This window comes from Rutidosis leptorrhynchoides, chromosome 3 (assembly GCF_046630445.1).
Source record: "Rutidosis leptorrhynchoides isolate AG116_Rl617_1_P2 chromosome 3, CSIRO_AGI_Rlap_v1, whole genome shotgun sequence".
Lineage (NCBI taxonomy): Eukaryota > Viridiplantae > Streptophyta > Magnoliopsida > Asterales > Asteraceae > Rutidosis > Rutidosis leptorrhynchoides.
Genome location: NC_092335.1, coordinates 95,568,063 through 95,640,151, shown reverse-complemented (window position 1 = coordinate 95,640,151; position 72,089 = coordinate 95,568,063). Strand labels below are relative to the sequence as shown.

General features: G+C 33.0%; 4 protein-coding genes across 5 annotated transcripts; 3 read left to right on the top strand and 1 right to left on the bottom strand.

The window, feature by feature from the left end:
* The first annotated feature begins 13,754 nt into the window (after positions 1-13,754).
* Positions 13,755-14,756, top strand: LOC139896515 (probable carboxylesterase 17). Its single transcript, XM_071879154.1, has one exon. The coding sequence runs from the start codon at positions 13,755-13,757 to the stop codon at positions 14,754-14,756; it is 1,002 nt and encodes a 333-aa protein (XP_071735255.1).
* A 25,555-nt stretch (positions 14,757-40,311) lies between these two features.
* LOC139896514 (caffeoylshikimate esterase) lies at positions 40,312-43,281 on the top strand. Its single transcript, XM_071879153.1, has 8 exons — positions 40,312-40,768; positions 41,421-41,450; positions 41,536-41,662; positions 41,752-41,898; positions 42,217-42,347; positions 42,444-42,581; positions 42,664-42,762; positions 42,855-43,281. The coding sequence occupies exons 1-8, from the start codon at positions 40,634-40,636 to the stop codon at positions 43,071-43,073; spliced, it is 1,026 nt and encodes a 341-aa protein (XP_071735254.1). The 5' UTR covers positions 40,312-40,633; the 3' UTR covers positions 43,074-43,281.
* A 1,797-nt stretch (positions 43,282-45,078) lies between these two features.
* Positions 45,079-48,596, top strand: LOC139896513 (plastidic glucose transporter 4). The gene is made up of 13 exons (XM_071879152.1): positions 45,079-45,465; positions 45,782-45,887; positions 45,980-46,047; positions 46,136-46,268; positions 46,357-46,456; positions 46,538-46,650; positions 46,735-46,828; positions 46,912-47,065; positions 47,162-47,308; positions 47,667-47,740; positions 47,846-47,934; positions 48,023-48,137; positions 48,226-48,596. The coding sequence occupies exons 1-13, from the start codon at positions 45,222-45,224 to the stop codon at positions 48,406-48,408; spliced, it is 1,620 nt and encodes a 539-aa protein (XP_071735253.1). The 5' UTR covers positions 45,079-45,221; the 3' UTR covers positions 48,409-48,596.
* Positions 48,597-48,718: 122 nt separating this feature from the next.
* Positions 48,719-49,770, bottom strand: LOC139896511 (uncharacterized). 2 transcript variants are annotated; one of them, XM_071879150.1, is made up of 4 exons: positions 49,634-49,770; positions 49,351-49,414; positions 49,082-49,283; positions 48,719-48,998 (listed from the first exon to the last, which is right to left on the bottom strand). In XM_071879150.1, exons 1-4 carry the CDS (start codon positions 49,739-49,741, stop codon positions 48,956-48,958), a joined length of 417 nt encoding a protein of 138 aa, XP_071735251.1. In that variant the 5' UTR covers positions 49,742-49,770; the 3' UTR covers positions 48,719-48,955. The 2 variants fall into 2 exon arrangements, with proteins under 2 accessions (XP_071735251.1, XP_071735252.1); XM_071879151.1 differs by having other exon boundaries at positions 49,082-49,271.
* Between the last annotated feature and the right edge of the window lie 22,319 nt (positions 49,771-72,089).

The following is a 72,089-nucleotide window of genomic DNA, read 5'->3' as shown; positions in this document are numbered from 1 at the left end:
ATGACCATCTCTCCAATTTCAAATTCTATATCTTTTCTTTTAATGTCAGCGTAGCTCTTTTGTCGACTTTGGGCGGTTTTCAACCGTTGTTGAATTTGGATGATCTTCTCGGTAGTTTCTTGTATAATCTCCGGACCCGTAATCTGTCTATCCCCCACCTCACTCCAACAAATCGGAGACCTGCACTTTCTACCATAAAGTGCTTCAAACGGCGCCATCTCAATGCTTGAATGGTAGCTGTTGTTGTAGGAAAATTCTGCTAACGGTAGATGTCGATCCCAACTGTTTCCGAAATCAATAACACATGCTCGTAGCATGTCTTCAAGCGTTTGTATCGTCCTTTCGCTCTGCCCATCAGTTTGTGGATGATAGGCAGTACTCATGTCTAGACGAGTTCCTAATGCTTGCTGTAATGTCTGCCAGAATCTTGAAATAAATCTGCCATCCCTATCAGAGATAATAGAGATTGGTATTCCATGTCTGGAGACGACTTCCTTCAAATACAGTCGTGCTAACTTCTCCATCTTGTCATCTTCTCTTATTGGTAGGAAGTGTGCTGATTTGGTGAGACGATCAACTATTACCCAAATAGTATCAAAACCACTTGCAGTCCTTGGCAATTTAGTGATGAAATCCATGGTAATGTTTTCCCATTTCCATTCCGGGATTTCGGGTTGTTGAAGTAGACCTGATGGTTTCTGATGCTCAGCTTTGACCTTAGAACACGTCAAACATTCTCCTACGTATTTAGCAACATCGGCTTTCATACCCGGCCACCAAAAATGTTTCTTGAGATCCTTGTACATCTTCCCCGTTCCAGGATGTATTGAGTACCTGGTTTTATGAGCTTCTCTAAGTACCATTTCTCTCATATCTCCAAATTTTGGTACCCAAATCCTTTCAGCCCTATACCGGGTTCCGTCTTCCCGAATATTAAGATGCTTCTCCGATCCTTTGGGTATTTCATCCTTTAAATTTCCCTCTTTTAAAACTCCTTGTTGCGCCTCCTTTATTTGAGTAGTAATGTTATTATGAATCATTATATTCATAGATTTTACTCGAATGGGTTCTCTATCCTTCCTGCTCAAGGCATCGGCTACCACATTTGCCTTCCCCGGGTGGTAACGAATCTCAAAGTCGTAATCATTCAATAATTCAATCCACCTACGCTGCCTCATATTCAGTTGTTTCTGATTAAATATGTGTTGAAGACTTTTGTGGTCGGTATATATAATACTTTTGACCCCATATAAGTAGTGCCTCCAAGTCTTTAATGCAAAAACAACCGCGCCTAATTCCAAATCATGCGTCGTATAATTTTGTTCGTGAATCTTCAATTGTCTAGACGCATAAGCAATCACCTTCGTTCGTTGCATTAATACACAACCGAGACCTTGCTTTGATGCATCACAATAAATCACAAAATCATCATTCCCTTCAGGCAATGACATTATAGGTGCCGTAGTTAGCTTTTTCTTCAATAACTGAAACGCTTTCTCTTGTTCATCATTCCATTCAAATTTCTTCCCTTTATGCGTTAATGCAGTCAAGGGTTTTGCTATTCTGGAAAAGTCTTGGATGAACCTTCTGTAGTAACCAGCTAGTCCTAAAAACTGGCGTATGTGTTTCGGAGTTTTAGGGGTTTCCCACTTTTCAACAGTTTCTATCTTTGCCGGATCCACCTTAATACCTTCTTTGTTCACTATGTGACCGAGGAATTGAACTTCTTCCAACCAAAATGCACACTTTGAAAACTTAGCGTACAATTCTTCCTTCCTCAATACTTCTAACACCTTTCTCAAATGTTCACCGTGTTCTTGGTCATTCTTTGAGTAAATAAGTATGTCATCAATGAAAACAATGACAAACTTGTCAAGGTATGGTCCACACACTCGGTTCATAAGGTCCATGAACACAGCTGGTGCATTAGTTAAACCAAACGGCATGACCATAAACTCGTAATGACCGTAACGTGTTCTGAAAGCAGTCTTTGGAATATCATCTTCTTTCACCCGCATTTGATGATACCCGGAACGTAAGTCAATCTTTGAATAAACAGACGAGCCTTGTAGTTGATCAAATAAGTCGTCGATTCTCGGTAGTGGGTAGCGGTTCTTGATGGTAAGTTTGTTCAACTCTCGGTAGTCGATACACAACCTGAATGTACCATCTTTCTTCTTGACAAACAAAACAGGAGCTCCCCACGGTGATGTGCTTGGTCGAATGAAACCACGCTCTAAAAGTTCTTGTAATTGGCTTTGTAGTTCTTTCATCTCGCTGGGTGCGAGTCTGTAAGGAGCACGAGCTATTGGTGCAGCTCCTGGTACAAGATCTATTTGAAATTCAACGGATCGATGTGGGGGTAATCCCGGTAATTCTTTCGGAAATACATCGGGAAATTCTTTTGCAATGGGAACATCATTGATGCTCTTTTCTTCAGTTTGTACTTTCTCGACGTGTGCTAGAACAGCATAGCAACCTTTTCTTATTAGTTTTTGTGCCTTCAAATTACTAATAAGATGTAGCTTCGTGTTGCCCTTTTCTCCGTACACCATTAAGGGTTTTCCTTTTTCTCGTATAATGCGAATTGCATTTTTGTAACAAACGATCTCCGCTTTCACTTCTTTCAACCAGTCCATACCGATTATCACATCAAAACTCCCTAACTCTACTGGTATCAAATCAATCTTAAATGTTTCGCTAACCAGTTTAATTTCTCGATTCCGACATATATTATCTGCTGAAATTAATTTACCATTTGCTAATTCGAGTAAAAATTTACTATCCAAAGGCGTCAATGGACAACTTAATTTAGCACAAAAATCTCTACTCATATAGCTTCTATCCGCACCCGAATCAAATAAAACGTAAGCAGATTTATTGTCAATAAGAAACGTACCCGTAACAAGCTCCGGGTCTTCCTGTGCCTCTATCGCATTAATATTGAAAACTCTTCCACGGCCTTGTCCATTCGTGTTCTCCTGGTTCGGGCAATTTCTAATAATGTGGCCTGGTTTTCCACATTTCTAACAAACTACATTGGCATAACTTGCTCCGACACTACTTGCTCCGCCATTACTCGTTCCGACACCATTTGTTCCTTTCGTTCTATTAGCCCCTGGTCCGTAGACCTCACACTTTGCCGCGCTATGACCATTTCTTTTACACTTATTGCAAAATTTGGTGCAGAACCCCGAGTGATTCTTTTCACACCTTTGGCATAGCTGCTTCTGATTGTTGTTGTTGTTGCGGTTATTATTGTTGTTGGGATGATTGTTGTAGTTGCTGTTGTTGTTGTTGTTGTTGTTGTTGGGCCGTTTGTTGTAGTTGCGATTGATGTTGCGATTGTTGGGATAATTGTTGCGATTATTGTTGTAATTACTGTTGTTGTTGTATTGGTGATTCTTATCACCATTTTCCTCCCACTTTCTTTTGACTTGCTTCACATTGGCCTCTTCAGCAGTCTGTTCTTTAATTCTTTCTTCAATCTGGTTCACTAGTTTGTGAGCCATTCTACATGCCTGTTGTATGGAGGCGGGCTCGTGTGAACTTATATCTTCTTGGATTCTTTCCGGTAATCCTTTCACAAACGCGTCGATCTTCTCTTCCTCATCTTCGAATGCTCCCGGACACAATAGGCACAATTCTGTGAATCGTCTTTCGTACGTTGTAATATCAAATCCTTGGGTTCGTAACCCTCTAAGTTCTGTCTTGAGCTTATTGACCTCGGTTCTGGGACGGTACTTCTCGTTCATCAAGTGCTTGAATGCTGACCACGGTAGTGCGTACGCATCATCTTGTCCCACTTGCTCTAGATAGGTATTCCACCATGTTAACGCAGAACCTGTGAAGGTATGCGTAGCGTACTTCACTTTGTCCTCTTCAGTACACTTACTTATGGCAAACACCGATTCAACCTTCTCGGTCCACCGTTTCAATCCGATCGGTCCTTCGGTTCCATCAAATTCCAAAGGTTTGCAGGCAGTGAATTCTTTGTAGGTGCATCCTACACGATTTCCTGTACTGCTAGATCTAAGGTTATTGTTGGTATGTAGCGCAGCCTGTACTGCGGCTATGTTTGAAGCTAGAAAAGTACGGAATTCCTCTTCATTCATATTCACGGTGTGTCGAGTAGTCGGTGCCATTTCCTTCAAAATAGTTAAATGGAACAAGTTAATCATACAGAATATTAAGAGTAGTTAATAGTATTTCGTAGCATAATATGAACTCATTTATAAAAGCTTTTTCTTCATATTAGCGTTTTATAAGTTTAAATTCGGGTAGTACCTACCCGTTAAGTTCATACTTAGTAGCTAATATACAATTCAACTACTACAATTCTATATGAAAAACTGATTGTAATAATATTTCGCGTTCAAACTTTTATACAATATTTTACAAACTTACAATACCTTTTATTTTACATAAAGCATGAAATATAGCACACAATAACTTTGATACAAGATAGTTGTGAAGACAATTCTAGCTAGTACACAAGTCGTTCGGCAAAGGCAATAAAGACACGTAATTCATACGTCCAGAAACAAGTCATGCATTCTGGTTTTACTAGGACTACTTCCTATCCTTGGTCTTGTGCAACATAACCGTTATGGCCGTTGATAAGACAGCGTGTTGTAACGTCATCAAAGGGATGAGGGTTACGTAATGTCCAACAGTCCCGTAATAATCTAAAAACCTCATTTCTTACCCCAATTACCGACTCCGTCACTTGTGAAAACGTTTTGTTTAATAGTTGTAGCCCGATGTTCTTGTTCTCACTTTGGTGAGAAGCGAACGTTACTAATCCGTAAGCATAACATGCTTCTTTATGTTGCATGTTAGCCGCTTTTTCTAAATCACGAAGTCCAATATTCAGATATATTGAGTCAAAATAATTTCTTAACCCGTTGCGTAAAATAGCATTTGGGTTCCCCGCAATATATGCGTCAAAGTAAACACATCGTAACTTATGGGTTTCCCAATGTGATATCCCCCATCTTTCAAACGAAAGTCTCTTATAAACCAAGACATTCTTGGAACGTTCTACGAATGTCTTACAAACTGATCTCGCCTTAAATAGTTGTGCCGAAGAATTCTGGCCGACTCTAGACAAGATTTCATCAATCATGTCTCCGGGTAGGTCTCTTAAAATATTGGGTTGTCTATCCATTTTGTGTTTTTAAACTGTAAAATAGACAAGAGTTAGTTTCATAAAAAAATACTTATTAATACAAGCAATTTTTACATATATCATAAAGCATAAGAACACTATATTACATATATTACACCACACGAATACAACTATCTTATTCCGACTCGCTCGTTTCTTCTTCTTCGGTTTTGGTTCGTTTTGCCAAGTTTCTAGGGATATATGATGTTCCCCTAATACGAGCCGTCGTTGTCCACATTGGTTTAGAAAAACCTGGTGGTTTAGAGGTTCCCGGGTCATTGTTACAACTTAAGGACTTCGGGGGTTGACGATACATATAAAGTTCATCGGGGTTGGAATTAGATTTCTCTATTTTTATGCCCTTTACCTTATTATTTTCTTTTGCCTTTTTAAATTCAGTTGGGGTAATTTCTATAACATCATCGGAATTCTCGTCGGAATTCGATTCATCGGAGAATTGGTAATCCTCCCAATATTTTGCTTCCTTGGCGGAAACACCATTGACCATAATTAACTTTGGTCGGTTGGTTGAGGATTTTCTTTTACTTAACCGTTTTATTATTTCCCCCACCGGTTCTATTTCTTCATCCGGTTCCGATTCTTCTTCCGGTTCTGATTCTTCTTCCGGTTCCGACTCTTCTTCCGGTTCCTCTTCGGGAACTTGTGAATCAGTCCACAAATCATTCCAATTTACATTTGACTCTTCATTATTATTAGGTGAGTCAATGGGACTTGTTCTAGAGGTAGACATCTATCACATAATATCAAACACGTTAAGAGATTAATATATCACATAATATTCATATGTTAAAAATATATAGTTTCCAACAAAAATGTTAAGCAATCATTTTTAAAGAAAACACGGTCGAAGTCCAGACTCACTAATGCATCCTAACAAACTCGATAAGACACACTAATGCAAATTTTCTGGTTCTCTAAGACCAACGCTCGGATACCAACTGAAATGTCCCGTTCTTATTGATTAAAAACGTTCCATATTAATTGATTTCGTTGCGAGGTTTTTGACCTCTATATGAGACGTTTTTCAAAGACTGCATTCTTTTTTAAACAAACCATAACCTTTATTTCATCAATAAAGGTTTAAAAAGCTTTACGTAGATTATCAAATAATGATAATCTAAAATATCCTGTTTACACACGACCATTACATAATGGTTTACAATACAATATGTTACAACAAAATAAGTTTCTTGAATGCAGTTTTTACACAATATCATACAAGCATGGACTCCAAATCTTGTCCTTATTTAAGTATGCGACAGCGGAAGCTCTTAATAATCACCTGAGAATAAACATGCTTAAAACGTCAACAAAAATGTTGGTGAGTTATAGGTTTAACCTATATATATCAAATCGTAACAATAGACCACAAGATTTCATATTTCAATACACATCCCATACATAGAGATAAAAATCATTCATATGGTGAACACCTGGTAACCGACAATAACAAGATGCATATATAAGAATATCCCCATCATTCCGGGACACCCTTCGGATATGATATAAATTTCGAAGTACTAAAGCATCCGGTACTTTGGATGGGGTTTGTTAGGCCCAATAGATCTATCTTTAGGATTCGCGTCAATTAGGGTGTCTGTTCCCTAATTCTTAGATTACCAGACTTAATAAAAAGGGGCATATTCGATTTCGATAATTCAACCATAGAATGTAGTTTCACGTACTTGTGTCTATTTTGTAAATCATTTATAAAACCTGCATGTATTCTCATCCCAAAAATATTAGATTTTAAAAGTGGGACTATAACTCACTTTCACAGATTTTTACTTCGTCGGGAAGTAAGACTTGGCCACTGGTTGATTCACGAACCTATAACAATATATACATATATATCAAAGTATGTTCAAAATATATTTACAACACTTTTAATATATTTTGATGTTTTAAGTTTATTAAGTCAGCTGTCCTCGTTAGTAACCTACAACTAGTTGTCCACAGTTAGATGTACAGAAATAAATCGATAAATATTATCTTGAATCAATCCACGACCCAGTGTATACGTATCTCAGTATTGATCACAACTCAAACTATATATATTTTGGAATCAACCTCAACCCTGTATAGCTAACTCCAACATTCACATATAGAGTGTCTATGGTTGTTCCGAAATATATATAGATGTGTCGACATGATAGGTCGAAACATTGTATACGTGTCTATGGTATCTCAAGATTACATAATATATAATACAAGTTGATTAAGTTATGGTTGGAATAGATTTGTTACCAATTTTCACGTAGCTAAAATGAGAAAAATTATCCAATCTTGTTTTACCCATAACTTCTTCATTTTAAATCCGTTTTGAGTGAATCAAATTGCTATGGTTTCATATTGAACTCTATTTTATGAATCTAAACAAAAAAAAGTATAGGTTTCTAGTCGGAAAAATAAGTTACAAGTCGTTTTTGTAAAGGTAGTCATTTCAGTCGAAAGAACGACGTCTAGATGACCATTTTAGAAAACATACTTCCACTTTGAGTTTAACCATAATTTTTGGATATAGTTTCATGTTCATAATAAAAATAATTTTCTCAGAATAACAACTTTTAAATCAAAGTTTATCATAGTTTTTAATTAACTAACCCAAAACAGCCCGCGGTGTTACTACGACGGCGTAAATCCGGTTTTACGGTGTTTTTCGTGTTTCCAGGTTTTAAATCATTAAGTTAGCATATCATATAGATATAGAACATGTGTTTAGTTGATTTTAAAAGTCAAGTTAGAAGGATTAACTTTTGTTTGCGAACAAGTTTAGAATTAACTAAACTATGTTCTAGTGATTACAAGTTTAAACCTTCGAATAAGATAGCTTTATATGTATGAATCGAATGATGTTATGAACATCATTACTACCTTAAGTTCCTTGGATGAACCTACTGGAAAAGAGAAAAATGGATCTAGCTTCAATGGATCCTTGGATGGCTCAAAGTTCTTGAAGCAAAATCATGACACGAAAACAAGTTCAAGTAAGATCATCACTTGAAATAAGATTGTTATAGTTATAGAAATTGAACCAAAGTTTGAATATGATTATTACCTTGTATTAGAATGATAACCTACTGTAAGAAACAAAGATTTCTTGAGGTTGGATGATCACCTTACAAGATTGGAAGTGAGCTAGCAAACTTGAAAGTATTCTTGATTTTATGAAACTAGAACTTTTGGAATTTATGAAGAACACTTAGAACTTGAAGATAGAACTTGAGAGAGTTCAATTAGATGAAGAAAATTGATGAATGAAAGTGTTTGTAGGTGTTTTTGGTCGTTGGTGTATGGATTAGATATAAAGGATATGTAATTTTGTTTTCATGTAAATAAGTCATGAATGATTACTCATATTTTTGTAATCTTATGAGATATTTCATGCTAGTTGCCAAATGATGGTTCCCACATGTGTTAGGTGACTCACATGGGCTGCTAAGAGCTGATCATTGGAGTGTATATACCAATAGTACATACATCTAAAAGCTGTGTATTGTACGAGTACGAATACGGGTGCATACGAGTAGAATTGTTGATGAACTGAACGAGAATGTAATTGTAAGCATTTTTGTTAAGTAGAAGTATTTTGATAAGTGTATTGAAGTCTTTCAAAAGTGTATAAATACATATTAAAACACTACATGTATATACATTTTAACTGAGTCGTTAAGTCATCGTTAGTCGTTACATGTAAGTGTTGTTTTGAAACCTTTAGGTTAACGATCTTGTTAAATGTTGTTAACCCAATGTTTATAATATCAAAAGAGATTTTAAATTATTATATTATCATGATATTATGATGTACGAATATCTCTTAATATGATATATATACATTAAATGTCGTTACAACGATAAACGTTACATATATGTCTCGTTTCAAAATCATTAAGTTAGTAGTCTTGTTTTTACATATGTAGTTCATTGTTAATATAATTAATGATATGTTTACTTATCATAATATCATGTTAACTATATATATAACCATATATATGTCATCATATAGTTTTTTTTTACAAGTTTTAACGTTCGTGAATCACCGGTCAACTTGGGTGGTCAATTGTCTATATGAAACCTATTTCAATTAATCAAGTCTTAACAAGTTTGATTGCTTAACATGTTGGAAACATTTAATCATGTAAACATCAATCTCAATTAATATATATAAACATGGAAAAGTTCGGGTCACTACAGAGGGCGGGTTAAATTTGGGTTCATTAAAAAGCAAAAATTTGGCTTTGATCGGCAAGTGGTGGTGGAGGTTCAAAACCGAACCTACTTCCTTGTGGGTCAAAGTCATCTCGAGTATTTACGGGTGTTCGGGTGGCTTTGACTCGACTCACTCTTATCTTTCAAAAAACACCACTTGGGCTAATATTTTAAAAACAGGTACACACATTGATTCAATTGGTATCTCATTCAGCAACTCCATCGTGAAGGAAATTGGTGACGGGCAACAAACTTCTTTTTGGGACGAGAATTGGTCGGGTAGTGGCGCGCTCAAAAACAGGTTCAATCGGCTATATAGATTAGAGACAAACCAGGATGCACTAGTTAGCGAAAGAGTCAAATTGGAGGGTTCGATGCGTGTTGGAAACTGGTTCTGGTCCAGGCCGATTACAGGGAGAACAGGGGCAGAACTTGCTGAGCTAAACTCGGTGATCACTCGCTGCAACTTACATACTGACCGAGCTGATCGATGGGTTTGGAACTTGGCAAATTGCGAATCTTCTACTACTAAAAGAATGTCGACAATCATTGATGAAAAGCTTATTCCAAGAGGTACTAATATTTGTGAAACTTTGCGAAACTACTTTGTTCCAAAAAAGGTAGAAATGTTTATATGGAGAGCTCGAAAAAAGCGACTTGCAACATTGATCGAGTTAGATAAGAGGGGCATTGACCTCCACATCGTCCGTTGTCCACTTTGTGACGACGATGTGGAGTCGGTTGACCACGCTCTTATCTTTTGTAAGCATGCTTTCGAGGTGTGGCGGAAAATTTTTGATTGGTGGGGGGTGGGCATGGGATCATCGTTAAGCATAAATGAGATGTTTCATGCACACTCAAATATCACAATGTCGGATGTTGGTTCTAAAATATGGCAAGCGATTATTTGGACATGCGGGTATTTTATATGGTGGAACCGGAACCAAATGACCTTCCACAAAAAATGTTGGTCTCCCCCGGTTGCGCTATGTGAAATACAAGTCAAATCGTTCGAATGGATCGCGAAGAGATGCAAGAAAAAGAAACTCGTTTGGCACGATTGGTTACATAATCCCCAAAGTATTTTCTTGTAATTTATTGTTAGCTTTAACGCCTTGTTAGTTAGCAATTTGCGTATTGTTCTAGTTGTAGTTTCGTGTGTTTTGTTGATAGGCGACTATTGTAACATGTAGTTTTGTCTTATCATCAATAAAATTATTTGCTTTTCAAAAAAATAAAAATAAATACTCAACTTTGAGCGAACTTTATTATTATTATTTACTTTTAATATAATAATTATAATTATAATTATAATTATAAATATAATTATAATTATTATTATGTTATTAATATTCAAATATGGATTCTTTTTACGAAATTAATTACGTTACATATGTATGCGAAAATACATGTCTCTATATATTTGTAAAAACAACGACAAGTTTCTTAGACAAACGGCTCATTAAAAAAATGACTTTAGCGTTTCGATCACTTAATACCTAAAATATGTCATTAAATTGTTTCGTTTAAACAAACTCGTGATGTCACGGGTCATTTCACTAGTTGAAATATAAAAATACATGAATTAACTAAATAAGTTTACATCGTAGAAACATTACGGAGTATCTTTATATTTACACTTTTGACATATTTTCAGCATTTAATTTTCAAACACCACATTTTTCTTTTTATGTATTAGTAGTTTTTTAGAAAAATGTTGTATAACCTACTTTAAAATTTGTCATTTCACTCTATCGAGGCTTACACATGTTATTATATATTTCTTTAAAATTACTCTCACTTTTTGAATCTAAAATTTAATGATTTTTCTTTTAAAATAAGTAATTTTTCTTCTAAAATGAGTAATAAAGTATATAACCACCGAGTTGTTCGCCTGAGTGGTACCAAGAGATTTTGAACTTTGAGGGCTTCTTATGAGAGACCCGGGTTCGAATTCTGCCAGAGTTTTACCTTCCCTCGCAATATTCAAGTATTTTTGTTGCTCCTTGCTATTGATCGGGTTGATCGGGTAAGAAGCGCATCCAAGTATGTTTGTTACTGCTTGGTACAATGTCCACCTTATTGACTACAATCGGCCATTAGAAAAAATAAAGCGTGTATTTAATATTGTCAAATATGTTGTATTAGTATTGTTTTTAACACTTATATATTTATGATTGCACTTTTTTGTGAAATACTCTCACTTTTGCAGTATCTTTTTGTCAACAAATTACAAGAGTTTTTAGAGCATTATTGCAAGGTTATTTTTACATATAGACTATAGTCTTTAAAAGACATTTTCCATGAGATTATTTTAATGTTTCTTTATAACACACAAAATTCTAGTCACTATTTTAATATTTCCGTTTTAAAACTGTAGAACATATTACACAAGTCGCCCTTATAATTTGCTAAAAAAAACTGGAGAATATGTTGGGCTTGCATGTGGGCTCAACGGTGAAGCTCCATATATTTTCATAGAGGGTGTGTTAGCCCAAGTTCGTGAGCTTGTTAAAGATAATTAAATTAAATATTTTTTTTTTTTGGTAAGCGAGGAAACCCTCTATGAACGAGCACACTGGCTCCCCCATAGAAGGTAAAATCTCGGGTAATCAAGCCTCCCGAGCGCGAGACCTGGAACCGGGTGAATTGCGCATTATGCGCACCCTTTAGTCACACTCTCTTTTTGAACAATTTGGCATAGTCAGGAATTGAACCCGAGTGGTGTGCTTCATTGGACAACTCGGTGACCACTCAGGCAAGCCTGAATGGTTAATAATTAAATTAAATACATACACAATATATACTAAAGGTGTGTTTGAATGAAAACTAGCTGAAGCTTATAGCTGAAAGCTGGAGCTTATTATTTTTATAAGTGTTTGATAAAGTAGCTGGTGCTCGAGCTTATTGGTGTATATTGACTAAATAGTACAACAATAATAATGTAAAATAATATAAATGAGGGCTTTTTAGTAATTTCACTATTCATAAGCTCTACTTTTTTCATAAGCTAGTATGGAGGAGCTTCTTTTTTTAAGAGCGTATGAATCTAATAAGCTCTACTTTTTAATTAATACCAAACAAAGCTTATGATTTGAAGCTTATAAAAATTATAAGTTCAAGCTCCTATAAGCTCTTATGAGCTACGCACCAAACATACTCTCACTAGTAGAGTAATAGAAAAGAATGAAATTCTGTCGTTTTCCTTATGAAGTTAGTCATCTTAATTGAAACGACGTCGCACTTTCATATCAATAGTCAAAAGTATTCGGTGGGAAGATTACTTTGGGTATCCAAGTATGTAAATCAAAAAAATGATCCCTGACCACGCACTACGCACCGTGCGTAGTGCTTGACACGTGTTACCGAGATATACACCGAGCCAACCTATTTTCATCCCAACACTTACCAAACACGAGCAACACGCATTGTGTTAGGTACGTATTGCAATGAAAATAGATTGTCTCGGTAGATATTTCGAAAAACATGGGACCACGAAGCAAACACCACATATGGTGCGTGATGCGTAAACAATAGGCATTTACAATCTTTTCTGAAAGTATATTATTAATTAAACACCTTAAAATTTTTGGTCATTTAACCAATTTCTCCCTATTCAACAAAGAAACAAAGAAGTATTCCAAATTTAAAATTCCAAATATAGGATATAAGAATATTATTATGTAAAACTTTTAATCGATAAAAGGATCAATTAGTAAGCGAATCCAACCTTTGAGGCTTTTGGCGAACCTTTGTTGGCTAGGTTCTTGCATCGACTATGACATGGTCAGCAGACATATCAATTACAAAAAAATGACGTGTCAAATTCTATGGAAGTATAACTAAATCTTAAGATAAGTCACGTTACACTAAAAAAATGTTTTGTTTCAACGAATATATGCCATTACAAGTACGAAAATATGGCCGGGTTCGTATAGAATCTTTCCCAGAGTTTAATTTACTTAGTTTCACACGGTTTAAACGACTTAAAATTTAAACCATTAAATATCAAAACATAACAATTATTTAATTAAATTTAATAAATGTCGTGTAACTAAAGTTTGGTTTCATCACTGTGTTGATCATTACTTAAAGCCGGTCACTTTCATCAATAAGTTGGATTTGAATGTTGGACATGGGTAGGGGAAAAGGTTATGGGGGCTCCTATCCGATAAGATAACACGAGATCTTGATTCATTTACACCGTTGACTAAAAGTCAATGACATTAGGCTTTGATGACGACAAAATGTCCGAACAATTTTAGGATTGCAAGTTGATTTGTACTTTATATATAGAGTTCTCAATAGCATTTCATATCACCAGCAACAAGTGCTTTTCCTTCTTACTTATCAAATGGTGACGATATCGTTAAGTCAAAAGTCAACCAATTTTCAATGCTCGAACAATAACTCGATTGTTGAAGAGATCAACGGGTTAATTCGGGTTCACAAAGATGGTAACGTCGAGAGACCTCCAATTGTACCTCATGTTTCTTGCATGGTACCTTTGGAGCTCAATGTCATAGCAAGAGATGTTATGATAAACAAGTTTACCAACTTGTGGGCACGTTTGTATGCCCCTAGCATCAGACAGTTTTCATCAAAACTGTCGTTGCTAGTGTACTTTCACGGAGGTGGGTTTTGTGTGGGGTCGGCTTCATGGGCTTGTTACCATGAATTCTTGACACATGTTGCTCGTGTTGCATGTTGTGTTGTTGTATCGATAAATTACCGTCTTGCCCCTGAAAACCGCCTCCCAACTGCCTATGATGATGGGGTCAATGCCATTACGTGGCTAAAACAAGAGGCGTCAAAGGGAACCATTGATGAGCTTAAATGGTGTGATTTTTCGAACTTATATTTAGCTGGTGATAGTGCTGGCGGGAACATATCGTACCATGTCGCATCACGACTAGTGTCTATGCACTTTTTATCGCCAAAAGGGATTATTTTGATTCAACCCTTTTTTGGGGGAGAAACAAGAACTTCGTCCGAGAAACATTCGGTGCAACCGATTCACTCTGCATTAACTCTACCAGCTTCTGACACATATTGGCGGCTAGCGCTACCACTAGGGCATAAACGAGACCACCCATTTTGTAACCCTCTAGCCAAAGGTGCACCAAAACCAAGTGATATGAGAAATATCAAGACTATGATTTGTGTGGCTGAATTGGACATACTTAAAGATAAAAATTTAGAGCTTGGGCATGTCCTTGTTAGTGTGGGTGCACGTGTGCAATCTGTTATTCACAAAGACGTTGGACACGCATTTCATGTTCTACAGAACTACCCAATGGCTCGTACCAGAATAAACGAGATGATTAATCAACTTAAAGCATTTATCAACCAATAATCAACAAGTGTTATGATATCAGATTGTAAAATCTGGAACATAGTTTTTATATATGGTTCTTTAATTAGCTGTTACCATTTACGGAGTATATGTTATTTTTTTTTATTTTTTTTTAAATATGTTTCCTTTTAAATATAATGAATAAAAAAATACGTAACTAAATTAATTGATTTCTCATAATCTAAACTCGAGATCATCATTTTCATGTATTGAGATACTTTTTAGACATAACGATATGACAAATTAGATTAGAATTGCTATTTATAATTTTTTAACAGCGACATTGAAATTAATGACAGGAACCACTAAATGAGTTCTCACCACCCGATCATATCCGTTCTACGTGTCAAGGATGTCCCACCGAACAACTTTCATAGGACATACTCTCATGTAGTCACCATTGGAAAGCATCCCTTGAACAACTGGCACATGACATGATGACTACAGAGGATTCCATAAACAACTTAAAAACAATTTGTATTATGAAATTTTCAGATAAAACTCGAACTCGAGACCTTAGGGACACTTAAAAGAACAGTATCCAGTCAACTAAATGAAAATGATTACTGCAAGAAGTAACATAACATGATTATATTACTCTCTGTCACCACTATAACCATTATAACTGTTGATGTTATTATTTTGAGTTGTCACATTGTGGATGACCACTTTGTTATTTAACCAATCAACAAAGACTTGATTGAATGGGTGGGATGGAGTGGAATATATGTTTATGTCATACGGTATACTGTATGTTTATTATGTTCTACTTTTGAAAGGAAAAAATGAATAAAAAATTTGTATTTATAAATTTGAAGTTTGAAGAGAATATATGTTTGGTTTGAAGGCACTTTGACCAAATACAAACGAACAGAATCTATCCCCAAAGAATGGGAGACCTGGCATCTAAAGCTTACAAGGAAAACACCATTCTTCAATTTTTGGTTCGTCAACTGTCTTTAAAGACTCATCAGAATCGTAGCTAATTAATGGCTATATAGTTCTTCATGTCAGCCAAACACACACGTTAAACTTTTTTATACGTGTAAATTATATCGTTGATCCATGTTTTTTTTTTTTTTTTTTTTTTTTTTTTTTTTTTTGAAATGCAAACCTACAATCTGCACACGAAATCACGAATATATACATCTCACTTCCTCAAGTGAGGCTTGAACTCATAACCTCCTGGTTGAAGGGTTCCTCTCATACCGCTAGGCCAAGGGCCCTTTGGTATATCGTTGATCCATGTAATTTACGTGTAAGACCTTCTTTATCGCGTGCTCAGGGGTATTTTTCATAAGCACACCGCTAACACGCTTCTAACGCGGCATGCTCACATCAAATTGAAGTAGGCATGCTCATTTCAATACCACAAAATTTAAAGGCGTTCTATTGTTTTTTAATGATTTTTAACACGTTTTCGGTAAATTATATCGTTGATCCATGTAATTTACGTGTAAGACCTTCTTTATCGCGTGCTCAGGGGTATTTTTAATAAGCACGCCGCTAACACGCTTCTAGCGTGGCATGCTCACATCAAATTGAAGTAGGGGTGCTCATTTCAACACCACAAAATTTAAAGGCGTTCTATTGTTTTTAATGATATTTAACACGTTTTCGGTTAGTCGCGCATTGCGATGGCATATATATTATTATAAAAAATAAACACAATCCAAGTTTTGAACAAACGACTACCAGGTTGCAAACCTGGACATCAAACCACTTGACCACCCATGAACTAGTGTCATATATTTAGAACCGATAATATACATATGGAAAAATACGTATTTTAAATAAAAATAAATAAATAATAAAAGAACTCCACCCATGACCACTCGCAAAAAAAAACCCGAGCTAAACCAACCAGCCATCAATTGAAAAGTTATTGTTTATCAATTCTCCAAATGAATATATATGTAATACATTTTAAATAGTTTTTATCATTTATTTAACTATCACATATATTTAACACATCAGTTAACACGTCACTCAACACACCACTCCATTATTTTTCAGTTTACACGCAAGTCTGTCGTATATGCCAATCACCCCACCCCACCTACCAATACGTCACTTTTGCCATCACCATTAAAAATTGTCTAATAACATCTATGGTCATTATGTTTATGTTTTCGAGATTACAATGACTATCCTTCAATTTTTATCAATTGATGGCTTTAGTCCTTTGGTGTAAAGCTCATTGTAATGATCCGTTAATTACATTCATATGCAAGTCACCCGAGGATAGGTTTTTTAATCTATTTGTTAATGTATGTTAATGTACTCATATTATATAAAATAATGAAGACGTTAATCAGATGATAGAAAGCAAATCAACATTTTTATGCCAAACACAAAGATTTTTGGATTCATTGATCATTGGCTTGTCATGATTTTTGGATAATGAATCTATTTCGTGTAAAAATCTCAACTTGATTTGATGAATATTCAAGGAGATATGTACTTTTTCTCTGCTAAGTCTGAAAACCTGACTCAAGACTCATATTCAAATATAAATATGAAGTTCAGACTTAACAATATGACTCAAATAAAGACTCAAGATCAGACTTTATATATCAAATTTAAACTTAAGTCGTACTTACAAGAGATCAAACTGGAAAGACTTCTGTAGAGACCCGTCCTAATCCATCCGGACGAAGTCCATATCGATTATAAACGATTCACAACAGTTGATTACATCGCGAGGTATTTGACCTCTATATGATACATTTTACAAACATTGCATTCGTTTTTGAAAAGACAATCTTTCATTATATCGAAAGTTGACAACATGCATACCATTTCGTAATACATCTTACTATAATTGACTTAATAATAATCTTGATGAACTCAACGACTCGAATGCAACGTCTTTTGAAATATGTCATGAATGACTCCAAGTAATATCTCTAAGATGAGCAAATGCACAGCGGAAGATTTCTTTCGTACCTGAGAATAAACATGCTTTAAAGTGTCAACCAAACGGTTGGTGAGTTCATTAGTTTATCATAAAGAATCATTTCATAATTTTTAATAGACCACAAGATTTCATATTTCCAATTCTCATAAACATACGTCCCATGCGTAGAGACAAAAATCATTCTTATGGATTGAACACCTGGTAACCGACATTCACAAGATGCATATTAGAATATCCCCATCATTCCGGGATCCTCCTTCGGACATGATATAAATTTCGAAGTACTAAAACATCCGGTACTTTGGATGGGGCTTGTTGGGCCCGATAGATCTATCTTTAGGACTCGCGCCAATTAGGGTGTCTGCTCCCTAATTCTTAGATTACCAGACTTAATAAAAAGGGGCATATTCGACTTCGATAATTCAACCATAGAATGTAGTTTCGATTACTTGTGTCTATATCGTAAAACATTTATAAAAGCAGCGCATGTATTCTCAGTCCCAAACATATATATAAAAAGGGAGTAATGAAACTCACCATAATGTATTTTGTAGTAAAAATACATATAACGATATTTAACAACTGAACAATGCAGGGTTGGCCTCGGATTCACGAACCTATATTAGTTGTAATTATATTAATACATATAATGTAAATCACAAAATTTCATTTAAGTATTATTTATATATTTATAGTTATATAGAATTTATACTAAATTCCATTTTAAAACGTATTCTTATATTATATCTTAAATTATATTTTGTTTATAAAAATCAATTTTGTGTATATATATTTATAATGATTAATACTTATACAACTAGTGATATTAGTATACCTATGTACATATATATGTGATTGGTATTGTATTTATGAAATATCATTAGTTTGTTATGGGAATTATTAATACAATACTAGCATATGTAATAAGTATATATATATATAGTGTACAAAAGATTTATTTGTTAAAATGATATTTGGGATAATAATGATTTACTACTAATAATAACATTTATGAAAATAATAATAACTTGTATTATTTTCGTGATAATAATAATCATAACCATAGTAATAATAATAATACTTATTTTAGTATAAAAATGATAATACTTAAAATGATCAAATTAATATTAAAAACGATAATTTTTAATAATACTTCTTATGGTAACAATAGTAGTAATAATAATAATGATATTTAGTGATAGTACTAATAATGATAATTATACCAATAATAATAACAATAACAATAACAATAACAATAACAATAACCAAATAACTACCTTTAAAAGCTTTTTCTAAAAAGAAACGCCACAGACAGGACTCGAACCTGCGACCTCGCGATATCCCGAAACAACCTCAAACCATCTACTCTGATTATGTGTTTCGGTTTTAATACCGAAATAAATTGTTATAACTCATATGTCGACCCAACAAGAATTCGGCCCAAGATAAATTAGTTAATATAAATCGGCCCAACATGTATTTCGGCCCAACATGTATTTCCAATAACCTAACTAATTATTTGGCCCAACATTACCAAGGGTGTTCGGCCCTATTGAAAAAGAACAGGAAAATAGCAGTCCAACGGCCCAAGTACAAAGAACATGTCCAGCGACTTTTGTGTCTAGGTTTGAGAAATAATTCAGTCGATAAAAAAATAAAATGGTGGGGTTTCTGAAGTCGACAGAAAGAAACCGAGTGCTGCATCCATTATCGTCATGTAATCATTATCACTGTAACAACGTTATTTACTATCATCAATTATTAATTTGTCATCGTAACATCACCCCACAATAACAACGATAGTTGCAAATAAATGCTGTGAGTGCTTCGGACTATAGCAGTACAAAGAAGACAGCACTGTAGCAGTTATTGGTTGTTGATAGTGGTTTTGTTGTGAACAGAAATAGAAATAGAAGAATCGGACTGCAGCAGTAGTTATAGGGTTTGTGTTGTGTTGATGAAAGTGACGGTTGTAGAGATGGTGGTTCGTTAGGGTTTGGGGTCTTAGGTTGGCGTGTGGTGGTGTTTGTACAGAAGAACAGAAGTGGGAAACAGCGAGTAACGAAATAATAGTAACATGAAACTCCAAGCAGCAGAGAAAAATACGAGAGCTGTGATCCGTGTAGTAGCGGTTTAGAGATGATGGTAGTTTGCACTGGTCATTGTGGGTCTTTGACGTAAATAGAATATATAGTAGAAGAAGTGGGTTTGTGTTTCGATTAAAGGAAGAAGCAGAGAGTGATCTATAGCGGTGGTTATCCGGTGGTCATGGGCTTCGGTTATGGTGTAGAGTGGTTGTCTAGGGTGGCTCGAAGTAGGGTTGTGGTGTTGGTTCTCCGGTGATTGAGAGTGGTGGTACGGTGGTGTTTGAATGGTGTTAATTTGGTTAGGTCTCTCGTTAATCACAGAAGGATTCAAGTAGTATCATACTTGTTTTTAGTTTAAGTTTTGTTCAATCAATAATTAGAAACGATAAGAAACGGTATGTGTTTTTGGCTTCCGTTCATCATCACACATGTATGTCGATGTATAAATATATGGGATATACATATCCTACAAAAAAAAATAGTAGATAGTGATGGGTGTTTGTTCATGGAAAGCAGCAACATTTACTCAAGAATTGCAATGTGGGGACAAGATAAAGAGAAGAAAAAATGACTCATTTAATTTCCGTGAAACTTATTTGTTTGATTGATAGTACGTGAGGATAACTGAGAAAAGGAAAGGAAACAGAAAAAGTAAACTCGATTTGTTTGTTTGCGGATGTATGTATTGTATATATATAATATATATTTGTTAGTCAAATTGAAATTGAAATAGATAATGGAGATAGATGTCGAGTAAGTGGTGATATATCTATCAAGTGGATGAGTAACTTGGTTAAAGCATGATGATGATGTTGGAACAACATAATTGATTGTATGAGTGATGGTTGGATGTCCAGAAAACAAACCCATTTGTAATATATAATGCAATTAATAATAAATAATAATTAATAATACTAATAATATAATAATAACAATAATAATTTACATTCAATGAATGAAACTTGCAGTTTGAATTGCAATTTAGAAACACTAAAGCAAATTTACTTATTAGAGGAATCAAATTACACCGTACTAGTTTGTATAAAAAAAATTTAAAGTTAATAATAACATGTAACAAGAATATAGCAGTCGGGTTCTTTTTGAAATTTTCTATCGACAGTTTAATTACGGATGACTATATCATGTCCATTACTAAACAGTTAATGTATAAAAGTGTTCCTAAAAATCCCAAATTTTTATATTAAATTCTTTTAATTATTTCAATCATTAACTGTATAAAACCTGAACAAAAAGACTCGCCTAATATTTGTTTTAAGTTCCAAGTGATTTGTACGGAGTATTTATATTCAAACAAAAAAGGTAAAAATATCTCTGTCAAACCTAAAATCTTCGTAATCAATTTACAATCCAACTTTCATTTTAAATCTTCATAAATATCTATTGGATCTATATGAACATTAACGAAACGTCAATCGAGTATTACAATTAATTAATAAATATATTCAATAAACTTTTATATTTATATATAGATTCATTTTAATAATAAATTTTATTATATATTATTTTATTTTATTTTGCAAAATTAATTCTAATAACTAATTATTATAATATTTCAAATTATATTATAAATTAATATACATATTTATATTCTTAAATATATATGTATCTATTTACAATTAGTTGCTCGTGAATCGTCGAGAACAGTCGAAGGTCAATTGCATATATGAAACAGTTCAAAAATTTTGAGACTCAACCTAACAGACTTTGCTTATCGTGTTGAAAATACAATATCGTATCGAGAGTTTGATTTAAAATTAGTTGAAATTTTCCGGGTCACTACAGTACCTACCCGTTAAAGAAATTTCGTCCCGAAATTTGAGTGAGGTCGTCATGGCTAACAATAAAAATGTTTTCATGACGAATTTGAGTTAGAGTTTTATCATTATTGATTAATATAGATAAAGCAATTCGATCATGTGAAGCTTACGAGTAAAGCTATCACAAAAGAGTGAAAAGTTTCGTCTGAACTTTTGACATAGTCATGGCGGATTTCCGGAATTCAAGGAATTTAAGGAAATCTTCTAATCAGAAGGAAAATGTAATATCATGATTAATTAGCAAACTGCTGGAATCACGGTAATGATAGAACTATCAAGAAAATAATTTCTTGATATGTTTAGAGGTTAAGTAGAATGAAAGAGTTATGTATCATGGCACATGATGAGGGTAAGATCTGTGAACCATCATCACGTTCCATTAGAAATTCAGCATGACTTACTGTAATATAACCACGTTGGCCCGACGTCATTATATTATACTAACTCATGCTTCAATTCCCAACACTTTTCCAGAAACCATTCATAATTCAAACTCGAATTTTAAAGAAATTTAGAAACTAAGATAGTTTCCTTTATGACGTAACACGGATAGCACGAAGGAATAGATAATTTCGGACAAGAATATTTATGAAAATATCCTCAGAAATATCGAAGATATTTATGATGATATTTTGGAATTTCTAAGATCGAAGGTTGGTGAAGAAAGATTTTTCCACAAGATTTAACATGAGTACGGAGCAAGATATTTTCTAAAGATTTCATCAGAAACAAAATCATCAGGATTCTTTATGTACAAGTTTAGCTCTTGTGATTTGTCCACAGTCTCCTTCATAATTTCACATAATTCGCTTTTTGGTACTAAATTTTCTATCGAGCATTTCCAACACTCTATTCTTTATTATCATACTTTCGACGGTTAAGGTCGTTTACAGTTGTCTACAGTTTCTGCTGCTTCATTCAGCTTTTTCAACATTCCGAGTAGTAATTTGTAGACTAGGTGCTTTTCAGAATTTCAGAATGGAAAATCTTAATTCTAAGAGATAAATGCTATATGTATAAAGTTAACTGTTGATGTAGAGACATTGCGAGATTCAAAATACTGATTGCTATTTCCCGGTAATTGGTATGGTAATTCTCGTTATCATATGCAGATGAGTAGATGATAGGGTTTCAATGAATATAATAACTTTTCATAAATTCAAAGATCAACGAAGTTGTTGGTAAGTTTACTGTTAATGTGGTGGGATATAAATGGTTCCCCGGTAACGATGACGAAAGGCGAACTTATATATCAAAGTTATAGTAGAGTTCATTCGAATAAGAAGTTGAAGTTGATTTGCTGAAGCTGTGACAAAATTGGCTAATTTGGAAAGGGATTGCAAAGTTACTTTCGGTAATAATAAAGCCAAAGGAGCTAGCACAGATACGTTTTAAACGTTTGTTCAGGTTCCGAGTGTTTTCAAATGCATAACTATATGCATCAATCTCTTCTTACGTAGATGAAGCGCCGTTGGTTCATCCTTTTGATTGAGGTGTTTTCGTGAATTACAAAAGGTTTGAACGCAGATTGTAGTCGTCAATATACAAATGAGGTTTAAGATGAAATCAAGTGGCAAACTTGAAGAAATTTTTTTTAGTTTCATATGTTATAATTAATATTTTAATTTATTTTAATTGTCCAATGTTATTAATCCACAGTCGATAGTCCATAGTTAGCAATTCAATAATTCATATATAGTTAAATATATAATACTTGAATTAATCAATACGTATCGTGACCCGTATACGTCTCAGACTCGATCACAACTCAAACTATATATATTATTGTAGAATCAACCTCAACCCTGTATAGCGAACTCGATCATTATAGCATATAGAGTGTCTATGGTTATTCCAAATAATATATATAGATGCGTCGATATGATATGTCAAAACCTTGCATACGTGTCCCGATATTTAAAGTGCGTAAAATAAATAACAGAAATTAAATGACGATAAATAAAGTGCGTAAAGTAAATAACAAAAATTAAATGACGATAAATAAAATTGTGATAATTAATTTGCGATATAATAAATTGCGATAAAATAAATTGTAATACGGAATTAACAGTTAGCTAGGAACAGTTAGCTAGGATTTCGTTAGCGTGGTTTCTTAACAAATTTTCTCATAGTTAATTTGTTTGTTTCCAACAAATTTTATTTTGTCAAATATTTTCTTCATTATGCCACTTGTTGTATTCTGATAGGTCAAAATCCAAATATGAAATTTGAATGGAAATGGTTATTCTGCGGTGAACGGATACGTATATCTGTAGATGTAAGTAAGATAGTAAATAACTGTTGAATTAGATTCGAAGAATGTACAGTGTAACTTATTAATGTGAAATCTAAATATTCCTCGGGTATTACCTACCCGTTAAAATATTTTCACAATTAACACTTTGTACGAAAGAATTTTTAATTACAATCTTTATGAAAACATATATATATATATATATATATTTTCTTCAGGTGTAATCATGGATTCATTGAGTTAATATGATATTAAACTCATTTGGTTTACCATTAGAACTAGAATACATAATCTCTAAAACATTTAGAGATTACTTAATCGCCATGAAAAACGAAGATAGTTGATGTAGAATGATACGTAGAACGATGATTATACTCGAGGTACAGAATAAGATGTTGAGGCATGGATTGTTGATGGTACTGGTGCTGTTATTGATGGTACTGTTGGTGTCGGTGATGTTGCTGAAGCTGGTAAATTTTGCACCATATTCTCCAAATTTATTAATCGAGTGCGAAGCTCGTTGACTTCTTCCATTACTCCAAGATGATTGTCGGTCGGAACGAACGGATGAATAAGGTTTTAAAATCTGAGTTGTGATATAGTCGTGGAGAGTTACTCTAGAAATGAGAGAGAAAATGGTGTTTCAGACTGGCTCGCCGGTAAGTGCTTCAGGTTCTTTTGCCAAGAGGGAATTTGGTTGATGGAAAAGATCACCTTCTTCTCGTCTCCATTGATTCAGTTAACTACGAACTCAGCCCCAATTCGTTCAGAATTGATGATGGCTGATTGTCTGATCCATTCCGGTTACACTGCCTTCGGAGCTTAGGTGAATATCCATGTCGGAATAGCTATCGGAATCTAAGGGACTCGAACTAGTTGAGGGATTCACTTCGTACGATCAGATGAAGGATTTTCGATAAGAAATAGATTATAGGATGTAGATTAGTACCCTGCAATACAAAATTTACATATGCATATATAATACTAAAATCCCATAAGTTACAGGGGAATCTACGGAAGCTGTCAGGCACAGGTAACAATAACAGATATGCTAAGATATGAATTTATCTATACACTGTCCATGCAATAGAGGCATTAAGACGTGTCTAGACTTTAAGGATGATAAGCAAATAATTTTTGACACAAAATGATAAGCAAAACTTTTGACATGCAGACACGGTCGAAGTCCAGACCCACTAATGCATATAAACAACTATCAGTTATACACACTAATGCAGACCTGGTTAGCTAAGACCACCACTCTGATACCAACTGTAGAGACCCGTCCTAATCCATCCGGACGAAGTCCATATCGATTATAAACGATTCACAACAGTTGATTACATCGCGAGGTACTTGACCTCTATATGATACATTTTACAAATATTGCATTCATTTTTGAAAAGACAATCTTTCATTATATCGAAAGTTGACAACATGCATACCATTTCGTAATATATCTTACTATAATTGACTTAATAATAATCTTGATGAACTCAACGACTCGAATGCAACGTCTTTTGAAATATGTCATGAATGACTCCAAGTAATATCTCTAAGATGAGCAAATGCACAGCGGAAGATTTCTTTCGTACCTGAGAATAAACATGCTTTAAAGTGTCAACCAAACGGTTGGTGAGTTCATTAGTTTATCATAAAGAATCATTTCATAATTTTTAATAGACCACAAGATTTCATATTTCCAATTCTCATAAACATACGTCCCATGCGTAGAGACAAAAATCATTCATATGGATTGAACACCTGGTAACAGACATTCACAAGATGCATATTAGAATATCCCCATCATTCCGGGATCCTCCTTCGGACATGATATAAATTTCGAAGTACTAAAGCATCAGGTACTTTGGATGGGGCTTGTTGGGCCCGATAGATTTATCTTTAGGACTCGCGTCAATTAGGGTGTCTGTTCCCTAATTCTTAGATTACCAGACTTAATAAAAAGGGGCATATTCGACTTCGATAATTCAACCATAGAATGTAGTTTCGATTACTTGTGTCTATATCATAAAACATTTATAAAAGCAGCGCATGTATTCTCAGTCCCAAAAATATATATAAAAAGGGAGTAATGAAACTCACCATAATGTATTTTGTAGTAAAAAATACATATAACGATATTTAACAACTGAACAATGCAGGGTTGGCCTCGAATTCACGAACCTATATTAGTTGTAATTATATTAATACATATAATGTAAATCACAAAATTTCATTTAAGTATTATTTATATATTTATAGTTATATAGAATTTATACTAAATTCCATTTTAAAACGTATTCTTATATTATATCTTATATTATATTTTGTTTATAAAAATCAATTTTGTGTATATATATTTATAATGATTAATACTTATACAACTAGTGATATTAGTATACCTATGTACATATATATGTGATTGGTATTGTATTTATGAAATATCATTAGTTTGTTATGGGAATTATTAATACAATACTAGCATATGTAATAAGTATATATATATAGTGTACAAAAGATTTATTTGTTAAAATGATATTTGGGATAATAATGATTTACTACTAATAATAACATTTATGAAAATAATAATAACTTGTATTATTTTCGTGATAATAATAATCATAACCATAGTAATAATAATAATACTTATTTTAGTATAAAAATGATAATACTTAAAATGATCAAATTAATATTAAAAATGATAATTTTTAATAATACTTCTTATGGTAGCAATAGTAGTAATAATAATAATAATATTTAGTACTAATAATGATAATTATACCAATAATAATAACAATAACAATAACAATAACAATAACCAAATAACTACCTTTAAAAGCTTTTTCTAAAAAGAAACGCCACAGACAGGACTCGAACCTGCGACCTCGCGATATCCCGAAACAACCTCAAACCATCTACTCTGATTATGTGTTTCGGTTTTAATACCGAAATAAATTGTTATAACTCATATGTCGACCCAACAAGAATTCGGCCCAAGATAAATTAGTTAATATAAATCGGCCCAACATGTATTTCGACCCAACATGTATTTCCAATAACCTAACTAATTATTTGGCCCAACATTACCAAGGGTGTTCGGCCCTATTGAAAAAGAACAGAAAAATAGCAGTCCAACGGCCCAAGTACAAAGAACATGTCCAGCGACTTTTGTGTCTAGGTTTGAGAAATAATTCAGTCGACAAAAAAATAAAATGGTGGGGTTTCTGAAGTCGACAGAAAGAAACCGAGTGCTGCATCCATTATCGTCATGTAATCATTATCACTGTAACAACGTTATTTACTATCATCAATTATTAATTTATCATCGTAACATCACCCCACAATAACAACGATAGTTGAAAATAAACGCTGTGAGTGCTTCGGACTATAGCAGTACAAAGAAGACGGCACTGTAGCAGTTATTGGTTGTTGATAGTGGTTTCGTTGTGAACAGAAATAGAAACAGAAGAATCGGACTGCAGCAGTAGTTATAGGGTTTGTGTTGTGTTGATGAAAGTGACGGTTATGGAGATGGTGGTTCGTTAGGGTTTGGGGTCTTAGGTTGGCGTGTGGTGGTGTTTGTACAGAAGAACAGAAGTAGGAAACGGTGAGTAACGAAATAATAGTAACATGAAACTCCAAGCAGCAGAGAAAAATACGAGAGCTGTGATCCGTGTAGCAGCGGTTTAGAGATGATGGTAGTTTGCACTGGTCATTGTGGGTCTTTGACGTAAATAGAATATATAGTAGAAGAAGTGGGTTCGTGTTTCGATTAAAGGAAGAAGCAGAGAGTGATCTATAGCGGTGGTTATCCGGTGGTCATAGGCTTCGGTTATGGTGTAGAGTGGTTGTTTAGGGAGCCTCGAAGTAGGGTTGTGGTGTTGGTTCTCCGGTGATTGAGAGTGGTGGTACGGTGGTGTTTGAATGGTGTTAATTTGGTTGGGTCTCTCGTTAATCACAGAAGGATTCAAGTAGTATCATACTTGTTTTTAGTTTGAGTTTTGTTCAATCAATAATTAGAAACGATAAGAAATGTTATGTGTTTTTGGCTTCCGTTCATCATCACACATGTATGTCGATGTATAAATATATGGGATATACATATCCTACAAAAAAAAATAGTAGATAGTGATGGGTGTTTGTTCATGGAAAACAGCAACATTTACTCAAGAATTGCAATGTGAGGACAAGATAAAGAGAAGAAAAAATGACTCATTTAACTCCCGTGAAACTTATTTGTTTGATTGATAGTACGTGAGGATAACTGAGAAAAGGAAAGGAAACAGAAAAAGTAAACTCGATTTGTTTGTTTGTGGATGTATGTATTGTATATATATAATATATATTTGTTAGTCAAATTGAAATTGAAATAGATAATGGAGATAGATGTCGAGTAAGTGGTGATATATCTATCAAGTGGATGAGTAACTTGGTTAAAGCATGATGATGATGTTGGAACAACATAATTGATTGTATGAGTGATGGTTGGATGTCCAGAAAACAAACCCATTTGTAATATATAATGCAATTAATAATAAATAATAATTAATAATAATTAATAATAATAATAATATAATAATAACAATAATAATTTACATTCAATGAATGAAACTTGCAGTTTGAATTGCAATTTAGAAACACTAAAGCAAATTTACTTATTAGAGGAATCAAGTTACACCGTACTAGTTTGTATAAAAACAATTAAAGTTGATAATAACATGTAACAAGAATATAGCAGTCGGGTTCTTTTTGAAATTTTCTATCGACAGTTTAATTACGGATGACTATATCATGTCCATTACTAAACAGTTAATGTATAAAAGTGTTCCTAAAAATCCCAAATTTTTATATTAAATTCTTTTAATTATTTCAATCATTAACTGTATAAAACCTGAACAAAAAGACTCGCCTAATATTTGTTTTAAGTTCCAAGTGATATGTACGGAGTATTTATATTCAAACAAAAAAGGTAAAAATATCTCTGTCAAACCTAAAATCTTCGTAATCAATTTACAATCCAACTTTCATTTTAAATCTTCATAAATATCTATTGGATCTATATGAACATTAACGAAATGTCAATCGAGTATTACAATTAATTAATAAATATATTCAATAAACTTTTATATTTATATATAGATTCATTTTAATAATAAATTTTATTATATATTATATTATTTTATTTTGAAAAATTAATTCTAATAACTAATTATTATAATATTTCAAATTATATTATAAATTAATATACATATTTATATTTTTAAATATATATGTATCTATTTACAATTAGTTGCTCGTGAATCGTCGAGAACAGTCGAAGGTCAATTGCATATATGAAACAGTTAAAAAATTTTGAGACTTGATGTGTTAAGACGTAACCTTTAAAATGTAGACAATATGCTTAATAATTAACACATAATACAGGCAACTAAAACCCGATCATGTAGTAACTAGCAAGTAAATTGACCAGTTCGATCCACAGGGAGAAGTTTGTTTTAAGGACTTCAAAAACAGTTAATTATTCTAAGAAAAAGGGGAGTTTTAATTGTAGAATTGTTAAGTAACAAACGGAAAATAAAATGAGATAAATAACAAGGATGAGAAGGCGGTGTTTACTTCAATGCTTGATAAATGATAAGGATTGTTCTTTTATACTTAAACCCGTTATTTTGTAGTTACAAGTAAATGGTTCATATCAATCTCACAATATCTATAAACCGAGAACTATAAACTTAGTAAATTCACATAAACCTTGTCATTAGTTCTTCTTTACCTATGTTTAATCAATAAGACTCTTCCTTGGTTGAATTCACATAAAACCTAGTTTCTTAAGATCACTCTAAATAAACTACACTATTGTAAAATCTAGTTACCATTCAATTACCATCCTACACTCACATATAGATGTCTAAATCACTAGGTGTTGAAGTAATAGCCATGAACATTGATAAACTCACATAAACCAATTCATAACTTGTATAATTGAACTAGAGTAAATGGATACTTACAACAACAGATCTATGGAAGAACATAATTGATTTAGATTGATTAGATTAATTAGACCCAACTCGGTTAAACTCACATAAAACCTAAATTACTACAATCACTTGAGGTAAATTCATGACTATGTAGTTCTAGTACTTATTCAATTACCGATCTAAACATATAGCAAAGTCGTCAATTAAGTATATGTTTACCCGTCTAGATTACTAAAAGTATTGAAGCATAGATTGTGTTCCTAGTGTCACATGTAGTTAACAATCTATGTAATCGAAGGAAAGTACCAAACTAGCATAACTATGGTTCTTTTGGTTGGACATGGTAATTTACTCAATCAAACATCATAGTAACTTAAATAACATTAAAAGATAGAACAATCCCAAACCATAAATCTTACATTAAAGTAAACACACAAGGCTTTAGCCAATCATAATAACGAAGGTTACAATAATAGAAATGAAACAATAGGAATTCATAATCGTATCACTAAAATAATTGAAACCGAGAGTACCTATCGTAGCATATGATCCGTTCTTAAATCTTGATGCTAAAAAGGGTGAAGAACCCTTTAGAATGGCTGGGGGAAGCCCCCTTCTCGGACTAGAACTGATCTATATTGTGGTGTATGTTTAGAATGAGTTTAGACCCTTTAAATAGCAAGAAAAGTAGGTATTTCAGCCTCCGATGCGCCGCATCTCTTTGTGATGCGCCGCATCACCTTCTTACCTACCACCCAGCTCACGTACAGGTCATTTTCCAGTTCATTTTTGATGTTTTATGCCCAGATGCGTCGCATCTAAAAGAGATGCGCCGCATCTGACCTTACTGATGCGCCGTATGCCTCTGAAACGCCGCATTTAATGCTTTCGAGACTTTTTTGGCCTCAGATGTGCCGCATCTAAAGCAGATGCGCCGCATCTGGTACTGTTTATAGGTAAATTTCCAATATGATGTTGTAGAGCTCTGAGTTACGGACGTCTGGGCTCCGGATTCACCCTTTTTCGAGTTCGTATGACCGAGTTATGGCCAAAACGGTGCAGGTGCGCAGAATCTTCTAAAATCAGCGATATTTTCCATAAATCTTCACTTCAACACTCGCAATGGATTATACACACATTTTAACTTATTACAATACACAATTACAACAATTACATACAAAATGATACAAAATCGGATCGAAATAACGACAACAAATATGTATAATTTTGGCGTTATCAAGACTCAACCTAACAGACTTTGCTTATCGTGTTGAAAATACAATATCGTATCGAGAGTTTGATTTAAAATTAGTTGAAATTTTCCCGGTCACTACAACTTCAGACTTTAGAACTCATTCTCAAATCAGCTCAGACCCATTTGAGTTCATCTCTTTCGAACTCAGATTTAGAAGAGGTCATCCCCGACAAGCAGACTAGATGTTAGCTCAATTTCAGACCCATTTGAGTTCATCTCTTTCGAACTCAGATTTAGAAGAGGTCATTCCTCGACAAGCAGACTAGATGTTAGCTCAATTCTACTAAACATTTATGAAGCAGAGAACAAAGATTCAACTAAATTTTCAACACTTATACGCAAATTGTTACGCAAGGGTGAACGCGATTGGTCATGCATATCTTCAAATGCGGTTTTGTCACGGTTATGTTCAAGTTCGTTGATGATTTGTCTTCCAGCCATCATAAGTATTGAGTGTAGTGACCCGAACTTTTCCATGTTTATATATATATTAATTGAGATTGATATTTACATGACTAAATGTTTCCATCGTGTTAAGCAATCAAACTTGTTAAGACTTGATTAAATGAAATAAGTTTCATATAGACAATTGATCACCCAAGTTGACCGGCGATTCACGAACGTTACAAAATTGTAAAAACTACATGTTGTGGTATATATAGACATATATATATGGTTGACATGAGATTATGATGAGTATGTATCTGACTAAGTATATTAACAATGTATGATATACATAAGAAATGAGATTACTAAGTTAAGAAACTCGAAATGATATATATAACGATTATCGTTATGATAACGTCTACTAAATATATATGTATCATATTAAGATATTGATACACTATATTTAACATGATAAAATGATATTTAAATATATCATTAAGTGTGTTAACAATTAACTACATATGTAAAAACAAGACTACTAACTCAAGAATTACGAAACGAGACTTATATGTAACGATTATCGTTGTAACGATAATGTATATATCATATTAAGAGATATTCATACATCATAATATCATGATAATATAATAATTTAACATCTCATTTGATATAATAAACATTGGGTTAACAACATTAATTGAGATCGTTAACTTAAAGGTTTCAAAACAACACTTACATGTAACGACTAACGAAGACTTAACGACTCCATTAGAATGTATATACATGTTGTGTTTTGATATGTATTCTTACACTTTTAAAAGACTTCAATACACATATCAAAGTACTTCTACTTAACAAAAATTCTTACAATTACATTCTCGTTCAGTTTCATCAACAATTCTACTCGTATGCACCCGTATCCGTACTCGTACAATACACAACTTTTAGATGTATGTACTATTGGTATATACACTCCAATGATTAGCTCTTAGCAGCCCATGTGAGTCACCTAACACATGTGGGAACCATCATTTGGCAACTAGCATGAAATATCTCATAAAATTACAAAAATATTAGTAATCATTCATGACTTATTTACATGAAAACAAAATTACATATCCTTTATATCTAATCCATATACCAACGACCAAAAACACCTACAAAAACTTTAATTCTTCAATTTTCTTCATCTAATTAATCTCTCTCAAGTTCCATCTTCATGTTCTAAGTGTTCTTCATAAATTCCATAAGTATAGTTTCATAAAAATCAAGAATACTTCCAAGTTTGCAAGTCTACTTCCAAGCTTTCTAATCCATTCCAAGTAATCATATAAGATCAAGGAACCTTTTTTATTTATAGTAGGTTATCTTTCTAATTCAAGGTAATATTCATATTCAAACTTTGATTCAATTTCTACAACTATAACAATCTTATTTCGAGTGAAAATCTTACTTGAACTGTTTTCGTGTCATGATTCTGCTTCAAGAACTTTCAAGCCATAAAAGGATCCTTTGAAGCTAGATACATTTTTCTTATTTCTAGTAGTTTTATCCAGAAAACTTGAGGTAGTAATGATGTTCATAACATCATTCGATTCATACATATAAAGCTATCTTATTCGAAGGTTTAAACTTGTAATCACTAGAACATAGTTTAGTTAATTCTAAACTTGTTCGAAAACAAAAGTTAATCCTTATAACTTGACTTTTAAAATCAACTAAACACATGTTCTATATCTATATGATATGCTAACTTAATGATTTAAAACCTGGAAACACGATGAACACCATAAAATCGGATATATGCCGTCGTAGTAAAACCGGGGGCTGTTTTGGTTTGGATAATTAAAAACTATGATAAACTTTGATTTAAAAGTTGTTCTTCTGGGAAAATGATTTTTCATATGAACATGAAACTATATCCAAAAATCTTGGTTAAACTCAAAGTGAAAGTATGTTTTTTCAAAATGGTCATCAAGATGTCGTTCTTTCGACGGAAATGACTACCTCTTTAGTAATTGACATGTAACTTAAATTTCCGACTATAAACCTATACATTTTCTGTTTGGATTCTTAAATTAGAGTTCAATATGAAACCATAGCAATTTGATTCACTCAAAACGGATTTAAAATGAAGAAGTTATGGGTAAAACAAGATTGGATATTTTTGATCTTTTTAGCTACGGGAAATGTTTAACAGATCTATACAAATCATATCCTAGCTAACTTATATTTTATTATACATGTATTCTAATATATTATGTAATCTTGGGATACCATAGACACGTATGCAAATGTTTTGACATATCATATCGACCCATGTATATATATTATTTGGAACAACCATAGACACTCTATATGCAGTAATGTTGGAGTTAGCTATACAGGGTTGAGGTTGATTCCAAAAATATATATACTTTGAGTTGTGATTTATCCTGAGACGTGTATACACTGGGTCGTGGATTGATTCAAGATAATATATATCGATTTATTTCTGTACATCTAACTGTGGACAACTAGTTGTAGGTTACTAACGAGGACAGCTGACTTAATACACTCAAATCTTTAAAACATAATAAAAATGGTTGTAATTATATTTTGATCATACTTTGATATATATGTACATATTTGTATAGGTTCGTGAATCGATCCGTGGCCAAGTCTTATTTTCGAAGAAGGAAATATCTGTGAAAGTGAGTTATAGTCCCACTGTGACGATCGCTCCAAATCCATATGGACAAACACGTCATTCATCGATTTCATTGCGAGGTATTTGACCTATATATGATACGTTTTGTAAACATTGCATTCTTTTGAAAAGGCACACCATAAATGAATATTTAAATCAAAGGTTTTCGACATCTGATGATTTCTACATATAGACAATCACCGTAAATAATAGTTTACAATAGTACTTCCGTTGACAATGCAGTCAAAATAAGATACATGGTTATGATTTGGTGAATGCAACGTTTCCTTGAAAAATATGTCATGTAAGACTCCATGCACATAGCTTGTCTAACATATAAGCAAACAGCGGAAGACTTCTAGGAACCTGAGAATAAACATGCTAACAAGTGTCAACACAAAGGTTGGTGAGTTCATAGTTTTAGTGTCTCGCATAATCTGTATATAAAAGTGGATCACAAGATTTCAGTTGTTTCATCCAGAAACGTTTATCAAAAGTTTGTCAATAGATTCTACGTAACAGAGCACCCTGGTAACTAAACTTTAACGTTATAATAAGTACCCCTGTTTTAACATACATGCAACCAACATGTACAATATACGCAATCCAACGTGTACTAAACTCAAATAGTATACGTCTGTTTTATAGTTCAGGCTAGGGTTTCTATACCTGGAACAGACAGGGATGTCAAGCCCTATGGATCCATATATAAATACTCGCGCCCACCAGTTCTTATAACTGTCAGTTACTAGTTACCAAAGCTAAGGGATTTTCTGTTCAAACTCGGTGTAGAATTTAATATGTACTTGTATCCATTGCGTTTAAAATAAAGTGCATGTATTCTCAGCCCAAAAATATAGATTGCAAAAGCAATTAAAAATGGAGCAAATGAAACTCACCTTAGCAGCACATAAAGTTGTTCACCGTAATGTGATCGAAACTCGGAATATCAAATAATCGTAGATCTCAACCTAGAGAACATATGTTGGTCAATAAATGTCTATCAAGCTAGGTCAAGTCATAGTGTATCACAATCCTAATGCTCGAGATCGACATATAATAGTTATCCAAAGTCGTTTCAAAAAGTTAATTTTGACAATAGTTCAACAAAATGAGACGTGCCTTATATAAGGATTCACTTACTCGGTTGGTAATATTTAAAAGTTCACTTTTATCAATCTCGTAAACAAGTTGTTTAAATCTTAATTGCAGATTCAAAAGCAATTTCAATTAACGTTAATCATAATTCAGTTGATCATATCTTTTAATCCGTTCATCGAAACTATTCGATATCTAAATGAAAAGTTATTGATTTTTCGCCAACTTTCCAAAAACATGTATATCATATACATTTTACCAGTAATATATGTATTTAATTAGTGATTCATTATAAACTGTTTAACGACGAAATTTAGCATACAAGCATATATAAATATATATACTCGAGCACTAGACATGGATACATAATTAATAAATAAAAGATAAGATATGAGTGCTTACGTATCAGTATTGAGATTCAATATTGTAGGAAAGTACGTAGACGTAACGGAGATGATAAACACTACGTTTGATTCACAAATATACCCCCGAACATTACCCATAACCTCCTTGGCAATAACCCATAATTTCCTTAGCTCTATCCCGCTTGAAAACCATTTTGAAAATAACCCACTCATGACCTCGTCGTAGTATTTTATGTATAATACATAATTAATAATACTAATAATAATAAGATTAATAATAATATTAATCTTAATAATATAAATAATAATAATAATAATAATAATAATAATAAAATAAATTAAATAAATATTATGGAGTAATAATACTAGAGAAAGAGAGATAGATTCAGCTGCACCACAAATCGCGCAATTTATAGAACCTTTTCTGAAAAAGTACCCCATGCGATCGCATGGGATTTGTGCTTCAAGGCCATGCGATCGCATGGCCCTCTGATCCAGCTCACAAACTTTTAACTTTTTGTTTGTCGACATAATTTTATATAATATATATAATATATTTAATTTATATAATTAATTATATATTATATTAAATTCACATGTATAGTTGACTTGTAATTTTTGTTCCGATAAGTCGTACGTCATCACTCGACTTATGTCCCGGTTCCGGTTTTTCAAATGTCCTTTCCTACGCTGAGAAAACTTGTATTTTATATTTCGTGTCACGTACCTTTGTCAAAATATATCCTTAAATTATCCCTAAACTATACCACTCAAAGTATATCTTAAACTTTCGAGTATTTTGATCATTTACTTCTATAAATCATCGTCTCGCTATCTGTTAATATATATATATATATAATAACAATTCATTTTTATGACCAAGTTAATATTATATTTTATCATTTTGTTAAATATATATTTTCAATATTAATAAACACGTTTTAAAATACATATCGCAAGTTATTCATATATCTAATTCCAACAGTTGATATTCCTTATTATTGTATGTGTCCAAATAACGTTATTTAAACAAACACTTTACCATTTATTCCGAATACCGTTAAGAATGAATGATTTCTCAAATCAACGTGGACCTTACAACAGAGACCCGTAATAATATCATAATCCTTAAGGGACTCAATAATTATCTTTTAATTCAATCGTTTGGCATAATATTTTAACTCTGTATCTAAATATATCAATCAGATAATCAAACCAATAAGTTTAATGCACGGTATCATATACTCAACACTTTGTTACGTTTTCAAGTTATGGTATATATATGTATCTATTTACATATAATTGTTCACGAATCGTTGAGAACAATCGAAAGGTAATTGAATAGTTCAAAAATTTTGAGATTCAACTTTACAGACTTTGCTTATCGTGTCGGAAACGTTAAAGATTAAGTTTAAATTTGGTCAGAAATTTTCGGGTCATCACACCCACTTTTAAAATCTAATATTTTTGGGATGAGAATACATGCAGGTTTTATAAATGATTTACAAAATAGACACAAGTACGTGAAACTACATTCTATGGTTGAATTATCGAAATCGAATATGCCCCTTTTTATTAAGTATGGTAATCTAAGAATTAGGGAACAGACACCCTAATTGACGCGAATCCTAAAGATAGATCTATTGGGCCTAACAAACCCCATCCAAAGTACCGGATGCTTTAGTACTTCGAAATTTATATCATATCCGAAGGGTGTCCCGGAATGATGGGGATATTCTTATATATGCATCTTGTTAATGTCGGTTACCAAGTGTTCACCATATGAATGATTTTTATCTCTATGTATGGGATGTGTATTGAAATATGAAATCGTGTGGTCTATTGTTACGATTTGATATATATAGGTTAAACCTATAACTCACCAACATTTTTGTTGACGTTTAAAGCATGTTTATTCTCAGGTGAATACTAAGAGCTTCCGCTGTTGCATACTAAAATAAGGACAAGATTTGGAGTCCATGTTTGTATGATATTTTGTAAAAACTGCATTCAAGAAACATATGTCGATGTAATATATTTCTATTGTAAACCATTATGTAATGGTCGTGTGTAAACAGTATATTTTAGATTATCATTATTTGATAATCTACGTAATGTTTTTAAAACCTTTATTGATAAAATAAAGGTTATGGTTGTTTTAAAAATAAATGCAGTCTTTGAAAAACGTCTCATATAGAGGTCAAAACCTCGCAACGAAATCAATTAATATGGAACGTTTATAATCAATATGAACGGGACATTTCATTGAGAAGGAGTTGAAGCTAAAGATTAGTGATAACAAAGTGGAGGAGAATCAAACTTAAAGAAAGATCAAGTTATCAAGAGTTCTAAAGATTATATAAGATGCTTGGAGCTTTGAAGACGAAGATTAGATTAGCGCTATCTTAAGTCTATATTTACATCTTGTATTCGATTGTTTTATCCTAATCAATTAGGGGGAAATTGTAAGAAAAATATATTCCATACATATTTAGAATTGACTAGAACAAATCAGTAGTAAAAAAATAAATCCCTTAGTGGGTAGATTTGCATTTATTGAGGGGGTTTCGTTTCCTAATTCTTAACCCCAAGACTAGGGATGGCAAAATGACCCGAACCCGATGGGGAAACGCGAAACCCATTATAATTGGGCCGGATCTAACCCGAGTCCGTCGGGTCATGGGCCGGGTATGGGGATGGTTACAAAAAAAATTTCCGGGTTCGGGTTCGGGTATGGTTTTGGATACAAACTCGTTTACCCGACCCGTATACCCGACCCGCATACCCGTATACCCGGTCTGGAGAATTTTAATAACAATTTTTATGTAAAATTTTAGTATTAGTATTATATTGTTAATGTATGAAGGATGTCTCTTATTTTTTTTTTTTTAAACGAGTATAATTTTATTGAATATAATCATATACAACAAGTTTTCGAGATGTGATATTTTTATATACTTTGTGTATTTGAGTATTTTAGAAACTTTTCAATCAACTTTTTGTATGTGATATTTTATAATACTTTAAATATGAAGTAGTTAAGGTATTTTTCGATATTTTGATTTGGCAATTTATTGAAAAGTAAATAAAGAATGACTAATCGGGTATACCCGTTTACCCGTGGGAAAACCCGAAACCCAATGATATGTAAGTAAATGAGGACCCGACGGGTTTCGGGCCGGGTTTGGGGCGGGGTTTCTTAATCGGGTTCGGGTCCGGATTTACCTAAACCCGACCCAAACCCGACCCGATGCCATCCCTACCCAAGACCCTATAAATAAAGAGGTATTGGGGTAACTTTAGTTGTTTTTGCTTGCAGCAAACCCTGATCTCATAATTTTAAAATAATCTCTCTCATATTTCTCTTAGTTATGTATTTTATTTGGTAAAAAATAATCAAACTTTGAAAAATTTCTTTTGTTATTCGTTTTTGAACTAAATAAGTGTTTAAATCTTTTGCTTGACTGACATAGCTCATCCTAGTAATTCAAGGTTTGAATTCAAGCCTAGAGCTTATAGATTGAAATGATATTTATAACTCAATTTATAAGCTGTAAACTGTAACTTATTTCTCTCATAAGTGTGTGGTAAAATAGTCAAAGTTTTTAAATTGTATATTAACTAAATTATACAAAAATAATAATATGTAAAATGTCATTCAAAAATAAATAAATTATAATATAATATCTATATAGTCTAATAACCCTTTAAAATGATGACATTATCATTAAGCTAAATTATCCTTTACTTTTCATACTAATGATGTCATAATTATATATTAATTTAATTAAAAAAATAATACAAAATCTTTTATAAAAGTATATTAATCTCTCATAAATTGTAATTTTTTTTTTAAAATTTAGAAGACATTTATTATTATTAATAATAATTATTATTATTAAAAATATAAATATAAATATAAATATTCAACTTTGAGCGAATTTTATGTTTGTAAAATCAACGACGAGTTTCTTAGTCGGAATCCGTGGTTCCACGGGACAATAAACTAAATGACTTTAACATTTACATTCACTTAATACCTAAAACATATCATTAGACTGTTTCGTTTAAACAAACTCGTTTTTTTACGAGTCATTTCACTAGTTTAATATGTAAAATACTATAATAGATAGTTTCTATTAATTCCACATTTCATTGGCTTTACTCTTTCAACGTGATAATTGTTATGTGTAGAGTTTATGATTTTTATGATTACTACGTTTTATTCTGTGTCTAGCAAGTAGGAGATAATCCTCACACACCATCACCACTTACTGATTCATGTACACCTAATTATCTATTTTACCCTTAATCATATTTACAATAATAACATAAGTTCAACTTACTAGATTAATCTAGGGACATAACTATAAATTTATGAGACAAAAGTCTACTCCTAGATTAATCTAGAGACATAACTATAAATTTATGAGACAAAAGTCTACATGAATTAAAAAGTGGTGTGTGAAGATACTCTCTAGCAAAACTTATGATAAAAAGTTTTATAAATCACAATCTCAACGATTATAAGCATAAGTTGCTTGTCAAATGTACTCGTAGTCAAGTCAACTTTATGAGTGAGGGACCGTAATTGTCAATTTGGTCGTCCAATACGGTTATACAATACGGAGGACTAATCATGTATTTTTCCCCCAAAAAGAAGTTCTAAATTGTAAATCTATGCCATTAATTTGGAAATAATCTCCAAGATTGCATCAGATTCGGTTTTGGAACAACCAAGAAGATACGGAGTAGAATATAAAATTATCAACACAACCCATGCCATGCCATCTCATCTCACTCAATCATCTACAAACTTTACCAACAAAGAGTCTCACGCTAAACTTACAGCGAACCTCAATACCTCATCATCTCATATTAATCCATCTTCATTTTCATAAAGTTACCAACTTTACTTGTTCTCTTGAACCGACTCATACAATCTATTTACAAAACTTCATATTACGCTAGATTTTAGGATTGCCAGGTTTTTTGCAGGTGTCAGTATGTTGAAGATGGATGAATTAAGACCCGAATTAAGAGAAATACTTAATGCTAATATGGATAACGTGAAAGAAAGGCGTCGTGCTCGTGAGGCTTTTAAAGATATACAGCTTAATATTGATCATATTTTGTTCAAGGTGAGTTATTTTTATGGAGTATTATAATTATATTTGCAGTGTTCTGTATTACTATTATTATTGAATTGAATGAATGATGTGGGATTGATTAATTGGGTGGGATGATATATACAAATAAAAATTCTTATATGACAACTGCAATATTTCTGTTTCATGATCTATAGCAGCAACTTTGTACCCAAATTTTAAATTGTGCCAGGATATTTTAATCGGAAATTTGACTAATTTTGGATATTTGACTAATTGTGGAAAGTTTGGCTATTCAATAAGATCAAGATTAGTTTCTGCAAAAGTCTAAGCAAATATACCTATATATTTCAATTTTTTTTTTTAAACCAAAAATATACCTATATATAAAATAAATAAAAATTTCATTCTTCTGTTTGAATCTTTTTTTTTTTTTTTTTTTTTTTTTTTTGGGTAAAGGTTACCCCGATGAATATTATAAATAATAAAAGAATAAATTTCATGTCTTTGATGGAAGTTAATGAGATTGTAAGTGAAGATTGATGCTTGATCGGTGACAATATATATCTCTTCCTGTTATGTGTTCCGTTTTTATGATCCTTGGTTCATATATAGTATATATCATTTGTTGTATTGCCAGATACATTTAAAATAACGTTATTGCTTATTTTGAAATGTTTTGCAGGCCAAGTATGATTCATTGAAGACAAAGGAGGTAAATTTTATTATCTTCCTATCATGTTTTAAGAGTATGTAACATAAAGGTGGTCACTTAATCAATTTTTAACTTTTTCGTCTAGTCATACGAGGTGAACTCTAAAGGGATCGAAATATACTCAAAAAGTTGGCTTCAGGAGACGGGTTCTCCTAAAGCTGTTATATGTTTCTGCCATGGTTATGGAGACACGTGCACGTTTTTCTTTGAAGGTGCGTGTTTGTTTATAACAACTAGTAAAGGTAAAAGTCCCCGTTGTTGAAAACATGTCGATTGTGAGCAAGTATCGTGATGCTTATAGGAATCGCTAGAAGGTTTGCGTCATCTGGATATGCAGTTGTTGCTATGGATTTACCCGGATTTGGTCTTTCAGAAGGTCTCCATGGTTATATTCCAAGTTTCGATGCTCTAGTAGATGATGTGGTTGAACATTATTCGAAAATCAAAGGTATGGATCAAGATTTTAGAGTTATTAGTGCTTTAGAATGTGTTGCAGAACCCGGATCTACTCGGCTAGTACTCGGTTTTGCCATTCGGGGAGTACTCGGTCAACCTCAGTCAAACTCGGTCAATATCTGTCAAACTTTATCAACATTCGAGTACTCCTTAAAAACTCCTGACCACGTACTCCCCGAGTAGCGATTTTTGCAACCTTGATTTTGACATTGAATAATAATCAGTTTATTGCAGCCAGTATGAAACTGATTATCTGAACAAACATTTGGCATCTAAAAACAGACTAACAGTACTTCTATTTTACTTGTAGAAAATCCAGAATTACGCGATCTTCCAAGATTTTTGTTGGGTCAGTCAATGGGTGGAGCCGTGGCTCTGAAGGTGCACTTTAAGCAACCCGAGTTTTGGAATGGTGCAGTTCTTGTTGCGCCAATGTGCAAAGTACTATTTTTCCCTTGCCTTAGTAAATATACAAAAACGTATATATACTATGTTGACTTGGGTACATAATAAGATAATTAATCAATAATATTGTAGATTGCAGATGATGTGGCACCACCATGGCTACTACAAAAAATTCTCATTGGTGTCGCAAAGGTCCTTCCGACGTATAAACTTGTTCCACTAAAAGATCTGGGTGATATGGCATTTAGAGACCCGAGAAAAAAGCCTATGGTTTGTGATCAAATTTTACTGCTGATACTTATTTGGTACTTGTTAAAAAGTATGTTTAATGTTTAATGTTTATCTTATGCAGACATCCTATAATATTATTGGTTACAAGGATAGACCACGTTTGAGAACGGCTCTGGAACTATTAAACGCGACCAAAGAGATTGAAAGTCAACTTGAAACTGTATGTGTTCTGAAGTCTTAACATTTGTATGTATGCAATTATTAACTACTTTTCATGTGTTATTGTTGTTAGTTAGTTGTATGTTTTGGCAGGTTTCGTTGCCATTGTTGATACTGCACGGAAAGGCTGATATAGTGACAGATCCAGCCATAAGTAAAGCGTTGTATGAGAAAGCGAAGAGTACGGACAAGAAACTTAATCTATATGATGAAGCTTCTCATTCTCTTATGGAAGGTGAACCTGATGAAGTAATTATTCGTGTTATTAACGATATTATAACATGGCTTGATGTACATAGTGCTAAAAAGTAGTAATATTTTCATTAAGTGGTGTTTATTTAAAAAGAAAGAAATATTTTGTAGATAAATAAGAACCCAATTTTTATGTTGCAATTGAAGTTAATAGAACATTTGGATGTATAGGTCTTAATTGAAATATAAAATATGTACTTAAATCCCTGGTTTCTTGTTGGTTGTATACTTGTATGTATATATACAAATATGTTTATCCCCTTCAGTACTTGCAGGTTTTTTATTGGCAGTTTGTGATTTTTGATATATAATGTAAAAATTATTTAGAGCATTAGTGCTTTGGTTTTGTATGTTTGATAACAGGAGTTTTTCACCAAGCATCTTTCTTTAATGTAACCAAAGTATGAAACTAGTATGCATTCATAAAATAAAAGTTTTGTAAAGTGTATTCATAAGCTACACGTAAATTTTTTCTAAACAAAAAAATTTATTTTAGAGCTAATGAGAGCTTGCGGAAGCTTAAACTTATGAATTGAATAATCACTAAGTCATAAATTTTGTTTAACATAAATTAAAAAACAGAGATTGTAAATCGTAAGGTGTTGGTGGCTTGGTGCAGTGGTGTTGACCTTACTTTCCATAAGGAAGGCAGGTGTTCGTCTCCTGTGTGGCCGTATGCTGTGAAAAATATTTCCCTTGTGCTCGTGGAGGTTTCTTTCCGAGGTGCCGTTGGACTGTAATGGTTCGTATCAGGGAAATGATGAGGTGAGTGGGTTATGACATTGTGTTCGGACTTCGTCGGTGACTCCTAATCGTCGTTAAAAAAATACACGCTTGTGAATAAATTAAACTACAAATCTAAGCTCTTAAAACTAGCTTTTCTAAAGAAAAATAGAGTTGTTTTTAACGGCGATATTGACATCGAATGCTCTCATTTGTCACTCACACACGCGTTAGGAGGAAACTCAATTCGCGACGATATTGACAGTACCATTGAAGGTTGGGACCCCCCAGAGACATTACCAAATCGCATTGATGTTCACAGTACCATCAAATGTTGGAAACTCCCGAGTAAGATCGAACATGGGTTGTCAGTACCCCAAGATGGATCTCACCACATACCACTCAAGCCAAACTTCGGTTGTAAAAAAAAAGATTAGAACTTGATATCAAAAGTACTTGAATATCCTTTATTATACTGTTATATTATTTTACATTTTATTTTTTAGTATTTATAAGTTAATTCACAACTATAAACTTTAACTACTTACTAAATGTTTAAAAAAATAAACTCCACCTTTCAGTTTATAAAATAAGCTAAACTTTTGAGCTTCATATATAAGTTCCAATCTTCAGTTCCGTCTTCCATCTCTACCTAGTTCGACTAAACACACTCTAAATTAGTAAACTAGAAATTGATTAGATAAAAACCTTAATTAAATGTGCTTAACAAGTTAGGGCACAAGTTAGCACAAGTTAACTTATACCTTTTTATTTTTATACTTAGAAATTAAATTAAATCAAATTATAATTATCATATATATTTTTTTGGCATAAAACTTCAGCTTTATAAAAATTTCAGAACTTCAACAAAAAAATGAGTAAAGGGACCAAAGCCCACAAAAACGATAACACTAACTAACAGACCTACACACCAAGAACGAATGAGACTAAACACAAGTACAATTATCATATATACTAGTACCTAGTATTATTATGCATTTATATTACTCCATATAATTTATTTATTGATTGCATTTGCAATTTTTATTTTTTATAAAAAGTAAAATAAAAAATTGTACCCTCTTGAGATGAATGAAATTATACGGATACGACTGTACATATTTTACGTAGCTAAAAACAATTCCAAATCCAACCCAACCCAATCAGATCAAATTTCATTTAAATTTAAATCAAGATAATAAAATCCTCAAAACAATACGAGTAATTTTTTTCACAAACTGTAAAATCGATATCCATTAAAGCGGTGACACCAAAGCAACGGAAACAACAAGAACTCACGGACCCACATCCCCACATTTTCTATTCTCCCCCTTCATCAGATCAACAGCACGTGACTCCGTACACCTCTCTCTCAATCAATTTGATTGATTTGTCCAAGTTTTTATCTTCAGTTAATTCAATATATTTTCAAGCATTGTGTTTATTTTAATTAATACAGGAAAATAAAAGTAATAATCAAAGAAGATGCAAGCTATTAACTTTACTACTGTGAACGTTTTCCATGCTGTAAACCGTAACAGTAAGGTTTTATCCGGTTCGACTACCGGTCAACTCCGGACCAAAAATAGCATGATTCGAACCGGTCCAGATTCTAATTTTGGATTTCATCTCCGGTCTGGTCATATACCTCAGGCGCTTCGTAACGCCGGTGCCGGAAATGTCTTCAGCTCACCTGCGAGGTCCAGATCAATCAAAGCTCAAGCGTCCGGTTTGTTTTAATCAATTTATACATCTCAATTTTGTACACAACTATTATATACTTATATTACCAAGTATTATCATTGTTATGGACGGTGTTTGATCTGATGTTGGTTGATGAATGCTGTATGAATTAATTTATTTCATGTTATTTGAGATTTTGATTTAGGGAAATGGTGTTATTAGCTGCAAACTTTCAGAAGTGTGTACATTATTGCATTTTTGTCACTATTAGCTGTCATTAGGCATGAAAGAGTTGATGAACAGTTAAGATTTATTTGTGGTTGATAGTAAATTTGATCCAGTGGACGACGATTAAAATGTAGATGGTGATGTTACTCCTGTAAAGACTCTGTCGAAATCTACTGGATCAGTTTTGCCTTATGTTGGGGTTGCTAGTTTGGGAGCCATATTATTCGGATACCATCTAGGGTACATACATCACTATACGTTATGATTGTTACATATTACATATGATCCATGTGTCGTGTATGCATCTAACATTGCAAATTGTGTGTTTTTAGAGTGGTTAATGGTGCACTAGAGTATCTTGCTAAAGATCTTGGTATTGCTGATAATGCGGTTCTACAAGGCAAGTTTTGCTAGGTCTTAAAATAATAACTGATACGTAAAAATATAATATAAGTGATTGATTGTTTTAAGATATGTTCTTTTTGCAGGATGGATTGTTAGCACACTACTTGCTGGTGCAACCGTTGGTTCGTTTACAGGGGGCTCTTTGGCTGATCAATTCGGAAGAACAAAGACTTTTCTACTGGATGCAATTCCTCTTACAGTTGGAGCGTTTCTTTGGTCCGATAATCTTCCAGTTCATAATTGCTATTGCCTATGATTTTTTATTTTTAAATGCTATAAATATGGTTTGATTTTGATGTTGCAGTGCAACGGCTACAAATGTACAGACCATGATCATTGGTCGCTTGCTTGCTGGCATTGGAATTGGCATATCATCTGCTATTGTCCCTCTGTACATATCTGAGGTAATTATGTTAAATGCGGTAACTTTTTCTAGCTTTTTACGCAAGCACCTTACAGTTCTCTATTGAAAATTTAAATTTTAGATTTCACCAACTGAAATTCGAGGCACACTTGGATCTATCAACCAGTTGTTTATTTGTATCGGAATCCTCGCAGCCTTAGTGGCTGGACTACCCTTAGCTGCAAACCCGTTATGGTAACTTAACACATATTTCAAGTTTTTTTGGTGTAAAGATTTTTTTTTAGTTTCATGTTTTTAATTTTAGCATTTTTATTCCAGGTGGAGAACGATGTTTGGTATTAGTGTTATTCCGTCTATTCTATTGGCGTTAGGAATGGCATTTTCACCCGAATCTCCTCGTTGGCTAGTTCAGGTTTTGTGTAAACTAATTATTTGTTGTTACCACTTTTGCATTAATTAGTTTCTGTAATATGAATAATGTTGATTTACTTGCAGCAAAGGAAAATTTCTCAAGCTGAGAAAGCGATTAAAACATTATACGGAGAGGGTAAAGTTGCAGAGGTCATGGCTGACTTAAGTGCATCTGGTCAAGGCTCAGAAGAACAAGATGCTGGTTGGTTTGATCTTTTTAGTGGCCGCTATTTCAAAGGTAACAATAACACACACACACACACACACACACATTATGTATGTAACTAATTTGTTATTATTTCATGTAACATTGACATTGTATTTGGTTTGGCAGTTGTGAGCGTAGGTGCAGCCCTCTTCTTGTTCCAGCAGTTGGCTGGAATAAACGCAGTTGTGTATTATTCGACATCTGTGTTCCGCACTGCAGGAGTTGCATCTGACGTGGCAGCCAGTGCGCTCGTTGGGGCCGCAAATGTTTTTGGTGAGATCACCTTTTCTGGTACTTTTATGGTTTGGGTAATAGGTCAAAATGGATTTGGGTCCAAATGGTGAACTTTTAGTACACATTATGACAGGCGTATCAGAGTTGACCCACGAGCATATTTGTTGATTTACAAAGTTATATATAACTAACATTTTACGTATGATTATGAAAACAGTAATCAAAATCATTGTATGAAAGGATTATATAGGTTGTATACGTTATCAGTTTTCCACCCATCAGACCTGTTCTACATTTAGCAATGATTTTATAAAACCTCCCAAATTGACTCCTGGATTAGTAAATTATTTGAAAGACATGTAATCGTTCTGAAGTAAGAATCATGATTTAATTGCAGGCACCATGATTGCATCATCTTTAATGGATAAAAAGGGAAGAAAAAGTCTTCTAATGACAAGCTTTTCTGGAATGGTATGCTCATAATTATCTTATAATCTTCCAAATATAATATGTACTCTCACACTTTGGAATCATGTAGATTAATTATTGTTTATTAATGCTCTTTTTGTTGTTAAGGCAATATCAATGTTGCTGCTTTCATTGTCCTTCACTTGGAAAGTTTTGGCGCCGTATTCAGGACCACTTGCTGTTATTGGGACCGTTCTGTGAGTTTAAATCATCCTCTAATTTTGCTAATTATAGATATTTTATTTGTCAATATATCTCATCTTCATTGATCATGATCATCCATAGATACGTGCTATCGTTTTCTCTTGGTGCGGGCCCTGTTCCCGCTCTTTTGCTACCAGAAATTTTTGCCTCCCGAATTAGAGCAAAGGCAGTCGCCTTGTCCCTCGGAATGCATTGGGTAAGTCGCCAATCACGATTTCGTATAAAATGATATAAATTTCAATAGCAATTACACTAACAAATGGTTACATTGTGGGTTTGAGCAGATATCAAACTTTGTAATCGGGTTGTATTTCTTGAGTGTGGTGACTAAATTTGGCATAAGCAAAGTGTACCTAGGATTTGCATCAATTTGTCTTCTTGCTGTTATGTACATAGCTAGTAACGTTGTTGAGACAAAGGGGCGATCGTTGGAGGATATCGAGCGTGAACTTAATCCCGCAATCTGATATTATGCATATTTTAGGTGTTGATCTTGACAGTAATAATAACAAGGTAGCTTTTGCAGTTCACTAATCTTGATGCAGCTGATTGTTCTACCTTGCAAACTGGTTGTATTTTCATGTTTATGCTTTGAATATCGGCCGAAATTGTAAATTTTTTGCTACTATTTTGATAAATGAGACTTGGGTTTTAGCGGTTTTTAGTCAACGAATTGTGATTGATCTTAAATAATTGAAATCATTCTGCGCCAATTTTGGCTCAGTATTAATTCTTTGTATTCTATTGAAGCAAACAAGAATCTTAAAATGGGGAATGAACAATCTTGTAATTTTACTGAACCAGAAAGATGATAACGAATACCAGAGTTACAAAGATGTACAGGAAATCACATTCATAACACACTCATAATCTTGCATGCAATGCTGTAACGATCCTTGTAGATTATGAACATCGTGTTTCTAAGTTCATAATCCAATTTTATCTCGTGTTCATAACAATCTTGTTTGAAGCCATAAAAGATAGACTGCAGATTGTTTGATCTGCTGCTGACGGCTACATGTTGGATTTCCTTTCCCATCTTTCTTTAGTGTCCAGCCTACAAATTAACACACCAAATTAGTAAAAATCATTGTTAAGCATTAGAATTAGAAATCATAACATAATCATAAAACACTTTACCCCCAGTGCAGCTTCTGTGGTTTTTTCGGAGCGATTTGTGGTACCACTTGTTTTGGCACAGAGGGAACCATTTGTTGATGGGTGTCTAACGAGACAGAATTACTACTTATATCTTCTTCATTCGATTTACATGAGATTTCACTTGCACAATCTTCAGCATTACTATTACTGCTCTGCCCAAATGACCTCCCTGTAAAAGGACCTGATTACAGCGAATGACAAAAACATACAAGGTTTACTAACGAAGGGTTTATGAATAATGAACTAACCTTTTGATTTCTTTTTAATCTTGGATGATTTTTCTTTTATTTGTAGACGCCTCTTGTGCAGTTCCTATAATGGATCACATTAATAAACATAGTAATAATAAGTATCACGAATCAGCTGTATACAGTGGTTTTCTGTTTTTATCAAATTTTAACAATTGGATTGGATTTGAGTAACAACAAATCTCATAAGCCGAAAAGTTGTCTTAATTTGAGGTAAAAAAAAATGGGGATTTAAAGTAGGAATATACATATAATAAATGGGTATGAAATTGAAGAAGATGACCTGGAATTTTGAAAGGCGAGTTTGGGAAAGAGAAGAGGAATTAGGGTTGAGGGAGACAGCAGCTGCTGCTGATGCGATTGCTGCTTCTCTTCTCTCGTCATCCTCCATTAATCAATCTCCTTTCATAACCTAACGATCAAATTATTACGGTGTATAAAACTCTGAAAAAGCTCATTAGCCTCGAGCTTTTGTTTTCATTATTTGAGTTATTTACAGATTGGTCCTTAACGTTTGTTAGTATGCAATATTAATTCTTTTATTCAAGAAATTTGTGATTTACCGGCTACGAATGTCAATTGATCGAATATAAATCAAGTGATTTTATATCTTATTTATGATCATTATATATTTATATAAATTAAAATATAATTCATTTATTTGTATATATATATATATCTTAGATAAAGCGAGGTAATACATTTTCATTCAATATCAATCAATATACTTTTTAAAAGTACATATATATTAACTTACAAGTGTTTGCTAAATGACATTAACATCGGTACATAACGTTTTAATAGAATCAAAAGTCATTTTGTCCTATTATGTACAGATAAAAAGTCATTATGTTCGATTTTGTACAATCGTAAGTCATAGTGTTCTACTTTGTATAAAGCTAGACAGATTGAGTAATTATTTCGAAAGTAAGTTCTTGATCCTTATTAGGCAACCTCATATGTGTCATTTCTTTATTAGTGAATATTTGAATATCTTTGCAAGAATTTTCAACGTTCGTTGGTCATTTAGCAATCAGTGACCCAACAATATATATTAGTATTTCGGGTAATATCCGATAAATCAGTGAATTTGGTATTGTTATTCATGTCCGATTCACTAGATAGTCATATCCAATATTTATTTATTTAGTTCATTCAAATTCATTACTAATGAATCGAACCGGATAGATGTCCAACATTGTAACATCCCGCGTTTTTTCGTTAAATTTATTTTTAACACCGTCTTTTTTTTAGATAATATATTTCGTTATCTAAATTCGTATCTTTCGTTAACTAACGTTCTTAATATTTCCGTTATTTGATTTAACATCTCTCGTCTACTCTAGCGTTTTTAAAATATTCGTTCGATTAATTCACGCACCCGCTTTGAAACTTGAGGGACCAAAGTTGGCTAGTGGACAAACTAGTTGACTAGGCCAACTAGTCAACCCACCATCTCATCCACTCATTCTCCATCTTCCACCTCCCCATTTTCTCTACTTCCACTTTTTGATCTCAAACTCCAATATCACTAAATCATCATCTAAATTCGATCTAGGAAGCTTACAACAAAACAAATTACATATTCGTGATCCTCTCTTCATCCTCTACATTTTGGTACCAATTTCATCTCGTTTGGGTAACATTTCTAAAACTCTAGATTTCATGTTTTTAGTGTTTTTGACTTGAAATGGTGTTAATTAGTGTCTATGGCTCAAGTCTAACATGAATATGTGTTTAGTTTGCTCGATTTGTAGTTTTGAGTAACTAGATTGAATATGAAAAATGGGTGTGCTTAATCTTAAATTTTGGAGGATTAAATGTTGATTTTATGTTAAAGTTCATGTATTAAATGTGTTACTAGCATCATTAGCTTCATTTTGATGTGTAGGTTGATTTAGAAAAGCTCCATTTACAAAATGATTGAATTCTTGATTCTGGTTAGGGTTTGATGAACTTTGAAATGAACTTTTGATACATTGAATGCTATGACATATTGTTAGTAAGTGTTTAGTTGCAATGTATGTTTAATTACCTTTGAAACGACGTATCGTATGCGTAAATTGGATTCCCGATTCACCGTTTGCATTTTTGAGCTTGAAACGTTAAATAATGATCATTTATTGAGGTTTTCATTGTTGTTAATGATGGATTTGATTGATGAAATGTGTTTAGTTGTATTCCTCGTTAAATTACCTTTCCAACAATATAAGATACGTGTTTTAAATGTTTACGGTTCATAAGTTATGGTTGTTTGAAGTTGGATTCATTTAAGTGTTCAAAAATGCCAGACTTGCTAAACAGACCATCTGAGCGCCGCTCAAGGTCTTGGAACGCCGCTCTGGGCCCCGGCTGTCCAAAAATGCCCGTTTTCTTTTAATTCTAACTATGCTACGCACCCCCGATCAACATGAAACTTGGCCAATATGCTTATATATGATTAAAAACCTCAGAAAAATTGTCGGATACCCGACCCGACCCCGTTGACTTTTTTGTTGACTTTGACCAAGTTTGACTTTTAGTCAGACTTAACAAAACACTTATGCAATCGTTCTAATCTTATTTTATACTTGATTCTTTCATGAAACTTGACAACGTGATTCACATGCTATATAATCGAGTCGTAACGAGCCATAGGACTAATTGAACACATTTCGCCCGACCTTGTGTCGTGACCGGTTAATTGATACAACTTACTTGTTTAGGTCGAGGCTAAGCAACTTTCATGCACACGTTTACTTTGTGAAGTACTTATATACTCGTGCACTCGAGGTGAGATCATAGTCCCACCTTTTCAACAACTTTTATACTTTTAAATCGTGGGCTGAGAAACATATACTTTGTTACATCTTGTACCAACTTTTATGCTTTGAACACAAATACGAAAACAAATATTCCACAGCGAGTTTGAACAAAAATCCTCAATTCAATTATCATTAGTTGCACTTGCGGGTGTAAGCGACTTATGTTGTGTGGATCCATGCGGGCTAGACGTGCCCTCATTCGGACGATTCGCAACCGTCGGCGGATAAAATATATTTTCGATTTTAGTGTATGTTCTAACACTACGTAACAGGGTACCAAACAGTAAAGTCTTGATAATTGGGTGCTCGCGAACGTACTTTTGGAATGCAAACGATTTGGAAAATCAACTATATTAAATCTTGTGGTTCAAAAACAACGTTTATTGCAACACCTGTGATTTCACCAACGTTTTTCGTTGACAGTTTTCTATATGTTTTTCAGGTTCATACTTGGCTACTTGATACACGCTTCCGCATACTTTGATTACTTGCTTGGAGTCAAGCATACATGCATACGCTAGCGATAGCACTTTTGGATTCAAACTTAAAGCATACATACTTACGCTATTTATAGCAACTGTGATTTTAAACTAATTATGTCGCAAGTTATTTCATTTATACTTTACAACTTTTGTAAACTTAAACTAGTTGTCGAACCATTTGGTAAACTAAACTTTGTAAGTCTTATACATTTCAAATGAATGCGACATAATTTTGGTCAAACGCGTCTCATTTAGGGACTATGACCACGTAACGGGACCTAAGTTAATGGCGCCGTCAATGACGATTTTGTCGGGTCGCTACAGATGGTATCAGAGCGTTGGTTGTAGGGATCTAGGATATGCATTAGTGTGACGACCCGGAAATTTCTGACCAAATTTAAACTTTATCTTTAAATGATTTAATGTTTTTGACACGATAAGCAAAGTCTGTAATGTTGAGTCTCAAATTTTGGAACTATATTCATGTAATCAATTATTCTTTGACTGTTCTCGAAGATTCACGAACAATATATATATAACTTAATGTGTGTGTGTGTGTATATATATATATATATATGATTTCAAGTTATTTAGTAAACGATAGTAACATTCGATTATTGATTCGATTGATATTTAGATAAGTTAACTAAAACGTTTAAGATGAACCAGTAAAACACTAATTTGCTACAGTATTTTCGAATTGCTACAGTACCCGAAAAGCTACAGTGTTTTCGAAAATCACTATTTACTACAGTAAAAAAACTTTGCTACAGTAACTGATAATGCTAAAAACGAACATATATTTCATAGCATTATTCCCCAAGAAAGACAAGCTTTTAGTTGCAATTGTTCTATTTAAAAGTGATATTCGTTTAAATAATAAAAGGTGAAGACAAAAGATAGATTCGACGAATTGAAGACGCAAAGGTCCAAAAAGCTCAAAAGTACAAAATACAATCAAAGTGGTTCCAATTATTGATAAGAAACGTCTCGAAATTACAAGAGTACAAGATTCAAAACGCAAAGTACAAGATATTAAATTATTCGCAAGGACGTTCGAAAATCCGGAACCGGGACCAGAGTCAACTCTCAACGCTCGACGCAACGGACTAAAAATTACAAGTCAACTATGCGCATAAATATAATATAATATTTAAATAATTCTTATAATTATTTATATATTATATAATATATTATAAACCGTCGGCAAGAAAGGCTCCAAACTTGTGTGAGCTGTAAAAGCAAACTCCGCGAGTTGCGGAGTTTGCAGTGCAAAAATTACGCGAGTCGCGGAGACCCCCTGAACTCAATTCCCTATAAAAGCAAACGAATTCTGATCATTTTAATATCCAATATATCAATCTCTCTATATCTATACGTAATATTTATATTTATATTTATATTTATATTTTAATTTTAATTTTAAATCCTAATAATAAGGGTATGTTAGCGAATGTTGTAAGGGTGTAAGTCGAAATTCTGTCCGTGTAACGCTACGCTATTTTTAATCATTGTAAGTTATGTTCAACCTTTTTAATTTAATGTCTCGTAGCTAAGTTATTATTATGCTTATTTAATCCGAAGTAATCATGATGTTGGGCTAATTACTAAAATTGGGTAATTGGGCTTTGTACCATAATTGGGGTTTGGACAAAAGAACGACACTTGTGGAAATTAGACTATGGGCTATTAATGGGCTTTATATTTGTTTAACTAAATGATAGTTTGTTAATGTTAATATAAAGATTTATAATTGGACGTACCCATAAATTACCATATACACTCGATCGGACACAATGGGCGGGGTATTTATATGTACGAATAATCGTTCATTTAACCGGACACGGGAATGGATTAATAGTCATTAGAATTATTAAAACAGGGGTGAAATTATGTACAAGGACACTTGGCATAATTGTTAACAAAGTATTAAAACCTTGGGTTACACTCAGTCGACATCCTGGTGTAATTATTAAACAAAGTATTAAAATCTTGTTACAGTTTAAGTCCCCAATTAGTTGGAATATTTGACTTCGGGTATAAGGATAATTTGACGAGGATACTCGCACTTTATATTTATAACTGATGGACTGTTATGGACAAAAACCAGACGGACATATTAAATAATCCAGGACAAAGGACAATTAACCCATGGGCATAAAACTAAAATCAACACGTCAAACATCATGATTACGGAAGTTTAAATAAGCATAATTCTTTTATTTCATATTTAATTTCCTTTATTTTATATTTAATTGCACTTCTAATTATCGCATTTTTATTGTTATTGTATTTAATTGCACTTTTTAATTATCGCAAGTTTATTTTAACGCACTTTTATTATTCGCAATTTCATTATCGTTATTTACTTTACGCTTTAAATTAAGTCTTTTATTTATTTAATATTTTACATTTGGTTTTAACTGCGACTAAAGTTTTAAAATCGACAAACCGGTCATTAAACGGTAAAAATCCCCCTTTATAATAATAATATTACTTATATATATATATTTGTATTTTTATAAAAGTAAAGTAATATAGCGTTAAGCTTTGTTTAAAGATTTTCCCTGTGGAACAAACCGGACTTACTAAAAACTACACTACTGTACGATTAGGTACACTGCCTATAAGTGTTGTAGCAAGGTTTAAGTATATCCATTCTATAAATAAATAAATATCTTGTGTAAAATTGTATCGTATTTAATAGTATTTCCTTGTAAAATATAAAGCTATTTTATATACACCTCGCACGACATCAAGTTATTTTTGGCGCCGCTGCCGGGGAACAATCAAACTTAAAAGCCGGAAGCGCAATGCTAAATAAAAAAAAAGATTTTTATTTTTAGTTTACTTTTATTAAAATTCACTTTTGTAAAAATACGTTTTTAATTATTCGGAAACATAAAAAGAAAACAAAAATATAAATATTTTTAAGAATTTGTTAAATATTTAAGTTTTGTAAAGTTTCTTTATTTTTATTTTATAAAAATATAAGTTTTATTTAAATATTTTGTTTTTATTAAAACTTATATAAAAAAAACGGCGAATTAAAAACTGTGCCTGAGTTGAATTTTGGAACCCCGCGACTCGCGGAGTTTGCAGCTTCTAATACCGCAACTCGCGGAGACACTCTGACACGCCGACAGAAACCCTAATCAGCATTAATTACGGAGTAATTATTATTTATTTATTATTATTAACCATAATTAATTACTTATTATTATAATTAGTTTTAAGTTTTTTTATTTAATTTATATATTTAGTTAAATTAGTTTAATTAAAATATAAAATTAATAGTTTTATAAAATAAATAATATAAAAATAATATTTTAATAAAAATTATAATTTTTATAACTTTTTATATATTTTTATATTTTGTCCCTTTTTAATAGTTTTAGCGTAACTTTTGTATTTTTCGCTCGTATTTAGTTTTAATTCATAGTTTTTGCCATAGTTATTTTTATTTCTAGATTTTTAGGCCTTGCCGTAAAATCCATTAAGTACTTTTTCTTTAGACTAAGATTTAGGTGCTTTAGAATTTTGCGACGTTTTTTTTAAGTTTTAGTACCTTTTTAAGTTATTTCCATTTGGGATATAGTTTTTCTTGTAAGCTTTAATATTTTTAGACACCTTTTACCTATGTATCAATTATCATTCCAATTAGTAATCTCAATTTGCGATTATAATTTTAAGTTAGTGATAGTAATAAGGTTGGGTTAGTCTAGTGTTTTTAAGTTCTATAAGTCACTCTTTTTCTTTCTTATTTTTATTTTTCGATCTTTTTCCGACACGCTCTTTTTCTTTCTTATTTCTCGCTATTCTAGTTTTTAGGACATAGATTTTTATTCTACTTCTTATCTAAATTTCTTAAAATTACGAAAATTTATTTTAAGTGGTTAAATTGATAGACATCAAAATTTTCTGGTTCGTAGTAATAGTTGGATTTGTACGTGGACCGGGTTATTGGAGCCAAACAGTCCTCAATTATATTGAGACCAAACGAATCCTGCCCCTCTGCTGCATTTTTTGGCTATTCGAAACGTGGGCAAAATCAGAAAAGTCTATTGATCGGATAACTTATATAATTTTTCTTTCCTTTTTAAAAACTAATAGGATATTCAGTGAATGCACCGAGCAAGACGTTCACCACCTTTTGTACGTTCACCACCTGTAACTAGATCAAGACATTTAGCAAATATTACCGCCGTTGATTTTTCTTTAGAATCGTCATCCAGTCGACCAAGTACTCCAGTTCAAATTTCCGATAATCCATTTTTTGAACCCGACCTCACAATTGAGAATCCGGAGAATATCCAGGGACGATTCATAGATCCCGAACCACTAAACTTTCCTCCGGAACCACCAATCATTCAAACAGAGATTGTTGAGGAACGAACCATTAAATCAGAATCCTCTAGTGATTCCGATTCAACAAATTCAATTATGGAGAATCTGGAACCTTTAAGTATGGAAGACCGAATGAGAGCTAAACGTACTGGCCAAGGTCACGCAATTACTCATCCAGACATTAATGCGCCAGATTATGAAATCAAAGGACAAATTCTACACATGGTGACTAATCAATGCCAATTTAGTGGTGCGCCAAAGGAAGATCCAAATGAACATCTTCGTACCTTTAATAGGATCTGCACACTATTTAAAATCCGAGAAGTGGAGGATGAACAGATATATCTTATGTTATTTCCCTGGACTTTAAAGGGAGAAGCCAAAGATTGGTTGGAATCGTTACCTGAAGGGGCGATTGATACATGGGACGTTTTAGTTGAAAAATTTCTTAAACAATTCTTTCCGGCATCTAAAGCCGTAAGGCTTCAAGGAGAAATTGTTACGTTCACACAGAAACCGAATGAAACTCTATATGAGGCGTGGACAAGATTTGGAAAGTTATTAAGAGGATGTCCGCAACATGGTTTAGACACCTGTCAAATAGTACAAATATTCTACCAAGGATGCGACATCACTACAAGAAAAGACATCGATATAGCAGCTGGTGGTTCCATTATGAAGAAAACCGAAACTGATGCTTACAAAATTATTGATAACACTGCTTCCCACTCACATGAGTGGCACCAAGAAAAAGATATCGTTAGATCATCTAAAGCAGCTAGAGCCGATTCTAGCCATGACTTAGATTTCATTTCCGCAAAGATAGATGCTATCGAGAGACGAATGGAAAAGATGACTAAGGATATTCACTCAATACGAATTAGTTGTGAGCAGTGTGGAGGACCACATTTGACAAAAGATTGTCTTAGTATTGGACTAACAATGGAACAAAGAGAGAATATTTCATACATAAACCAAAGGCCTGGAAATAATTATCAGAATAATTATCAACCGCCAAGACCAATCTACAATCAAAACTAGAATTATAACAGAAATGTTCCATACAACAACCAACAAGGTCCTAGCAATCAACAAGTGTCCAACAATAATTACAATCAGCAAAGACCTAATTTTCAAAACAAACCACCACAACCCGATGATAAAAAGCCGAATTTAGAAGATATGATGACGAAGCTAGTTGAAACTCAAACGCAGTTTTTCACATCTCAAAAACAAACCAATGAACAAAATGCTCAAGCATTTAGAAATCAACAAGCTTCTATTCAAAACCTGGAACAAGAAGTAAGTAACCTAGCAAGATTAATAGGTGAAAGAAAACCGGGAAGTTTACCTAGTGATACAAATGCTAACCCCCGGAATGAAACAGCTAAAGCCATTACCACAAGAAGTGATACAACACTTAAACCACCTGAAATACCTGTAACTTCTGATGAAGCTATTCCTACTCCACAAGAACCACAACCTGAACAAGATAAGGAAAAAGAACCGGTAGTTGAAAAGGTTAATGAAGATAACACAGTTAAGGCTAAACCTTATGTTAAACCATACCAACCACCACTTCCTTACCCGAGTAAAATGAAGAAAGAGAAACTTGAAGCCGAGCAATCCAAATTCTTGGATATGTTTAAACAAATAAATGTAAATCTTCCTTTCATTGATGTGATTTCAGGAATGCCTAGATATGCTAAATTCTTGAAAGATCTGATAACGAATAGAAAGAAAATGGAAGAAGTCTCGGCTGTTACTATGAACGCTAATTGTTCAGCAGTGCTGTTGAATAAGATACCAGAAAAACTATCTGATCCAGGAAGTTTCACAATTCCATGTTTTCTGGGTAGTCTTAGTTCAATAGAAGCATTGGCAGACTTAGGTGCTAGTATAAATTTAATGCCGTTTTCACTATACACTAAACTAGACCTTGGAGAATTGAAACCAACAAGAATAAGCATACAACTAGCCGATCGATCAATAAAATATCCTAGAGGGATAATGGAGAACATGCTAGTTAAAGTTGGTACTTTAGTATTTCCAGTAGATTTTGTTGTTCTGGACATGGAAGAAGATTCTCAAGTTCCTCTCATATTAGGAAGACCATTCTTAAACACGGCTAAAGTAATGATAGACGTGTTCGGTAAGAAATTGACCCTAAGTATAGAGGACGAGAGTGTTACCTTTTCAGTTGATAAAGCAATGCAACAGCCTCAATCTGCAGATGATACATGTTATTATATTCAAACTATAGATTCACATGCAGAATTATTAGAAGAATTTCCAGAATTACAAGGAACAGGAGAATGTTCTTTAGGAGAAGGTAATGAACCAATTAATGAAGCTGAAATATTAGCTACACTTATAGCTAATGGATATGAACCAACAACAGAAGAAATTCAAATGCTAAAAGAAGAAGACAGATATCGATACAAATCATCGATAGAAGAACCTCCGAAATTAGAGTTAAAGCCACTTCCAAACCATTTGGAATACGCTTATTTACATGGTGAATCTGAATTACCTGTAATAATATCGTCTTCTCTTACTGAAAATGAGAAATCACAACTCATTTCTGTGTTGAAAGCTCATAAACCAGCTATTGCATGGAAGATTCATGATATTAAAGGAATAAGTCCTTCGTATTGCACACATAAAATCCTTATGAAAGAAGGTCATAAAACGTATGTGCAACGCCAACGAAGACTAAATCCTAATATTCAAGATGTAGTTAAGAAAGAGATTATTAAACTGCTAGACGCAGGTCTAATTTATCCAATTTCTGATAGTCCATGGGTAAGCCCAGTTCAATGCGTACCTAAGAAGGGTGGCATGACTGTCATTACAAATGAAAAAAATGAGCTTATTCCTACTAGGACTGTAACAGGATGGCATGTATGTATTGATTATAGAAAATTAAATGACGCCACCAGAAAAGATCACTTTCCCTTACCTTTCATTGATCAAATGTTGGAAAGGCTAGCCGGAAATAGTTACTATTGTTTTCTTGATGGATTTTTCGGATATTTTCAAATTCCAATAGCACCCGAAGATCAAGATAAAACCACATTCACGTGCCCTTATGGTACTTTTGCTTACAAACGCATGCCATTTGGACTTTGCAACGCCCCTGCAACCTTTCAAAGGTGTATGATGGCGATTTTTCATGACATGATAGAAGAATGCATGGAAGTTTTCATGGATGACTTTTCAGTCTTTGGTGATACATTTGAATCATGTCTAGCTAATCTTGAACAAATACTTATTAGATGCGAACAATCAAATCTAGTACTTAATTGGGAGAAATGCCATTTCATGGTTAAAGAAGGCATTGTTCTTGGTCATAAAATTTCAAAAGAAGGAATTGAAGTGGATAGAGCTAAAGTAGACGTAATTGCTAAACTTCCACATCCCACCAATGTTAGAGGAGTTAGGAGTTTTCTAGGGCATGCCGGTTTTTACCGACATTTCATAAAAGATTTTTCTAAAATTGCCACTCCTATGAATAAACTCCTAGAAAAGGATGCTCCATTCATCTTTTCAGATGAATGTATCAAATCTTTTAATATTCTTAAAGAGAAACTCACTAATGCGCCGATCATGATAACACCAAATTGGAATCTACCGTTTGAACTAATGTGCGATGCAAGTGATTTTGCAATGGGAGCCGTTTTAGGACAAAGGATTGAAAAACGATTTCAACCTATATATTATGCTAGTAAGACGTTACAAGGAGCACAAACAAATTATACAACTACTGAAAAAGAACTCCTTGCTATTGTCTTTGCTTTTGACAAATTTCGATCATATCTTATTCTAGCTAAAACGGTGGTCTATACCGACCATTCTGCTCTTAGATACCTATTTTCAAAACAAGATGCTAAACCAAGATTAATCCGCTGGATCTTACTCTTACAAGAATTCGATATTGAAATTCGAGATAAAAGAGGAGCAGAAAATCTCGCCGCTGATCATCTTTCTCATCTTGAAAATCCCGAATTAGAAGTTCTAAATGAATCGGCCATACAAGACAACTTTCCTGATGAATATCTATTGAAGATAGATTATAATGAAATCCCATGGTTTGCAGACTATGCAAACTACTTAGTATGTGGATTCCTTAAAAAAGGATTATCGTACCAAAAATGAAAGAAATTCTTCAGTGATATAAAACACTATTTCTGGGAAGATCCACATCTGTTTAAAAGTTGTCCCGATGGAATAATACGCCGATGTATATTCGGAGATGAAGCTAGTAAAATTTTAAACCATTGTCACACAGGACCAACAGGAGGGCATTATGGGCCTCAACTAACAGCAAGAAAAGTTTATGAAGCTGGATTCTATTGGCCTACAATTTACAAAGACGCACACCTTCTTTGCAAATCCTGTGATGCCTGTCAAAGGGCCGGAAAAATAAGTCAACGTGATGAAATGCCACAAAATGTTATCCAAGTATGTGAAGTATTTGACATTTGGGGTATTGACTTTATGGGTCCATTTCCAAAATCTCATAATAATCTCTATATTCTCGTAGCCATTGATTATGTATTTAAATGGGCGGAAGCACAAGCTCTCCCAACTAACGATGCACGAGTTGTAGTCAACTTTTTAAAACGTCTTTTTGCAAGGTTTGGAACACCGAAAGCTTTAATAAGTGATCGGGGTACTCATTTCTGTAATAATCAACTTGAAAAAGTTCTTAAAAGATATGGAGTAACTCATAAAATCTCCACCGCATATCATCCACAAACAAGTGGACAAGTTGAAAATACCAACCGAGCTTTAAAACGTATTCTAGAGAAAACCGTAGGATCAAATCCGAAGGAATGGTCCATTAAATTGGAGGATGCACTCTGGGCTTTTAGAACAGCCTACAAAACTCCAATTGGAACCACACCTTTTAGACTTGTTTATGGAAAAGCATGTCATCTTCCAGTAGAAATTGAACACAAAGCATTTTGGGCTTTGAAGACATGTAATCTTGATATGCATAAAGCTGGACGTCTACGGTTAAGTCAACTAAACGAATTAGAAGAATTAAGACATGAAGCATACGAAAATTCGTTATAAGGAAAGAACGAAGAAATGGCATGATAAAAGAATCAGAAGTTTAAAAGAATTTAAAGAAGGAGACAGAGTTCTTCTTTTCAATTCACGATTCAAGCTATTTCCTGGAAAATTGAAATCAAGATGGTCTGGACCATTCATAGTCAAAAGAGTTTTCCCATACGGAACAATAGAATTAATAAATTCAAATGGGATTGAATTTAAAGTTAATGGTCACAGAGTTAAACACTACATAGATAGTCCGATGGAATTCGACAATGAAGTTAATCACAATTTCAATACCACAGCTAACTAAGTGTGGGGAGAATCAAATCTAAAAGGATAATATGTATTTCTGTTAGAGTTAGATTGTCTGTTTTCGTGTAGTTCTCGAAAATGGAACCCGAATGGTCTTTCCCTAGCAGACCCTAAAGAACTAGTCTTCTCCCCCCATTCTGAATTTTTATTTTTTTTAGGAAATGAAGACTGCCTGTGAACTAAACCATGGTCTAATGCTACACGCTTTGATCACTAAATGTAATAATGACACACTTCCGAGTGAAATAGTATCAGTAATCACAGAAAGATTGGACGGAGTAAGAAAAGAATCCAGATGCGAAGATAATAAGTTACAATTTGGTAAAGGAAAACCAAAATCCGCAGCGAAAAGAAGAGCACGACACCTTGAAAGATGTCACAAATGCGGAAAATGGTCACATGGAGGTAAATGTTCAAATAATCAAACCTATTCAAATACCGAATTTGTTACTTTATGCAGAGACGGACCGTTCATATGTTTAGAAGAAAAAACACTGAATGTTCGAGGTTACGCCTATGTAGCTATGGAAAACCAATTAAACCGACTATCTTATGAATGGGAAAGATCATATAACTAAGAATACTATCTCACAGGTAAGTCTGTACAGTTTTTTTTTAACCTTTTGATAATAAACGCTAATTTGTTCGCTATAAAGTATTAAATTGGTATTAAATAAAATTAGGTTTGGCGACCGAAATTATTGATATCATTCAAAAATTTATTACATCACTGCGAAATTTAACGTTTATTCTTAAGGTATAAATATCTTTAATCAATCAACCCAAAATATTTCAAAAATTCGTCATGAGTTAAATTAGGTCTTGGAACCGAAATTACTTTACCGAAAAGAGGGACGCATATTTTTGATAATATTTGATTGATTAAAGTGGGATAAAAAGCCAAAAAGATTTTTAATTTTATTTTTACCATATTTTTAAAATTAATATATAAATCTAAAATTAATATTGTAAACTTTGTAAAATCAATATATTTAAAATTGTAAATATTTAAAAAATATAATATAAGTTTGGTGTGATTTTATAATATGAATTTTTAAATTAAGTTTGGTGTGAATTTTTAATTTTTAAAATAAGAATTTTTAATTTTATGCATTTCAAATTTTAAGATTGGTGTGAATTTAAAGAAAAAAAAATTTACTTTATCTCATTAAGTTAAAAATATGATTTTTAAAATTCGTCGTAAGTTGAAGACTAGGTCGTTGAACCGAAATTGCTTTACCCGAGGGAGGGACGAGAACTTTTATTATCATTATTTTTAATCTTATTGAATTAAAGTATGACAAAAACAATAAAAAAACCCAAAAATCTTAGCTTTTAAAACAATCGCTACAAAAAGACAAATTTTAAAATTTTGTGGAAGGACGGACTAGGACATCGATCCGAAACGACCTCGTCCTAAATAACAAGGGAAACAAAATTTTAAAATTAATTAATTAATTGTTTTATAAGTTAAGGTTTTTATATAAAAAAAAATATATACAAACTCCGCGACTCGCGGAGTTTGATGGGTCAAACACCGCGACTCGCGGAGGGACCAAAACCTAGAAAAAATAAAAACGTAATCAGCTCAGTCCACACACCACAACACAAAAATAAACTGCGAAAATACTGCGAAAAAAACCCGAGAAAACACTCCCAAATTCACAATTTTTCACCGTTAATCATCAAATCTTTTACTAAAATCATGTTAAGAAGGATGCTATCAAGGAATTACTCAAGAAAAACGGTAAATTTCTACACCTAAACACCATTTAATCCGAAAATTAGTGTTCTTGAGCAATTTTATACCCAATTTGATTTTGATGCTTTTTAGTGTAATTATGCTTAAATTGTTTATGTATTATGCTTGTATAACCTAGATTGATGCTATTTAACATGATTAGAAGCCTTAAGCTTCAAATTTTGAGTAATCTAGGGTTTGTGTTCTTGAGCAAATTTGGGGCTTTTTGATATAAACAGGTTATGGTCGATTTTTGTCATGAATTATTGCTAAATTAAGTAGTGTAACATGTTTAGGTAGTTAAATGATCCAAACTTTGAGCCTAAACATGATTTTGAGATTTAAAGTGGACTTTTTCAAGTCTAAAATTCATGAACTTGATTTTTGAGAGATAATGCCATTTGAAACTTGTTTAATTGCTAGCAATGATTATTTTGACATGTTATTTGAGTTGAATGCTTATGAACTTGGCGAACATTTTCGTATATGCTTATTTGAAAAAGTGTAGATTTGATGAAAATATGAAAATGAGCTTAAGTTTGATATAAATTGATCATGTCATTGTAATTATTTTGATTGATGATTTTGCTGACACTAATGCATATTTGGATGCACAAAAATTGTGTTTGATGTGTTTTGCAGACTGAAAGGGGTGAATCTTCATCCCAAGCTCGCAATGCTCCTGCTGAGAATACAGAATAATAGGAGGTGGATAACTACTACAAACAAGATATACCTCATCCAGTCATGACATTTTCTGATATGCACTTGGAAGATTTGCACCCGAACTTGAGATTTGACAGACTTTGGATAGATTATCCAAAATACCAAAGGGGTTTGCATACTCTTCATTCTAAAGCTGTTGAAGTACCTAGGGTCATAGAATGGGGACCATTAGAAGCTGCAGAATTGGCCGGGCCAATTAGGGAATTACTTGCACAGAGGTATGGTAATTCTACTTTTAACGATTGGGTACGGTTATTCAACATGCGTAGACCTGTATATAAAGTATGGTGTGAAGAATTGTTGTGTAGTATAGAATTAAATGATCGGGTAGCTAGTTTAACCGATCGATCTTTTATTAGATTTTTGTTAGGAGGTTCGATGCACCACATGTCTTTACTAGACATGGCTCAGGCTTTACGTATATATACGCCTGAGGAGTTAGCATCTGCCGATTGTAGAGGGTTGATATTGAACGGTAGGAAGATAGACGAAAATTTTGATACGCATGGTGTATGGAGTCAAATGACTAGCCATCACCGATTCAAAGGGGGAAATTACTCTTATTTGGATATAGATAGAGCTGAATTAAGAGTAATTCATAGGTTTTTAGCTAATTCGATTACACAAAGAGGTAAGAATAAGGAAAAGGTAAATGAACAGGATTTGTTTTACCATATGTGTATTCGAGACCCACAAAACGCTGTAAGTATACCTTATTGTGTGGGTTATTATTTATCATCTATGGTTAGGGGGATGAGACCACATAGCATAATAGGAGGTGGTATATTTATTACTTTGATTGCTGAATATCTCGGTGTGGATATAAGTCGGGGGGGGGGGATTACTAATCGAAGAACCAGAACCCCGAGATACAATAGGTTTAAATGTATACCATGGTGCGAAGGTTTTGAAGAGGCGAAATAATGCCGCAGTACAATACCATGGTAGACATCCATAGGTTGAGAGAAACCAACAGCAAAGTAATGTAGGAGGGGGAAATGAAATGGCAGAAATGCAAAGGTTTATAGCTTCACAAGAGTATGAAAATGCTAGACATAGAGCATTTGAAGATTGGCAAGTTCATCAAAACCAAATCATAGCTTATTGCCAACATATAGGTAGAAACTATATTCCTACTCCATCGCCCATATTCCCTCCCTGGTCTATAGAGATCCAACCACCGTATCCTACGTATAACCCAGCCGAAGCATTTTATAGCACATATGGTTATGCATGGAACCCCTTCTGGTATCAGTATCATCCCTAGTCTACTTAGTTTTTATTTTATTTTATTATTTGTAATGTTGATACATTTAATACTTATGTTGGATTTGTAATAGTTTTATAATTTTCTAAATTTTATTATTAGATTTTAATAATTTTTGAATGTGGGGTAATATACCAAACTTCAAAAATATGTATATATGTTTGCAGTTTATCTTATGTACACAACAGGGTAAAACAACGCATTTTCAAAGACTGGCATTAAGTTCAGCAAAAACAACTAATTTTGACGACAAGATGCAAAATATATGTGAAATAACAACAAGACAGAATGAACAAATGATATGCACCATTTATCATTCAGCAAGCAAACACAAATATGTTTGGAAACTTTGGTAAAATTTAATCATTTCTACGCTAATCACCCTCAATAATTTAAATTGTTACTGATTTCTTGCAAATGAGGGCATTGCAAGATCTTAAGTGTGGGAAGGGGTTAAATTCTTTCGGATTTTTAAAATTTTTATTTTAAACACTTGATTACCATTAAAAATACTAGTAAAGCAGTAGTTGTATTAGAATCTAGTGCTCTCTGATAATAAAGAACAGCCCTAGTCTTATATACTGACTACTCAATTCTAGTAAAAATTTTCAAAATTTTCAATTAAATGAACTCAAAATCATGTTTATACATATTTATGAACGATAAAACTAGGTTTTAACACCGAAATTATTGTTACCTCGGAAAGGACATAAATTGAGAAACAAACCAAAATGTTAAAATTCATTTAAAATGGAATAGAGGACAATAAAAAGGAAAATAAAAGCCAAGTGTGAGAAAAATTACCAAGTTATCTTAAACATATGTCACATATATCTGTAACAAATAACTGAAAATACTTTTGCTTTGGACTAAACTAAACTGTTTTACCCGATGAAAGAAAAGAAGAGATGGATCTACACGATGAATCAATTCCATCATTAAAAGGAAATAAAGTCTTCCGAAAAAGAAACGCGCTTCTTGATTTAGGTCAGGAAGTTGTCGTCCTGACCAGCTGTAGGTTGACGAAAAATCTAGAAAAGTCATCACTAAAATCAGCAGAAAATCCACGGACCTTAGCATAAAACAGGGTCGCCAAGTGGTCAGATTTATCCTAACCATGAGAAGGATTTATCTCGTACAATGGGGGGCACCGTGCAAATTAGCTTGATAAGACTAATAAATCAGATCCCCAGAAAGGATAATCTCCTTAAAGATTAAAAATCAGCTTTTAAGCCTGATATTACTCAATCCTAGAGATTGACCTTAAAGATTGAGAATTCAAACTCATGGAATTCAATGATATCTAAACTCGAGCTTGAACGAGAAAATATTTTGATCAAATTATAAACCGATTTGTTTTCTGAAAACCCATTTTCAATGCGTTCATTACCATTGAACGTAAAATCCTAGGAATTCACCTGGAATTCATTAGGTCGCCTGAACCAAATCGGGTGTCAACCGTAAGAACGGTGGTTGCATAGCATGGTCAAAGACAGGACCTTGTGCCAGACCAAAAAATTATAAGGGTGAGCTTTACTATTGCTCCTACAAAGGATAGTAATTGCGTCCGACACGTTATAGACCATAATTAAAAGCATGTCAGGGGACATTGCCTTAACAGTTGCTTGTTCAACGCTTTCCTTTACAACCGGACGGTAGTTTACCGAAAGGTAATATACGGGACAAGTAAACTGGACGTGTTGCTTTCCTAATACAAGGTTAGCAAGTGGGTGACACAAAACCATAAGTTTTGAGCTAAAATTTTCAAATATGAAACCCACCAAACCCACAAAAATATTTTGCAAACACCGGTGAAGGGTTATTCCGGAAAACTTATCTAGGGTAAAAACTAGATTTAATTTTCAAAAGATCAAATGTTTTCATAAAGATCCAATTTCCTTAATGGATCTAAATTTTTATAGTCATGTGGGACTGTAAACCATATCGTTACTACCATTGTTTATACCGCCGTATAGAAATCACTGATGTACAAAGTGTGAAGAATAAAGAAGCGATTCTTGTATTTCAAGACTATATTGCTTGAGGACAAGCAACGCTCAAGTGTGGGAATATTTGATAATGCTAAAAACGAACATATATTTCATAGCATTATTCCCCAAGAAAGACAAGCTTTTAGTTGCAATTGTTCTATTTAAAAGTGATATTCGTTTAAATAATAAAAGGTGAAGACAAAAGACAGATTCGACGAATTGAAGACACAAAGGTCCAAAAAGCTCAAAAGTACAAAATACAATCAAAGTGGTTCCAATTATTGATAAGAAACGTCTCGAAATTACAAGAGTACAAGATTCAAAACACAAAGTACAAGATTCAAAACACAAAGTACAAGATATTAAATTATTCGCAAGGACGTTCGAAAATCCGGAACTGGGACCAGAGTCAACTCTCAACGCTCGACGCAACGGACTAAAAATTACAAGTCAACTATGCACATAAATATAATATAATATTTAAATAATTCTTATAATTATTTATATATTATATAATATATTATAAACCGTCGGCAAGAAAGGCTCCAAACTTGTGTGAGCTGTAAAAGCAAACTCCGCGAGTTGCGGAGTTTGCAGTGCAAAAATTACGCGAGTCGCGGAGACCCCCTGAACTCAATTCCCTATAAAAGCAAACGAATTCTGATCATTTTAATATCCAATATATCAATATCTCTATATCTATACGTAATATTTATATTTATATTTATATTTTAATTTTAATTTTAATTTTAAATCCTAATAATAAGGGTATGTTAGCGAATGTTGTAAGGGTGTAAGTCGAAATTCTGTCAGTGTAACGCTACGCTATTTTAATCATTGTAAGTTATGTTCAACCTTTTTAATTTAATGTCTCGTAGCTAAGTCATTATTATGCTTATTTAATCCGAAGTAATCATGATGTTGGGCTAATTACTAAAATTGGGTAATTGAGCTTTGTACCATAATTGGGGTTTGGACAAAAGAACGACACTTGTGGAAATTAGACTATGGGCTATTAATGGGCTTTATATTTGTTTAACTAAATGATAGTTTGTTAATGTTAATATAAAGATTTATAATTGGACATAGCCATAAATTACCATATACACTCGATCGGACACGATGGGCGGGGTATTTATATGTACGAATAATCGTTCATTTAACCGGACACGGGAATGGATTAATAGTCATTAGAATTATTAAAACAGGGGTGAAATTATGTACAAGGACACTTGGCATAATTGTTAACAAAGTATTAAAACCTTGGGTTACACTCAGTCGACATCCTGGTGTAATTATTAAACAAAGTATTAAAATCTTGTTACAGTTTAAGTCCCCAATTAGTTGGAATATTTGACTTCGGGTATAAGGATAATTTGACGAGGATACTCGCACTTTATATTTATGACTGATGGACTGTTATGGACAAAATCCAGACGGACATATTAAATAATCCAGGACAAAGGACAATTAACCCATGGGCATAAAACTAAAATCAACACGTCAAACATCATGATTACGGAAGTTTAAATAAGCATAATTCTTTTATTTCATATTTAATTTCCTTTATTTTATATTTAATTGCACTTCTAATTATCGCATTTTTATTGTTATTGTATTTAATTGCACTTTTTAATTATCGCAAGTTTATTTTAACGCACTTTTATTATTCGCAATTTCATTATCGTTATTTACTTTACGCTTTAAATTAAGTCTTTTATTTATTTAATATTTTACATTTGGTTTTAACTGCGACTAAAGTTTTAAAATCGACAAACCGGTCATTAAACGGTAAAAATCCCCCTTTATAATAATAATATTACTTATATATATATTTGTATTTTTATAAAAGTAAACTAATATAGCGTTAAGCTTTATTTAAAGATTTTCCCTGTGGAACGAACCGGACTTACTAAAAACTACACTACTGTACGATTAGGTACACTGCCTATAAGTGTTGTAGCAAGGTTTTAGTATATCCATTCTATAAATAAATAAATATCTTGTGTAAAATTGTATCGTATTTAATAGTATTTCCTTGTAAAATATAACAGTATTTTATACCCCTTAGCTTTGACATCAGTAACTTTGCTACAGTAAAACACTATTTCAAAATGGAAATGTATATATGTATATGTATATACTACGAGACGATGATTTATAGAAGCAAATAACCAAAACACTTAATTGATTAAAGCTACACTTCGAGTGACATAGTTTATCAATGATTAAGTTTAATTTTTGATAAAGGTACACGTCGCGTAACGAAAAGTACTAGTTTTCTAAGCGTACGAAACAACGTTCGAAAAACCGGAATCGGGACATAAGTCGAGTGACGACGTACGACTTATCAGAACAAAAATAACAAATCAACTATGCACGGGAATATAATATAATATATAATTAATTAATATAAATTATATATTATTTTATTATGTCGACGAACTAGTGTACAAAAACAGATGTGAGCTGTAAAATCATCCCATGCGATCGCATGGGATATGGCCTATGAAGCCATGCGATCGCATGGCAACCCTGGACAGGCCAACCACTATAAATTCGATCGAATTCTGTTTATTGATTCACAAATCTCTCCATCTCTATATTACTCTGTATTATATATATATATATATATATATAATAATAATAATAATATATATATATATATATATATATATATATATATATTATTATTATTATTATTATTATTATTATTATTATTATTATTAATTATATTATTATTATTAAGAGTATTAATATTATTAATAGTAGTATTATTACACATAAAATACTACGACGAAGTGCTGTTCGGGTTATTTCAAAATGGGTTTTCAAAAGGGATAGAGCTAAGGAAACTATGAGTTATAGCTATGGAGGTTATGTGTATTGTTTGCAAATCAAACCTAGTGTTTATCATCTCTGTTACGTCTACGTACTTTCCTGCAATATTGAATCACAATATTGATACGTGAGCATTCATATCTTATCTTTTATATATTAATTGTGTATCCATGTCTAGTGCTCGAGTATATATATTTATGCATGCTTTTATGCTAAATTTCGTCGTTAAATAGTTTATGATGAATCACGAATTAAATACATATATTACTGATAAAAGGTATATGATATGCATGTTTTTGGAAAGCTGGCAAAAAATCAATAACTTTTCATTTAGAAATCGCGTAATTTCGATGAACGAATTAAAAGATATGGTCAATTGAATTATGATTGACGTTAATTGGAACTGCTTTTGAATTTGCAATTAATATTTCAACAACTTGTTTGTAAGATTGATAAATTGGATTTTTGAATATTACCAGCCGAGTAAATGAATCCTTATATAAGGCACGTCTCGTTTTGTTGAACTATTGTCAAAATTGACTTTTTGAAACGACTTTGGATAACTTTTGTATGTCGATCTCGAGCATTAGGATTATGATACACTATGACCTGACCTAGCTTGATAGACATTTATTGACCAACATATGTTCTCTAGGTTGAGATCTACGGTTATTTGGTATTTCGAGTTTCGGTCACATTTCGATGAACGACTTTATGTGTTGCTAAGGTGAGTTTCATTTGCTCCCTTTTTAATTGCTTTTGCAATCTATATTTTTGGGCTGAGAATACATGCACTTTATTTTAAACACAATGGACACAAGTACATACTAAATTCTATACTGAGTTTGAACCGAAAATCCCTTAGCTTTGGTAACTAGTAACTGCCAGTTATAAGAACTGGTGGGCGCGAGTAGTAGTATATGGATCTATAGGGCTTGATATCCCCGTCCGAGCTAGAGCACTAGCCTTTTAACGGACGTATGCTATTTGAGAAGCGTACACGTTGGTTTGCGTGTATTATTAAGATGATTATACAAATGGTAGAAATTATATATGCGTTAAGTTTAGTTACCAGGGTGCTCAATTTTGTAGAATATTTTGATAAACGTTTCTGGATGAAACAACTGAAATCTTGTGATCCACCTTTATGTACAGATTATGCAA

Excerpts from the sequence above, each read along its gene's own strand:
- LOC139896515 (XM_071879154.1), top strand. The coding sequence starts at position 13,755 with ATGGTGACGATATCGTTAAGTCAAAAGTCAACCAATTTTCAATGCTCG.
- LOC139896513 (XM_071879152.1), top strand. The coding sequence starts at position 45,222 with ATGCAAGCTATTAACTTTACTACTGTGAACGTTTTCCATGCTGTAAAC. Across the intron at positions 47,309-47,666 it reads TGGGGCCGCAAATGTTTTTG|GCACCATGATTGCATCATCT; the intron begins GTGAGATCACCT and ends ATTTAATTGCAG. Across the intron at positions 47,935-48,022 it reads GCTGTTATTGGGACCGTTCT|ATACGTGCTATCGTTTTCTC; the intron begins GTGAGTTTAAAT and ends GATCATCCATAG.
- LOC139896514 (XM_071879153.1), top strand. The coding sequence starts at position 40,634 with ATGTTGAAGATGGATGAATTAAGACCCGAATTAAGAGAAATACTTAAT. Across the intron at positions 41,451-41,535 it reads ATTCATTGAAGACAAAGGAG|TCATACGAGGTGAACTCTAA; the intron begins GTAAATTTTATT and ends TTTTTCGTCTAG. Across the intron at positions 41,663-41,751 it reads GTGCACGTTTTTCTTTGAAG|GAATCGCTAGAAGGTTTGCG; the intron begins GTGCGTGTTTGT and ends TGATGCTTATAG.
- LOC139896511 (XM_071879150.1), bottom strand. The coding sequence starts at position 49,741 with ATGGAGGATGACGAGAGAAGAGAAGCAGCAATCGCATCAGCAGCAGCT. Across the intron at positions 49,284-49,350 it reads GATTAAAAAGAAATCAAAAG|GTCCTTTTACAGGGAGGTCA; the intron begins GTTAGTTCATTA and ends CGCTGTAATCAG. Across the intron at positions 48,999-49,081 it reads CCACAGAAGCTGCACTGGGG|GCTGGACACTAAAGAAAGAT; the intron begins GTAAAGTGTTTT and ends GTTAATTTGTAG.